Source organism: Oncorhynchus gorbuscha, linkage group LG22, assembly GCF_021184085.1.
Source record: "Oncorhynchus gorbuscha isolate QuinsamMale2020 ecotype Even-year linkage group LG22, OgorEven_v1.0, whole genome shotgun sequence".
Lineage (NCBI taxonomy): Eukaryota > Metazoa > Chordata > Actinopteri > Salmoniformes > Salmonidae > Oncorhynchus > Oncorhynchus gorbuscha.
The window spans coordinates 37,811,400-37,882,529 of NC_060194.1; the positions used below are offsets into that span (position 1 = coordinate 37,811,400).

At 47.1% G+C, this 71,130-nt stretch overlaps 3 protein-coding genes across 7 annotated transcripts; 1 reads left to right on the plus strand and 2 right to left on the minus strand.

The window, feature by feature from the left end:
• The first annotated feature begins 12,561 nt into the window (after positions 1-12,561).
• Positions 12,562-21,189, plus strand: LOC124009848 (midnolin-like). Of its 5 annotated transcripts, none has more exons than XM_046322049.1 (6): positions 12,562-13,147; positions 13,544-13,634; positions 13,959-14,021; positions 14,843-15,226; positions 15,704-16,130; positions 20,328-21,189. In XM_046322049.1, exons 1-6 carry the CDS (start codon positions 12,924-12,926, stop codon positions 20,606-20,608), a joined length of 1,470 nt encoding a protein of 489 aa, XP_046178005.1. In that variant the 5' UTR covers positions 12,562-12,923; the 3' UTR covers positions 20,609-21,189. The 5 variants fall into 5 exon arrangements, with proteins under 5 accessions (XP_046178005.1, XP_046178006.1, XP_046178007.1 ...); XM_046322050.1 differs by having other exon boundaries at positions 20,331-21,189; XM_046322051.1 differs by having other exon boundaries at positions 14,843-15,001.
• A 1,149-nt stretch (positions 21,190-22,338) lies between these two features.
• Positions 22,339-52,216, minus strand: LOC124009847 (trithorax group protein osa-like). Its single transcript, XM_046322048.1, has 13 exons — positions 51,577-52,216; positions 51,384-51,502; positions 49,642-51,305; positions 48,003-48,591; positions 36,362-37,532; positions 34,881-35,422; positions 23,611-24,904; positions 23,414-23,532; positions 23,228-23,331; positions 22,981-23,158; positions 22,696-22,899; positions 22,528-22,619; positions 22,339-22,448 (listed from the first exon to the last, which is right to left on the minus strand). The coding sequence occupies exons 1-13, from the start codon at positions 52,135-52,137 to the stop codon at positions 22,396-22,398; spliced, it is 6,690 nt and encodes a 2,229-aa protein (XP_046178004.1). The 5' UTR covers positions 52,138-52,216; the 3' UTR covers positions 22,339-22,395.
• A 6,246-nt stretch (positions 52,217-58,462) lies between these two features.
• LOC124009434 (filaggrin-2-like) lies at positions 58,463-66,981 on the minus strand. Its single transcript, XM_046321247.1, has 10 exons — positions 66,339-66,981; positions 66,146-66,264; positions 65,250-66,067; positions 59,741-63,120; positions 59,544-59,662; positions 59,358-59,461; positions 59,112-59,289; positions 58,824-59,027; positions 58,656-58,747; positions 58,463-58,576 (listed from the first exon to the last, which is right to left on the minus strand). The coding sequence occupies exons 1-10, from the start codon at positions 66,897-66,899 to the stop codon at positions 58,524-58,526; spliced, it is 5,628 nt and encodes a 1,875-aa protein (XP_046177203.1). The 5' UTR covers positions 66,900-66,981; the 3' UTR covers positions 58,463-58,523.
• Positions 66,982-71,130: the final 4,149 nt, after the last annotated feature.

Here is a 71,130-nt window from a genome sequence, read left to right on the forward strand (position 1 = left end):
TGTGCTACTGTGATGAGCGAGCCATCTCTCCCTCTCCATCAATGTGCTACTGTGATGAGCGAGCCACATCTCTCCCTCTCCATCAATGTGCTACTGTGATGAGCGAGCCACATCTCTCCCTCTCCATCAATGTGCTACTGTGATGAGCCACATCTCTCCCTCTCCATCAATGTGCTACTGTGATGAGCGAGCACATCTCTCCCTCTCCATCAATGTGCTACTGCTACTGTGATGAGCTCTCTCCCTCTCCATCAATGTGCTACTGTGATGCGAGCCACATCTCTCCCTCTCCATCAATGTGCTACTGTGATGAGCGAGCCACATCTCTCCCTCTCCATCAATGTGCTACTGTGATGAGCCACATCTCTCCCTCTCCATCAATGTGCTACTGTGATGAGCGAGCCACGAGCCACATCTCTCCCTCTCCATCAATCTACATGAGCAATCTCTCCCTCTCCATCAATGTGCTACTGTGATGAGCGAGCCACATCTCTCCCTCTCCATCAATGTGCTACTGTGATGAGCTCTCTCCCTCTCCATCAATGTGCTACTGTGATGAGTGCTACTGAGCCACATCTCTCCCTCTCCATCAATGTGCTACTGTGATGAGCGAGCCACATCTCTCCCTCTCCATCAATGTGCTACTGTGATGAGCGAGCCACATCTCTCCCTCTCCATCAATGTGCTACTGTGATGAGCGAGCCACATCTCTCCCTCTCCATCAATGTGCTACTGTGATGAGCTACTGTGATGAGCCACATCAATGTGCTACTGTGATGAGCGAGCCACATCTCTCCCTCTCCATCAATGTGCTACTGTGATGAGCCACATTTCTCCTCTCCATCAATGTGCTGAGCCACATCTCTCCCTCTCCATCAATGTCCTCGGGAGAGAGACAAAAGGCTTCTGATTTTATAACATTTCATAATCCAATCGCTGGAAATACAAACCTTAGAAGCAACTACATTTGTTCTCAGCTTTCTGTGGGTATATGTTTTATTTGTCATATTGAGCTCATATAGCAACTATGCCTTTAAGATACAAAGGGCGAATCCGCCATTGTGAGTGATTTTTTAGTTGTTGTTAATTTGATTAGGATCTCCATTAGTCGACGCCAATAGTGACAGCTAGTCTTACTGGGGACAGACACAAAGAAAAACACATTACCAGACAAAATACTTTACAAAATTAAAAACATTAACATGTTGTGTGTTTGTGTGTGTGTGTGTGTGTATCTATGAGTTACATATACATGTCAGTACATACACACAGCAAGTAGGTCACATGTCAGTACATACACACAGCAAGTAGGTCACATGTCAGTACATACACACAGCAAGTAGGTCACATGTCAGTACATACACACAGCAAGTAGGTCACATGGGGGAGAGGCATTGTGAAAGCAGGTTTATTGTTCACTTGCACTATATAAGATTGAAGGGAGTTCCATGCAATCATGGCTCTGTACAATACTGTAAGTTTCCTGGAACTTATTCTGGAAAGGGGACTGTGAAAAGGTGGCATGTCTGGTGTGGTAAGTGTGTGTGTGTGTGTGTCAGTTCTGTGTGTAAGTTGACTATGCAAACAATTTGGAATTTCCAACACATGAATGTTTGGAATAAAAACAAGAAGCGATGCAGTCAGAGCGCATAGCTACAGGCTACAGTTGCAGGCTACAACTGTAACACTTTTTAAGACATTCAATTGACTGTTTACGTGACTACTAGCAGTGAGTATTATGTTTAGTCTTACCGTTCTAGCTCATGTGTTTTGAGTTTTCACTTCTTCATGCTGTGAATTAGACCCAAAATAAATGAGCTTATGACAGTAAAGCACATAAAGATGCAGGTAAATCCATCCCTACTGAACAACAAAATTCAGACAATATAAAAAATATTAAAACAATACCCTATAGTCAAGCCGCAATTCATGACTATCACTGGATTAGGTTGCACTTGCACATAAAAATATCTTGCATAGGTGCTTGGACATGTTAGATGAAACACTGAACATTCATTCTTGAATAGCCTACCTTCTCAGTAGCCTGTTACACAGTCTACTGCACTGTGAGGTATTTTATAAGGTGATTACACAGCACTGTGAAGTATTTTATAAGGTGATTACACAGCACTGTGAGGTATTTTATAAGGTGATTACACAGCACTGTGAGGTATTTTATAAGGTGATTACACAGCACTGTGAGGTATTTTATAAGGTGATTACACAGCACTGTGAGGTATGTTATAAGGATTACACAGCACTTATTTTATAAGGTGATTACACAGCACTGTGAAGTATTTTATAAGGTGATTACACAGCACTGTGAGGTATTTTATAAGGTGATTACACAGCACTGTGAGGTATTTTATAAGGTGATTACACAGCACTGTGAGGTATTTTATAAGGTGATTACACAGCACTGTGAGGTATTTTATAAGGTGATTACACAGCACTGTGATGCTGAGGGGAAAACAAATGGTGCAACCAAATCATGGGCTGATGCCACCAACTGAAAAAGTTAGTCTGGAGACCTGTCAAGGGGTGGGATTTTTAGTCTGCTGCTGAGTAATGTGCTCTTCTGCCCATTTGGCTGTTGGGAAGAGAATCATGCGATAGGATGTTATGCTATGTTTGTGCACATGGAAGTCAGTGATTTATGTTTAGTATAGGTTAATGAGGCAATAAAAATATGTGACTCAAATGTGACTCAAATGAAAGGGCATTTAGTTGACTAAAATGGCCCACTATTTTCGTCATTTTGACAATAACTAAACTAAATTATTCTTCAAATGACAAAGATGTGACTAAGACATAATTATATTTGAATAAAAATGACTAAGACTAGACTAAATCTGGTGCCAAGATGAACACTTCCTCGGGGCAAAGTGATCTAGCGAGTGCAGCTTTCTCCTCCCTTATTCCACTCGGGGGAATCATGCAATTGTAGGACTATAGATTGTCCCTGAAATAATCAGAGATGTGCCTGTACTTGAGGAAACAGCAGAAGTCTAGTACACTTGCTGTGAGTGAAGCCTGCCACATCAGAGATGAGGGCTGATGTGTCACAGCAGGTGAAAGTGAAATTATGTGATCCAGATCCTTGGACTAAGCCTAATTAAAGGCTTTGTCTAACTTTTTAATTATGACCGAAATAATGTAATGTTCCTCACTATAATATCCATATAATATCATGCTTTCTGGGCATCAGAAATATGGGCACGGCAACAAAAAGAAAGAAAGTCAGTGGATATTCTAGCACATTCTTTTCTACATATGAAACGTTTGAAATTACGTCACATCATGTCTCGTCATGCATTGAAGTAACCCCCCAGTTTCTTTCCCCTTTGATGATAACCGCGCGCTCTCTCTCCTCGGGTTGGTGCTGAGACAGCGCTCATCTCAGCATCCTTTCTTCCGAGAAACCGCTGATCAAGGAAGTCGTTGCACATGCATGCACCATCTTATTTTTTGACACACATCTTACAGTAAACAGCCAAGCGGTGTGAATTATTACCAAAATATCATATCGAATATATGTGACCATCATCGGCAATTATTGTTGCCTTTTATGTAACAAAAGTGTTTATTGTACTGCATAGGCTATGGCAAACTTCACAATCAGACGTGTGCTCTCCTCACATCGATGTATCATTTTCATCGCAATGGTGTGGCGAGATTTATCAGCAATATGTGTGGTAAATTGTATTCTACAGTATGGATCGCTAATCCTATCCACATCACATCCCCTACTACCCCAACTAGCCTACTAGATATGTTCCAGCAGTGCTGGAATGACTACATGTAAAACTGTATCAGAGTAGGCTACAATCTGTAGTGTGCACTATCCCTCTATTCTACTAGAATATAGAATTCAATCATAAATCAAAGGCAACAGATGGATTGGCTGTATGTATAAAACCGAAAGCCCACTATGGAGACACACTTACCTTATTCTGGGTTACTTCATGTGGTCCATTTGACGCTGTCCATCACACGCAAATAGCGTCAGTCTTCTCCGCATAGTTTAATTTGGGCGTTAAATGCCGATTTTAGTTATGAATGAAACCGGACTGAATAAGACACACCCACAGCCCGATCCTGAAAACACCACGTGACGAAGACGGCGAAGACGTGAGATGGAACAGACACTGGTGGTCCGTGCAGGTTTACGCGAAGCGCGTGGGAATCATTTCTTCCATTTATATTTTCCATAATTCATAATAGCCCTCGCACTAAGATGTGAAACAAAGATTTTGATATTATTGTTTTATTGATATCATTGCTCTCCTTTTGCTAAACGAAAAACACAGATCAGCAAGCACAGTCAGTGAACTTTGCAGGTGAAATATTTTTGATAGTTACTTTCATTACCTGTCTTGGTGATTCATGACACACCTATAACGGAGGTAATTAATGCCCATGATAATATCATATCCATTATAGAAAGTTCCTGAACCAATTGAGATGCAAATATTCAACTCTTGCAGTTTCGTCTTATACCCACATGGTGGTATTGTTGCACCATAGCGCCATTGTGGACCGGCCAACAACACTCGAATTGATGTCCAGTTTACTTGCAAAAAAAAAGTGGGTTATTTGCTTACACAGAACATTACTATGTATTTACCTCACAACAATTTCAGTATGAATGTGAACTGTAATTAACAAAAAATGAACATTTTCAGATGAATTTGAGACACTTCAACATCTGTGTTGACTAGTCAAGGGCCAGACTGGTTCCTGATAGGGTCGTTGCTATCCGGCCCCCTTGGGACGTCCACACCCCGTTGAAACGTAAATGTAAAATGCTCACTGTAATGGTTAAGGTTAGGATTTACAGTAGGGAGCATCACACCTTGAACTTCAGATTCATGTTTTTGTCATGGATTGACAATTTGATTTAGGCAGAATGGAAATGAGATTTCCAAGAGACTAGGCCAAGGTTTATTCAGATTGCACAGTGCTGACAGCACTTTCTTTAATGCATTTTTCTTGTATTATCTATTTCATTTTTGTATTTCATTTCACTCTTTTGTTCACCCATTTTTCATGGTATCCAATTGGTATAGAGTCTTGTCTCCCGTACGGACTCGGGAGAGTTGAAGGTCGAGAGCCGTGTGTCCTCCGAAACACAACCCAACCAAGCCACTTCTTGACACAATTCCCACTTAACCCAGAAGACAGCCACACCAATGTGTCGGGGGAAACACCGTACACCTGGCAACCGTGTCAGCGTGCACTGCGCCCGGTCCGCCACAGGAGTCGCTAGTGCGCGATGGGACAAGGACATCCCTGCCTGCCAAAACCTCCGCTAACCCAGACGAAGCCGAAGGATGTGTCTCTCCAAAACCTTTACCTGAACAACGGTAACATATACTGAACAAAAATATAAACGCAGCATGTAAAGTGTTGGTCCCATGTTTCATGGACTGAAATAAAAGATCCCAGAAATGTTCCATAAGCTAAATTGCTTTAAATGTTGTGCACACATTTGTTTACATCACTGTTAGTGAGCATTTCTACTTCGCAAAGATAATCCATGCACTTTACAGGTCTGGCATATCAAGAAGCTGATTAGAGAGCATGATCATTGTACAGGTAGGTGCACCTTGTGCTGGGGACAATAAAAACTACTCTAAAATGTGCAGTTTTGTCACACAACACAATGCCACAGATGACTCAAGTTTTGAGAGAGCGTGCAATTGGCATGCTGACTGCAGGAATGTCCACCAGAGCTATTGCCAGATAATTTAATGTTCATTTCTCTACCAAAAGCCATGTCCCGTGTATCCATGCCAGCCCAGGACCTCCACATCCAGCTTCTTCACCTGCGGGATCATCTGAGACCAGCCAGCCGGACAGCTGATGAAACTGAGGAGTATTTCTGTATGTAATAAAGCCCCTTTGTGGGGGAAAATGCATTCTGATTGGCTGTGCCTGGCTCCCCAGTGGGTGGACCTGGCTCCCACGTGGGTGGGCCTATGCCCTCCCAGGCACACCCATGTCTGCACCCCCATCCAGTCATGTGAACTCCATAGATTAGGGACTAATTAATGAATTGTAATTGACTGATTTCCTTATATGAACTGTAACTCAGTAAATTTGTTGACATTGTTGCATGTTGCATTTATATTTTTGTTCAGCATAAAACACTGGAAGAATAAAAATGTTCGATTTAGACTTTGTATGGAAATGCGTTTAAATATAGCAACAACTGTGAATCTCGATTCTGCAAATAGCAGATGTCTTCCAATAATAACCGTGGAATATTCACATGCTGCTCTGTCTCACTATAAATAGCTCATACTTTGTATTCAATCAAAGCTTCCTACGCTTCACACAGGCTTGATATAAACATCCACAGTAGAACGGTTTTGCCTACACACTGGGTTTAACGGGATAGTTCATCGCCAAATCAATGATCATGAGAGTTTTTAGACCACTTCTGAGGCATAAAAATGTCTGAGCGATTGTTTGTAACTAGCTTTTGATGTCATGCATGACAGTTGACATATTACACATGAACTGTTTCATGAGTGACTAAAACCAGGGCATTATGTGGAAATATGATGTAGGAGATATAAAGAAAGGGCAGAGGACTGTTTAGTAAGAGTATTGGGAAAGAGCTTCCTCAGAATGGTGTCTTTGGGCACATGCAGTCACATCTCACTTCCTGTTGTTGATCAATCAGTAATGCATTCTGGGGAATTGGCTTCTGCCAGTCAGCAGAGTTTCCTGTGGATGTTTGCCTGTCAAGTCATCATCAGTCAGAAGTTACACATTCAGATACTGTGCAATAACCACGTTTTGTGTGTGTGTATATGTGTATGCGTGCGTACGTGCATGTGTGTGTGTGTGTGTGTGTAAGTGAGAGAGATCGCCTGTCTGGGTCGTATTTTTGGGCATGCCGTCTGTTTCACCAGTAGATCATGTGACTCAGAACAGATGGTCGACCCAAAAGCGATGTATAAAAATATACCCAGCCGCCCCAAAAAAAACAAAGAAGAAAAAAAGGACTTTCATTCCAAAATAACTGGAACAACGATGTTATAACTCAACAAAGGTGCTGCAAAGCTTTTGAAACATTTGAAACAATTTCTCTTTCAGACCTAGCATAGGAAGAATGCCTTCCTTCACTCATATACTTTTCTCAACATGGCTTAAGAATTGGAATTTCAGGAGTTTACAGTGCATTCGGAAAATATTCAGACCCCTTGACTGTTTCCACATTTTGTTATGTTACAGTCTTGTTCTAAAATTGATTTTTTTAATTATCCTCATCGATCTACACGCATTACACCTTAATGACGAAGTGAAAACAGGTTTTTAGACATTTTATCAAATGTATTAAAATTGAAAAAAACAGAATTACCTTATATACATAAGTATTCAGACCCTTTGCTATGAGACTTGAAAATTGAGCTTAGTTGCATATTTTTTTCCATCTTGTTTCCCTTCTTCCATTGGGGGTGAAGGGCCTTGGTCAAGGAGGTGATCAAGAAACCGATGGTCGCTCTGACAGAGCTTCAGAGTTCATCTGTGGAGAATCTTCCAAAAGGACAACCATCTCTGCAGCACTCCACCAATCAGGTCATTATAGTAGAGTGGCCGGACAGAAGCCACTCCTCAATAAAAGGCACATGACAGCCCGGTTAGAGTATTCCAAAAGGCACCGGAAGGATGCAGACCATGAGAAACAAGATTATCTGGCCTTACGAAACCAAGATCGACCTCTTTGGCCTACATGCCAAGCGTCACACCTGGAGGAAACCTGGCACTATCACTATGGTGAAGCATGGGGGTGGCAGCATCATGCTGTAGGGATGTTTATCAGCAGCAGGGACTTAGATATTGGTCAGGATCGAGAGAAAGCTGAACGGAGCAAAGTACAGACAGATCCTTGATGAAAACCTGCATCCAGAGCGCTCAGGACCTCAGACTGGGGGGCGAAGGTTTACCTTTGAACAGGACAACAACCCTAAGCACACAGCCAAGACAACGCAGCAGTGGCTTCGGGACAAGTCTCTGAATGTCCTTGAGTGGCCCAGCCAGAGCCCAGACTTGAACCCGATCGAACATCTCTGGAGAGACCTGAAAATAGCTTTGCAGCGACCCTCCCCATCCAACCTGACAGAGCTTGAGAAGATCTGCAGAGAAGAATGGGAGAAACTCCCCAAATACAGTGCCTTTGCGAAAGTATTCGGCCCCCTTAAACTTTGTGACCTTTTGCCACATTTCAGGCTTCAAACATAAAGATATAAAACTGTATTTTTTTGTGAAGAATCAACAACAAGTGGGACACAATCATGAAGTGGAACGCCATTTATTGGATATTTCAAACTTTTTTAACAAATCAAAAACTGAAAAATTGGGCGTGCAAAATTATTCAGCCCCTTTACTTTCAGTGCAGCAAACTCTCTCCAGAAGTTCAGTGAGGATCTCTGAATGATCCAATGTTGACCTAAATGACTAATGATGATAAATACAATCCACCTGTGTGTAATCAAGTCTCCGTATAAATGCACCTGCACTGTGATAGTCTCAGAGGTCCGTTAAAAGCGCAGAGAGCATCATGAAGATCAAGGAACACACCAGGCAGGTCTGAGATACTGTTGTGAAGAAGTTTAAAGCCGGATTTGGACACAAAAAGATTTCCCAAGCTTTAAACATCCCAAGGAGCACTGTGCAAGCGATAATATTGAAATGGAAGGAGTATCAGACCACTGCAAATCTACCAAGACCTGGCCGTCCCTCTAAACTTTCAGCTCATACAAGGAGAAGACTGATCAGAGATGCAGCCAAGAGGCCCATGATCACTCTGGATGAACTGCAGAGATCTACAGCTGAGGTGGGAGACTCTGTCCATAGGACAACAATCAGTCGTATATTGCACAAATCTGGCCTTTATGGAAGAGTGGCAAGAAGAAAGACATTTCTTAAAGATATCCATAAAAAGTGTCGTTTAAAGTTTGCCACAAGCCACCTGGGAGACACACCAAACATGTGGAAGAAGGTGCTCTGGTCAGATGAAACCAAAATTGAACTTTTTGGCAACAATGCAAAACGTTATGTTTGGCGTAAAAGCAACACAGCTCATCACCCTGAACACACCATCCGCACTGTCAAACATGGTGGTGGCAGCATCATGGTTTGGGCCTGCTTTTCTTCAGCAGGGACAGGGAAGATGGTTCAAATTGATGGGAAGATGGATGGAGCCAAATACAGGACCATTCTGGAAGAAAACCTGATGGAGTCTGCAAAAGACCTGAGACTGGGACGGAGATTTGTCTTCCAACAAGACAATGATCCAAAACATAAAGCAAAATCTACAATGGAATGGTTAAAAAATAAACATATCCAGGTGTTAGAATGGCAAAGTCAAAGTCCAGACCTGAATCCAATCGAGAATCTGTGGAAAGAACTGGAAACTGCTGTTCACAAATGCTCTCCATCCAACCTCACTGAGCTCGAGCTGTTTTGCAAGGAGGAATGGGAAAAAATTTCAGTCTCTCCATGTGCAAAACTGAGAAAAACATACCACAAGTGACTTACAGCTATAATCGCAGCAAAAGGTGGCGCTACAAAGTATTAACTTAAAGGGGGCTAAATAATTTTGCACGCCCAATTTTTAAGTTTTTGATTTGTTAGAAAAGTTTGAAATATCCAATAAATGTCGTTCCACTTCATGATTGTGTCCCACTTGTTGTTGATTCTTCACAAAAAAATACAGTTTTATATCTTTATGTTGGAAGCCTGAAATGTGGCAATAGGTCGCAAAGTTCAAGGGGGCCGAATACTTTCGCAAGGCACTGTACAGGTGTGCCAAGCTTGCAACGTCATACCCAAGAAGTCTCGAGGCTGTAGTCACTGCCAAAGATGCTTCAACAAAGTACTGAGTAAAGGGTCTGAATACTTAGGTAAATGTGATATTTCATTTTTAAAATGTTCATTAATTTGCAAAATTTCTAAAAACCTGTTTTTGCTTCATCATTATGGGGTATTGTGTGTAGATGGATGAGGGGGGAGGGGAAACAATGTCATCCATTTTAGAATAAGGCTGTAACGTAACAAAATGTGGAAAAAAAGTCAAGGGGTCTGAATACTTTCCGAATGCACCTTATACGTGTTTAATGACTTACAGGACAGGATGAGTAGACAGAGAGTTCTGGCTAGAGACAAACAATACTATCGGATCGCAGGTTACTACTTCTCTTTCTAGGAATTGCAGAATATACTAAAGGAAACAATCATTTAGCCTACATAAATGTTTATGTTAAGAAATACTGTCTGTCTGACCTCCCGCCTTATACAAACAAAATTCCTTGAAAAGTCAGCTCAGCATTCTGGAATTCCGAGAAGAGAGGTGTAACATTCCAGACTGGTGAGACGTTGGGAAAACTGTGCTGGGAGAGGCCACGAAGGGGGTAAGCCAGGAAAGGCCACGGAGGAGGGAGGAGGAATGTGAGGACGTAGGGTAAATTTGGAGAGGAGGAATTTGTAGTGTGTTCCATGTCTTCTGACGTCAATGCAGCATCCCTGCTGACATGCTCCAGGGAACAGGACATCCTGTGGGTCAGAGTTCATCTCAACAGTCTAAACTGGCTTCCTCTCCTTGTCTCCTCCTCTTTTTTACTTCATCTGCACTGATCTGGAAACATTGGGTGGATGAAAGCAATACAGTATAAGAGGGAAAATGTGTTGTTGGGGTCTACTTTCATCTATACTGGGTTGTTAGACTAGTACAGATGCAAGGAATGAGAGAAGGAGAGGAAGCTACTTTGGAGTATTGGGATTGTTCTTGTTGGTGTCTTGCTGGATTCCATGGAGGACATGGATTCCTGTACATGAGGCTGCACATAGAACCTTCAAAAATGGAACCTATTATCAGCTACTTATCTGGCTCAGGCTTTATCTCAACAGGGCTTTTTATTCAACCTTCAATGAAGAATACCCCAATCCACTGAAATGTATGTCAGTTATGCATCTATGAATTGTATTTTCTGTATTGTGTATTGCGTTGTGAAGCTATAGGTAAGTTTTCCAATGTATTACAAATGTTCATAAAAACTTGAACTGCAAATGCGTCATGCTTTTCCCTTGTTGATGTCTCTCTTACACCTCTCTGCAGTATGAGGTCCAAAGCTCAAGAGAACGATTGGTCAGGTTCTATACAGAAAGAGGCGTAGCAATGGCCGTCAAATGACAATATAATCCTGAATAAGATCCAAGTTACACACAGGGAGGGAGGTTGAGATTCTTGCTGAGATCGAGACTGTGGTGAGTGGGGGTTATTCTCTCTGCAACAACATTCAACAATAACACCCTCTCGCTTCTGCTCTGCTGTCTCCCTCAAAAACACTGGGATATCCATTTGAGCATTTCAGAGATAAAGAGAGGTGGAGGAGAAAGGGAGAGAGAATACAAGAGAGAAAGACAGAGAGAGAATAAAAGAGAGACAGAGACAGAGAGAGAATAAAAGAGAGACAGAGACAGAGAGAGAATAAAAGAGAGACAGAGAGAGAGAGAGAGAGAGAGAGAGAGAGAGAGAGAGAGAGAGAGAGAGAGAGAGAGAGAGAGAGAGAGAGAGAGAGAGAGAGAGAGAGAGAGAGAGAGAGAGAGAGAGAGAACAAAAGACAGAGAGAGAGAGACTCAGACAGAGATCGTTGTCCCTATCCCCAAATATCACTCTTGTTATTAGGAAGAGGGCAGAAGAAAGAGGATGACAGATGCTGAAAAGGAAGGGATAGAATGAGTGGGCGGAGGAAGGATAGTTGCACTTGCAGAGAACAGAGGATGGAGTGAGCGAGTGCATGAGTAGGTGGATGGAGGCAGGCAGGTGGGCCGGGAAAGGTCTGACGCAGTCTGGATGAAGCGGGGGCGGTGCTATATTTAGCACCCGATGGGAGAGGTTCTGGCTGCTTTTCTCTGCCTGTCTACGTCATAGAGTCTACGCTGGCCCTCTGGGCGTTATGTGACAGGTGACGGCACGCTGTTCTTTATCAATGAGGAGACTGGACTAGAATAAAAAGCAGATGAGCAGAGAAAGACCTGATGCTGTGGACTGTACAGGATACAATAACTTACAATAACGATTTGAATATACTGTCAAATAAAATAGAACAGAAAATAATAAAATAGAATAGTGATTATTGATTCATTTGCTTATTACATTCCTAATATGTGAAATGCTTGGAAATGCACATTCTATTAAAGTCATAATGTGAATAGACAAAGCAGAAAGGAAATATCCTACACTCACAGCATTTTAAAGGAGCCCATTCTCAAATCAAATCAGTGTAACAGCACTGAGCTCATAACTTCTTCTGTCAATATAAATGATAGTTTGTATCTGTCAAAACATTATTTATTTTTAAAGGCAACATTGTTTTTTTCTGATTACATCACCACCTTTATGAATGGCACAGTGCTTGGCGGTAGGCTACAAGAACGAGGGCGGGTCCTGTCTACACGTGGGTAGCAAGTAGAGCTGATAGGACCATGCGGTCCAACACTAGGCACCTACAATTGATTGGCTAGTGAGGACAGTGGGAGGATTTAACAGTCATCAAATAGAGACGCTTTTACGCATTGTACAGTTCAATGTGTAGGTTTGAGTCTGAGGAAGACAGGGTAGCCAAGAAGAGGCACTATCGGGCAAGTCTATTGTGATCATCTATCTTCAGTTATCACTCAGTTACATATTTGGAACACACAGTTCAACTCATAGGCTACTGTACTTGGCTCCATTGATCAATAAAGACAAAGAACATCTAATTATTTATATTTCGTCTTCTGGAAAACGGCAGAAGAGTATTGGAGTTGTGTGGGTCAGTTCCAAATAGCCTACATTTAGACAAGCGGATACCAGCTACTCTTTGATACTTCGACCCAAATAACGTGCCAAATAAAGCGCAGCCCAGCGAATGGACCATCATCAACCCGGCACACGTAGCTTCATTCCCCGCGCGGCTCCAGTCTGCGCGTCGGTACCTACTGAATCATTCATGCGCTTGTCCATCAGCTCGACCACAGGCAGCCGCTTCGAGCTCTCTGTCCATCGGGGAGAGACGGTGGAGGTGCTGAGGAGACGACTTTCCCAAAAGCTCAGAGTACCGAAAGAAAGATTCGTCTTGCTGCATAAGGAAACGTGAGTAGCCTAACCCCACTGGGCACATACATCAATTCAACGCCTATTCCACGTTGGTTCGACGTAATTTCATTGAAAGGACGTGGAAACGACGTTGATTCGGTACATTGGGTATGATTTCAAGGGGACCAAATAACAATTCTGATGTAGACTTTTGTATTACATATTTGATGCAATATCATGTAATTTGATTTTAAGTCTGGTTCTGCATGAGCCTATAACTTCATTGTCAAACAGGCCTAACTCATAAATTAAATTGCATTTATGTGCAGGTGTTCTTTGTAAAACATCGTTTTAGTCTCATGTGTGAATAAAAGGCCAAGAATGAATTAATACAAATTCTTAAATGTTTCTATATACACATAGTAATGATCATATCTTCTAATGAACCCACAGGCGGTTGAGTACAGGGACACTACATGACCTGGGCATAGTTGATGGGAGTAAGCTGACACTGGTCCCAACTATTGAGGCAGGCTTGTTATCAGTAAGTCATATATTGTACAGTCCATAAATGGTTAACAAAGTTAACACCAGCTATTGAGTAAAGGAAACATGTCTGTAATGTTAAGTATAGTCTATAAAGCTTCAGCCAAGAGGTCTGGACCTTTATAGCAGAGGTGATATTACTAGGTGCTCTGGCAGTTCTCCCTGAACCACTTTTACAACAGAACCACGTGTAAAACAACACCAGATTTACTGGGGATGTACTTGCCAGCTTCTGTGTGGCCCTATTCATAGGTCTTTCTATCGGCATTGATCTATCATATATATATATAATATGCCTATTTTGTTTTCTTTGCTTCCTTAGTCCCAACCATCCAGAAGAGAGCAGACCATCATGCAGGCTTTGGAGAGTTTAACTGAAACTCAGGTTGGTCTCTGATCTTTCACTGGACTTCTGTGTCATAAGATGGCTGTAACACTGTCGTCTCTATGTGCTAGGATTAAAGGCCTATGTAAATAAATAAGCAGCATTTTCTTTCTGTCTTCGTTTGTACCAGCTCAGTACGGCTGGGTTGTTTCATGAAACAGCAAGGTTGTGCATTTGTGGTTGTTTTCTGCATATGTATGTGTGTGTGGTTGAGATGGGAAGGAGTGACTCAACTTGACAAAGAACAGTTTTCTAAGAAATGGCTAGGTAGTTCTCATTATGGTCTGACTGCCCCCGCCCCAGACTGCACCTCACGTGCACACATGCACGCGCACACGCAGTGACCTAGCCTCCACCACAAGATTCAAATATCACCACTATATAGAGTATATTGATTATATTTACACCAAATATCAGAAGCCATTTTGTACCAGAATGCAAACCCTCACATCAGATATTACAATGGAGAGGTGAGCAGTTCAACGAGACTGTTGTCGTGACTCTGCCGTCTTTAGGCCTGATAGCCTCTTTGTTACTGAAGTGTTCTGCTTCGTGACTGGGCTAAATAGAGACACCAGACTGATAATAACAAAACAGATCTAAATAGTAATGCCTCTGTGTCCATAGATAGCAGTTAGCTCTCAGTAAATAGCTCTGAATGTCTGGGGCCATAACACGAGTGAGAGGGTACCAATATGACTTGTCTGTTGAAGCTTATTACATCTTGGATCATTAAGGACCCTTGTAATGGAGAGAGGCAGCAAACAAATAAGTGCTGTAAATATATTAATCAAGTTATTCATCCTTTTCTGTATCTGCAGGTCAGTGACTTCTTGTCTGGCCGTTCGCCCCTGACCCTTGCCCTCAGGGTCGGTGAGCACATGATGTTCGTCCAGCTCCAACTGGCCCCCCAGAGTGCCACTGGGCAGCAGCAGAGTCACCTCATCACCCAGCGAGCAGGCAGAGCTGGGGTTGAACAGGTGCATGCTGCAAAGTGTGGGTCCACTAGGTTCCCTTACCCCAGCCCAGCCCAGCTCTCCTCCAACACCCCAGCCTCCCCTGCCCTTGTCTCCCCTCATACCCCCTCCTCAACCTCTCACGTCACCTATCTCTCTCCCTCACCTAGTGCCCCCCCTTGCTCCACCAACCCCACCTGCTCCAGCCCTGCACCCCAGAGCCCAACCCCTGCCACCACCTACCCAGAGGTGGGACTAACAGATTATTCATATTATTATAATGTGACTATTATGTGTGTATTATCACATGCTAATGTTAGTTAAATACTTCAAAGCCTGATCCTGTTAGCAAAGCAAGGAATAACTTTTAAATTTAATGTAGTTGCAGATTTATTGTAATATTTATTTATTGAAATATATGACAAGTAGGCTACTGCTATTATCATTATACAGGCTCTATTTTGACTAGACAGGGAGTATCTTATATACTATATATATATTATATAATTTTGGGGTGGCAGGTAGCCTAGTGGTTAGAGCTTGGGCTAGTAACCGAAAGGTTGCTTGATCGAATCCCCGAGCTGACAAGGTACGAATCTGTCTTTCTGCAGTTTAACCCACTGTTCCTAGGCCGTCATTGTAAATAATAATTTTTTCTTAACTGACTCGCCTAGTTAAATAAAGGTTAAATAAAAAAATACAACCCTTTCGCCCTCTTTATCACAGGGTGACTGCAGTGTGGCTGGTACTCCCACCTCTAATAAAACAGCTGCCGGGGAACCAGGTGCTGTCATAGAGAGCTTTGTGAGCCATGCCCCAGGAGTCTTCTCCGGGACCTTCTCAGGCACTCTGCCCCCAGCTGGGCAGGACAGCACCATTACCGGTGTCAAGTCATCCAGACGAGGCATCAACACCATCTTCCAGATCCTCAACGACCTTCTCAGTGCCACTCGCCACTACCAAGGGGCTCCACTGTCCCTCTCCCAGCTCCTCTGCCGCCCTCCCAGCACCCCAACCAGCAGCACTCCGAGTACCCCAACCTCGCCCTTCCCGCCGCCCTCACCTCTCACCCCTGACCTTGTCAGCACTGCTACCTCAGGACCACTTACAGACCACATCAGCCAGGAACAAAGTCACTCATGTAAACCTGCTGGTGAGTTGAGGTCCCACAGAATAACCAAAACTTGTCAATGCTGTGTGCAGCTGATTATAGGCAAAACAAAGTACAACATTATGCTGAGACAAAGGATGTGTAGGTTTTGTTATACCATGCTGTCTTTATTCGACTCCTTTTCTTCATAACACAACTAAAGAACCAAATGAATGCGATAGTGGTTCTCTTTATTGTCTTCATTGAAAACATATGTGCATTAAATAAGAGCGTCTGCTAAATGACTTAAATTTAAATGTAAATGTAAATGTTAAATGAATGTTTAGCATTCAAGTATTCCTCGTCAGTGGTCTGTCACCTAGTTCTCGCTCCTGCATTCCGAAACCCTAGCGTCATGTTTGGAAACCAGTCCAGCCTTCTCAAGCTAGTCCCACAATAGTTTAGTTCTGGTTCTGCTTAGTGTCCAAGTTTAGAAAGTAGCAGCTGTACAGCAGAGAACACTGGTTGTGAGGGTATTGTTGGAAAGGAGGAAGTGGTTTCTGCGCCCCCTATTAATGAACTAGGGTTGTTTATATCCGTTCCCTGACGGCCTACGCATTCATTTGTTCCCCAGTCTGCAATGAATAAGAAAAGTATGTGTGGTTATAAGTGTTTTAGGGCAGAGCGAGTATGTAGCTACAAGGCCCACAGGGGTCAGTTAGTAACAGGAATGCACTCACCGTCACACACGCATAGTAACAGAACCTTAACCTTTTAACCTGAGGGTGCGAACTATTGTATCTTACTAGCACCTTTTCACCCTAGCGCCGGAAGCATACTAATGAACACATAATCATTGGCGACAGTGGCGGCTCTGGGTCACGTTGTCAGGGAAACGGCACTGCTCCATTCTTGGAATTACAATTTATTCCATTTTGTTCATGGGCCCAAAAACAATGCTAGGCTGATTACATGAGTATGGTGCAATGTACTGTACGCTATATATACACAAAAGTATGTGGACACTCCTTCAAACTAGTGAATTTGGCTATTTCAGCTACACCGTTGCTGACAGGAGGGTAAAAGCGAGCACACAGCCATGCAATCTCCATAGACAAACATTGGCAGTAGAATGACCTTACTGAAGAGCTCAGTGACTTTCAACGTGGCACCGTCATAGGATGCCAGCTTTCCAACAAGTCAATTTGTCACATTTGTGCCCTGCTAGAGCTGCCCCGGTCAACTGTAAGTGATGTTGTTGTGAAGTAACAATGGCTCAGATGCGAAATGGTAGGCCTCGCAGATAACAGAACAGGACCGCCGAGTCCTAAGGCGCATGGTGTGTAAAAATGATCTGTCCTCAGTTGCAAAACTCACTAACAATTTCCAAACTGGCTCTGGAAGCAACGTCAGCACAATAACTGTTATTCGGAGCTTCATGAAATGGGTTTCCATGGCCAAGCAACCACACACAGCCTAAGATCACCACGCGCAATGCCAAGCTTTGGATAGAGTGGTATACAGCTCTCTGGAGTGATGAATCACGCTTCACCATCTGGCAGTCCAACAGACTAATCTGGGTTTAGCGGATGCCAGTAGAAACGCTACCTGCCCGAATGCATAGTGCCAACTGTAACATTTGGTGGAGGAGTAATAATGGTCTGGGGCTGTTTTTCATGGTTCAGTCTAGGCCCCTTAGTTCCAGTGAAGGGAAACCTACACCTTCTTTGTTGCAACAGTTCGGGGAAGGCCCTTTCCTGTTTCAGCATGACAATTCCACCGTGCACAAAGTGAGGTCCATACAGAAATTATTTGTCGAGACCGGTGTGGAAGAACTTGACGGACCTGCACAGAGCTCTGACCTCAACCCCATTGAATACCTTTGGGATGAATTGGAACGCCAACTGCGAACCAGACCTAATCGCCCAACATCAGTCCCTGACCTCACTAATGCTCTTGTGGCTGAATGGAAGCAAGTCCCCGTAGCAATTTTCAAACATCTAGTGGAAAGGCTTCCCAGAGGAGTGGGGGCTATTATATTAGCCAAAGGGGGACCAACTCCATATTAACCCCATGATTTTGGACTGAAATGTTTGACCAGCAGGTGTCCACATACATTTTGTCATGTGGTGTATATGTAAACTCAGCAAAAAAAAAGAAATGTTCATTTTCAGGACCCGGTCTTTAAAAGATAATTCGTAAAAATCTAAATAACTTCACAGATCTTCATTGTAAAGGGTCTAAACACTGTTTCCATGCTTGTTCAATGAACCATAAACAATTAATGAACATGCACCTAACAGCTTACAGACAGTAGGCAATTAAGATCACAGTTATGAAAACTTAGGACACTAAAGAGGCCTTTCTTCTGACTCTGAAAAACACCAAAGAAAGATGCCCAGGGTCCCTGCTCATCTGCGTGAATGTGCCTTAGGCATGCTGCAAGGAGGCATGAGGACTGCAGATGTGGCCAAGGCAATAAATTGCAATGTCCACACTGTGAGACGCCTAAGACAGCACTACAGGGAGACAGGACGGACAGCTGATCGTCCTCGCAGTTGCAGATCACGTGTAACAACACCTGCACAGGATCAGTACATCTGAACATCACACCTGCGGGACAGATACAGGATGGCAACAACGACTGCCTGAGTTATACCAGGAACGCACAATCCCTCCATCAGTGCTCAAACTGTCAGCAATAGGCTGAGAGAGGCTGGATTGAGGGCTTGTAGGCCTGTTGTAAGGCAGGGCCTCACCAGACATCACTGGCAAAAATGTCACATATGGGCACAAACCCACCGTTGGTTGACCAGACAGGACTGGCAGAAGGTGCTCTTCACTGTCGAGTCGCGATTTTGTCTCACCAGGGGTGATGGTCAGATTTGTGTTAATCATCGAAGGAATGAGCATTACACAGAGGCCTGTACTCTAGAGCGGGATCGAATCCGAGGTGGAGGGTCCGTCATGGTCTGGGGCGGTGTGTCACAGCATCATCGGACTGAGCTTGTTGTCATTGCAGGTAATCTCAACGCTGTGCGTTACAGGGAAGACATCCTCCTCCCTCATGTGGTAGCCTTCCTGTAGGCTCATCCAGATATGACCATGGCATGACAATGCCATCAGCCATACTGCTCATTCTGTGCGTGCTTTCCTGCAAGACAGGAATGTCAGTGTTCTGCCATGGCCAGCGAAGAGCCCGTATCTTAATCCCATTGTGCACATCTGGGACCTGTTGGATCAGAGAGTGAGGGCTAGGGCCATTCCCCCAAGAAATGTCTGGAAACTTGCAGGTGCCTTGGTGCAAGAGTGGGGTAGCGTCTCACAGCAAGAACTGGCAAATCTGGTGCAGTCCATGAGGAGGAGATGCAGCTGGTGGCCACACCAGATGCTGCCTGTTACTTTTGATTTTGACCCCCCCCCCTTTGTTCAGGGACACATTATTCAATTTCTGTTAGTCACATGTCTGTGGAATTGTTCAGTTTATGTCTCAGTTGTTGAATCTTATGTTCATACAAATATTTACACATGTTAAGTTTGCTGAAAATAAACTTTTGACAGTGAGAGGACGTTTCTTTTTTGCTGAGTTTATATACTACTTGAATTCTTGCTATAACATTCTTCCTCATGACCAGTGGTGTAAAGTACTGAAGTTAAAATACTTGAAAGTTCTACTTCTGTAGTTTTTTGGGGAATCTATACTTTACCATTTATATTTGACATCTTTTACTTTCACTTCACTTTATTTTCTAAAGAAAATAATGCACTTTTTACACAAATTCTCACTGACACCCCAAAAGTACTCATTACATTTTGAACGTGAAAGTGTCAAATTCACACACTTATCAAGAGAACATCCCTGGTCATCCCTACTGCCTCTAATCTGGCAGACTCACTAAACACAAATGCTTCGTTTGTAAATGAGTATGCCGCTGGCTATAAGAAAAAAATAAAATTGTGCCATCTGGTTTACTTAGAAGGAATTTGAAATGATTTACTTTTACTTTTGATATTTAAGTATATTTCAGCAATTACATTTGTTTTTGATACTTAAGTATATTTTAAATCAAATACATTTACCCAAGTAGCATTTTACTGGGTGACTTTAAATTTTACTTGAGTCATTTTCTATTAAGGTATCTCTTTTACTACAGTATGACATTTGTGTACTTTTTCCTCCACTGCTCATGACTCTTCTTCCACCAACCTCCTGTTTTCTCTATTCCCTCTCATCCTCCCTCCCTCCTCTTCCTCTCTCAGCAGGCCTGTATTCCAGTCAATCTGAGGAAGAGAACCAGTCGTTGCGTTGTAAACTGGAGCGCCTTCAGATGTTGATGCACCAGAGACGCCTGCGCAGGCGGGCTCGCAGGGACACACGCACCTCACACCCCTACCCTCCTCACCGTCAACCCTGGTCGCCCGGACGAGACAAAGCCAGCCGCCATAGCAACGGCAGCCTGACCAGCAGCGAGAGCTCTTCCCTGGACGACCTGGAGTTGCAATGGAAACCGGAGATACCTTCCGACCTTTTGATGGCATAGAGCATGAGATTAAAACAAGTTTGGACCTATGTCATTGGCTGTCCTTTGAATGGCTGAGTAGGAGAAACTGCCCATTTTGGGACTCTATCACACTGCACAAGGACTCTTCATAAAGACAACTGTCCCTTCTTGAAACTGGACATTCAAACAGAACTTACGTAGTATATTGTATGTAAATAGTTTACTCCCTTGACTGAGCTTTCTGCGGATCATATGACACTTTACTGTCAGTCTCTTGCCAGAGTCTGATGGAACCAGACTTACTGTTTGAGGGTCTACCAGTCACTGTACCTACCATTAAACTCATCTGACACATCTTCAGTTGCTGTCGTTCACATTGTCAGAACTATGTAGCATTGAGGTTGTCAAATAGATAAGTTTCTGCACATTTGTTCGGACAGCTTTATTGCAAGGTTTCAGTCGCTCAAGAGTGAAGTGATCTTTGTATACAGTATGTTCTGATGCATTAAGCAGGTAAAATATAAAATTGATAATGTTCTGATTTGACCCATGTAGACTGTTTAAGTTTGAAGCAATAATTGATTCTGTTCTGCAGACTTTCCTAGGAAATACAAATTCTGAAGTCAGCAATTTGCCTCTTTTCCTTTAATTATACTTCTAACATCCATTTAACAAAATACTCCAATCCTATACCTCAACGCCTGTAGAGTGCTGGGGTGCGTTCAGTTCAATTAAACATTTGCTACGTTGCGTGACGGTTATTACTGCAGGACACTTCTAAAAATGGAACAGACAGGTGACTTGAAAGTGCAGTGCAGTGTTCTGCAACCTCTCCCAGTTTAGTTGTTCAGAACACTAATTGAATGTTACAGTACATGTTGTACTGAACTCAAGCCCTGGGGTGTTGAAATTAAAAAATGTTTTCTATTGACAAATTCAGGTAAGTCCCACACCGTTTGCTTCCTAGTGAAGAGCTAGGATCAGGTCCCCCCCTGGGCATGTCTTCAGATCCAAGACAACTTAACTTTCAGGATAATGCCTTGCTGCGACAATTGAGGTGAGGGTGAGTGTAAACAGTTGCCAAACGTTCTGCAACTAGTGTTTCTTGGACAAATTAAGACAAGTCCCTCCCATTTAAGAATATTCTGCTATATTATTAACCCCAGGTGTGTAAGGCGTTGCTCGGTCACTAACAGTGCGACTGACGTTTGCTGCGATACTTAAGGTTCCTTGTACACGTGTCAATTTAACTTCTGACAATTTAAATTAAAGCAATAACAGAACACCTCTGTTGAGTCAACCATCTTATGAATACAGAAAGTCAGACAAGTTTCAGAAAAGTATGTCCTCAGGCAGTTAGGGTTCCTACGGTCAGTGCTGGTGATAGGAGACATGAGGGTTCGACACTCAGCTGCCCTCATCCAGCCATCATGTCTCTTGTTTACGCCAAACATCGGTTATAGCTGCGAGGACAATATAGACATTAATGCCTCCTGCCTAAAATGACATTTTGGACTTGCCCTTGATCGCACATGAATCCAAACACTAAAAATGTTTATTTTCAAAAATCAAGTAGTAAATTGACAAATAACTCCTGGAAATTGATAGGGCCTAGAGGAACAGTTCAGTACAGTAGCAACGTTACGAACCTGAGAAATGTAGCTCATGACAAAGCTCTGTGAATAAAGAGTGATCAGCTACACACATTTTCCTATTTGATATCATAAAATTCCTGAATTTTACATTCCAAATAAATCCAGTCAGATGTGAACATTGTAACAGATTTATTCTCCTCAAAGAGTTAAATAGGAAAGATTCTTGTAATATTACTCATGGACCATGATAGGGCCCAAGGTAGCTTCACCTTCCTTCTGCATATCTGAGGAGAGTAGAGAACAGTGATGGAATACATTACATTTTAAACTGGTAATAAAGCTCTGGCTTTGATTGACACTTACCTAAATCACTGTCCAGATCTCTAGCTTTGCTCACAGCACAGCTGGAGTCACAGCAGCCACAAACCAGGTCATCCCCACCAGCAGCCTTCCAGCTACAGATAAATATGAAGGTTAGTTTATATAGCAGCATGTCAAAGGTACTATACCCACAACCCAGCTTATACATACCCATCTGTGAAAGAGCAGGCCTTGTTCTCAGCATCAATGGGGGAAGAGGCTGCAGATGCTTTCAGATGACATGTTATGTAGAGCTGCTGGGAATCAATCTGTGGTTGGAACCGGAAGGACTCCAGCTGAAACTGGATCTTGTCATCCTGGGATTTGGACAGGAACTGGGAGCTGGAGCCGGTCAACTTGGCATCAACCAGACACCTGAGGAGACCAAGGGTCAACGTTAGGCTTCAGGGGTTACATTTAAGGTAATATAAGAGTCAAACTGACAACTAAACTCACCCATGGTCCTCAATGAAAGAATATCTAGGGACAGTGTGGACATTAGGCGCCAAGGTGGCGACACAGCGGTCCACAAAGACACGGAGGGGAACGTGGTGGTACGGCATGACCGAGGCTTCCATGTTGATCATGTCACCAAGATAGTAATGTTTGGAGGGCCTCTCAAACTGCCAGTCAGCTGGAAAGAGGAGTGGCATGTCAGTGGGGGTTTACACAAAGGAAGAGGCTTCCAGTCAGGTTTACCTACCAGTCATTAACCTCAGGGAGAAGTAGAGGAGTTCCTCTTTCACCATGTTGGAAATGTTGGGGATCCAGTTTGGCTTCAGGGCATTGCTGCTCACATCGTGATTCCTAGAAACAAACATGGACTATGGCATTACTCAAACCTCAGAATGATATGGGTTGTCAAAGTGAAGAACGCAACAATAGTTACCTCAAGTAGTGGCACTCAATATCAACCATAGCTGCACTGGTTTTCACTATAGAAGTGTTAGCAAGAGGTTTTGGCTCATAGACAAGCGTGAAGGTGTAGATCAGCACATCCTCAGTCATCTAGGAACAGGATCACAAGAGATGTAGCACAAAGATAATGATTCACAGTCAGGAAGTTAACCAGCAAATGTGACATACCTTCAGCTCACTGCCACAGCCATGCAGCTCTGATTCAAAGGTGATCACATGAGCTTCAGCGTCCTCCTCAGTGGCAGCACAACCTCCTAGAGTGATACGCTCTGGCTGTATGAGCCGGCCAATCCCCAGCAGGTCCTGGTTCACCTGCACCCGGACCACACTCTCCCCACACTGAGCCGACACACTGTTGGCCGCCACCTGCTTCAGCCGCTCAGACACAGTAGGCCTGTGCTCAGGCTTTGCAACTTCAGGATAGCTCCAAGTCAAAGGGTTCTCAGACGCCTGCTTGGACTGGGAGCTCTCAGGGTCTTCATCCTGGATAGGTTTCTGGCCCAAAGGCAATCCAACAGGATCCTGGCCCACAGGCTGCTCGCTAGGTTCCTGGCCCACAGGCTGCTCCCCAACAGGTTGCTGGCCCACAGGCTCTCCAACATGCTCACTAGGTTCTTGGCCCAAAGGCTCACCAACAGGCTGCTGGCTAAGTTCCTGGCCCACAAGCTGCTCTCCAACAGGATGCTGGCCCACAGGCTCCCCAACATGCTCACTAGGCTCTTGGCCCAAAGGCTCGCCCACAGGCTGCTCTCCAACAGGTTCCTGGCGCACAGGCTGCTCTACAGGTTCATGTCCCACAGGCTCTTGGGCCACAGGCTGCTCGCTAGGATCCTGGCCCACAGGCTCGCTGAGTTCATTACCCAAAATCTCACTTGGTTCCTGGCCCACAGGCTCGCTCGGTTCCTGGCCCACAGGCTGCTGGCTTGGTTCTTGGCCCACATGCTGCTCTCCAGGTTCATGGCCCACAAGCTCTCCAACATGCTCACTAGGTTCTTGGCCCAAAGGCTCGCCAACAGGCTGCTGGCTTTGTTCCTGGCCCACAGGCAGCTCTTCAACAGGTTGCTCTCCAATATGCTCACTAGACTCTTGGCCTAAAGGATCGCTAGGTTCCTTGCCCAAAGGCTGGTCAACAGGATGCTCTCCAACAGGTTCCTGGCTCACAGGCTGCTCTCCAGGTTCATGGCCCACAGGCTGCTCGCTAGGTTCATTACCCAAAATGTCACTTGGTTCCTGGCCCACAGGCTCTTGGGCCACAGGCTGCTCGCTAGGATCCTGGCCCACAGGCTCGCTGAATTCATTACCCAAAATCTCACTTGGTTCTTGGCCCACATGCTGCTCTCCAGGTTCATGGTCCACAAGCTCTCCAACATGCTCACTAGGTTCTTGGCCCAAAGGCTGCTCTCCCACAGGCGCATTAGGTTCTTGGCCCACAGGCTCACTATGTTCTTGGCCCACAGGCTCACTATGTTCTTGGCCCACAGGCTCACTATGTTCTTGGCCCACAGGCTCATGGCCCACAGGCTCCTCTCCAACAGGTTGCTGGCCCACAGGCTCACTAGGTTTTTGGTCCACAGGTTGCTCTCCAGGTTCATAGCCAACAGGCTGCTCACCAGGTGACTGGCCCACAGGCTCTCCTACATGCTCACTAGGTTCTTGGCCCAAAGGCTTGCCAACAGGCTGCTGGCTTTGTTCCTGGCCCACAGGCTCACTAGAAACTCCAGGCTCTCCATGGTCACTAGACTCTTGGCCTAAGGATCACTAGCTTCCTGGCCCAAGGCTGGCCAACAGGATGCTCTGGCCCAACAGGTTCCTGGCTCTAGGCTGCTCTCCAGGTTCATGGCCCATCTTCCTGCCACAGGCTTTCCAACCGGTTCCTGACCCACAGGCTGCTCACTAGGTTCCTGGTCCACAGGCTGCTCGCTAGGTTCATTACCTAAAATCTCACTTGGTTCCTGGCCCACAGGCTGCTCTCCCACAGGCTCACTAGGTTCTTGGCCCACAGGCTCACTACGTTCTTGGCCCACAGGCTCCTCTCCAACAGGTTTCTGGCCCACAGGCTCACTGGTTCTTGGTCCACAGGCCGCTCTCCAGGTTCATGGTCCACAGGCTCTTGGGCCACAGGGTTGCTAAGTTCCTGACCTACAGGGTGGCTAGGTTCCTGACCCACAGACTTTCACTGGTTCCTTTCCCAATGGCTCGCCAACAGGCTGCAGACTAGGCCCCTGGCCCACCGGCTCGACAAGGTCCCTGGCCCAAGGCTCGCTAGGTCCCTGGCCCACAGGCTCCTCAGGTCCCTGGCCCACAGGCTCGCTAAATCCCTGGCCCAAATAATGATGACATCCCTGGCCCACAGGCTCCCAACATGCTCACTTGGTTCTTGGCCCAATGGCTGGCCCACAGGCTGCTCTCCAACAGGTTCCTGGCCCACAGGCTCTCCTACATGCTACTGGCCACAGCCATGACTAGGTTCTTGGCCCAAAGGCTGGCTTTGTTCCTGGCCCACAGGCTGCTCTCCAACAGGTTGCTGGCCCACAGGCTCACTCCCAACAGGCTTCCAACATGCTCACTAGACTCTTGGCCTAAAGGATCCAGACTTCCTTGCCCAAAGGCTGGCCAACAGGATGCTCGCCAAGAGGTTCCTGGCTCACAGGCTCGCTTGTTTCCTGGCCCACAGGCTGCCCTCCAGCTGCCTGGCCCACAGGCTTGCTAGTTTCTAGACCCAAAAGCCCACCAAAAAGCTTGCTATGTTCCTGTTCAGGCTTCCCAACCGGATCATGGCCCACAGGCTGCTCACTAGGTTCCTGGCCCACAGGAACGACAACGGGCTCGCTAGGTTCTTGTCCCACAGGGTCCTCTCCCACAGGGTCTTCTTGCACTCGCTTCTGAGTGTCAAACTGTGCTGAAACTTCATCATCATGCAGAAACCCCGATCTTGGATAAAACCATCTGGACATCCAAGCATCACTAACACAGCCAAACACCACGACCAACAGCAGCACTGCAGCCACTTGACTGAACCCCATCACCCCAAATAGACATAAGTTATTCTTGTCAATTCTTCCACAGAGTCTGTCAAACCATTTTATAGCCACGATGTCTGACAAAGGCCCCACCCCATTCAGAAATCAGCTTGATTATTGTCCAGACCTGATTATTTAAACAGGTGCTGAAGAATGTGAAGTTGATTGTCATTGGTTGCCTTTGTGCACACAAAATCACATACACCTGAGGAGGGCTTAACTTTAGAGAGTGTTCATAGAAATGTAATATGTAGGACAGACATACTTTTCTATAGTGGATGTTACTCCCAGATCCTGTTGAGCTAACCTTGGTAGAGAAAATTAAGGATTGGTCAGACATCAGTGATATTGGGAAACTGATACACAATTACTATGGTGGAAGTTTTTATGCATTTTTACCGCTTTTCACAGATGAATCCAAGGACCCAAAAGTGGGTGCACAGCTAGCAGGTGTTTACGTTCCTGAACTTGATGTGCATATATGTAGAAGACTAACAGATGAACTGTCAGTATAATCATTTGAACTGTTGGCGATAGTAGTTTCCCTCCAGTGGGTGGAGGACATAGAACCTGTCAGAATTATAGTACACTCAGATATGGCTAATCTAATAGGAGTGACCTACTATTGGAGCTATTCATGTTTTTATGGAGAATTGAGAGACAGGGAGTGATGAATGAATTAAATTGTAATTCATGTCAAACCGCCAATTGGCAACCCCATCGCTTATGGGATATATTGACACAAACGTTACAATAATTCACTATGGTAATTCAATTATCATTCTTCTTCCGGTGTTCTTTGCATTGTGCATCACAAAAAGATTGAAAAAAGTCAGGTTATCCAAACAATAATTACATTGCTAGAGCAGTAAAATAAAATACATACATACACACTGTATATATACGCATACATACATTACATATATAGATAAATAAATATAGGAGAAAATAAGAAACATGCCATTTACCGCTCAGAAGCTAAATATTTTTTACACTTTAATTGCAGGTAGTCTTTTTCTTTTATTCCAGGCTTTATAAAAGATAAAGGGCAAGTAGTGAGGTTCTACTGGATCCCAGCCTATTCGCTTGTGGAAGGGAATGAAATTGTGGACCAGTTAGCTCGAAGATATTTAAAACAAGATAACATTTAAATTCATGTTCCACGGGGTGAGATGAAGCCAACGTAAGATCAGAGACATTTTGATAGATGTGTGGCATGGGAATCTGATGCCAAGGGCCGGCATTTATATGCTCTCCAAAGAAAGGTTGGTAGACCAATATTCAATTGTCTGAATTAATCTGATGAATCAAGAAATCTGTCATTTGGATGGTTTTGCCAAGGAAGTCTTAGTCACACAATTTTACATCTAGCTAAGGTGTTTGGTGCAGTATTTCTCAAGAACAAAAAGTTGCCTGAAAACCAGTAGTGCACTACAGACAGATTCTAGTCAGCTGCTGCAGTGCAGGACTGATTTCTGAGAACATGTCTCCAACTTCATCAGCAAGCTGTCAAACTATCAGAAATAAAGAACAAATTACACACAGTTTACCACTGCCCAAAATCACTATCTAGCTAAGTTCCATCCCTGTGTTTGTCAATGAAGCTTGCTAACATCAGCAGGCACATTGAGCAAATGTAAAAAAATATTTAAAAAATAAAATGGAATTGTATGTCACATGTCTTACTTACCGGTCCATTTCCAGCAATTGCAGAGCTGAAGTTAACATAAAAAATTAAAAATAGTGACAAGGAATAAATACACAGTGAAAAACAAATAAAAATAACATGGCTACCTACAGGGAGTACCAGTACCGAGTATATGTAAGGTAATTGAGGTAGCTATGTGCTGTACATAGAGCTAAAGTAACTAGGCAACAGTATAAATAATAGACAGTAGCAGCAGTGTGTGTGTGTGTGGCGTCAGTATGCATGTGTGTGCATGTTATGTGTGTGTGTTTGTGTGTGTGTGTGTGTGGGGTGTTAGTGAAAGTGTGTGTGAGTGTGTGCGCATAGAGCAGGGTTCCCCTACTGGTGGCCCGTGGGCAGAATTTGACCCGCGGATGGTCATATCTGCCCTCCCAAGTTTTCTGAGCAAAACATGAAAGACTAAAAACACCAGGATATCAGCTCCAAGTGATTTTAATTTAAGAACTCTGTTCCAAGGTATTCCCACACATAATAGACACGTGACCGGTTTGAAATGCAAGGTTTGAAATGCAAGGTTTGAAATTATTATGTTTTAGTCAAACATATCTCTTTGGGCTTCTTGAGGTCAATTTGCAGTCTACAAATGATTTGTTAATTATGTTCTGCCCCCCCCCCCCCCCCCCCGACCATGCACTCAACAAAACAATTGGCCCTCAGCTGAATCTCGTTGATGATCCCTGGCATGGAGTCAGTGCAAATGGGTTCGTACAAAAAGGGTCAATGCAGGTACAGCAGTATGTGTAGCCATTTGATTAGCTATATAGCAGTCTTGTTAAGAAGTCTTATGGCTTGGAGGTAGAAGCTGTTCGGGGTCCTGTTGGTTCAGACTTGGTGCACTGGTACCGCTTGTCATGCGGAAACAGAGAACGCAGTCTGTGGCTTGGGTGGCTGGAGTCTGACAGTTTTTTGGCCTTAATTAACAACCCATCCGAACACTGCCTACTATAGATGTCCTGGATGGCAGGGAGTGATGTACTAGGCCATACGCATGACCCTCCGTAGCGCCTTGCGGTCCGATGCCAAGCAGTTGCCATACCAAGCGGTGATGCAGCCAGTCCAGATGCTCTCGATGGTGCTGCTGAAGAACTTGAGTATCTGAGGGCCTATGCCAAATCTTTGGGTAAGAAGCATTGCCGTGCGCTTTTCACAACAGTGTTGTGTTTGGACCCCCTCCACTACAGCCCTGTCAATATGAATGGGGGCGTATCTCGGCCTTCCATTTCCTGTAGTCCACAATCAGATCAATTGTTTTACTGACGTTGAGGGAGAGGTTGTCCTGGCACCACACTGCTAGGCTGTGTCATCGTTGGTGATCAGACCTACCAACGTTGGCAAACTTAATGGTGTTGGAGTCGTACAGGAGGGGACTAAGCACGCACCCTTGAGGTCGCCCCGTGTTTTGACGGTCAGCGTGCCGGATGTGTTGTTGCCTACTCTCACAACCTGTCAAGACGTCCAGGATCCAGTTGCAGGGGGAGATGTTCAGTCCCAGAGCAGGCAGGCCACATTAGCTTAATAAACGTATCAAGTCACTGGCTAGTGGCAAAGTGTTCCAGTGCCATTTTGTGCTTGCAACTTTTGATTGGAGATCAGAGGTGTAAAAGTACTACATTGTCATACTTTATTAAAAGTCAAGATATCTTCATATAAAATGACTCAAGTTAAAGTAACCTACCTAGTTAAACCCTGGAGTAAAATTCAGATTTAAAATGTACTTAAGTACAGTGGTGGAAAAAGTACTACATTGTGAGACTTGAGTAAAAGTACAAAGTAAAAGCTACACATCCTATTCATCTTCAGCAAAAACAGATGGCACAATTTCATATTTCTACTAAACGATATCATAACCGCCATCGATAAAAGACAGTACTGTGCATCCGTCTTCATCGACCTTGCCAAGGCTTGACTCTGTCAATCACCATATTCTTATCGGCAGACTCAGTAGCCTCGGTTTTTCGGATGACTGCCTTGCCTGGTTCACCAATTACTTTGCAGACAGAGTTCAGTGTGTCAAATCGGAGGGCATGCTGTCCGGTCCTCTGGCAGTTTCTATGGGGGTGCCACAGGGTTCAATTCTCGGGCCGACTCTTTTCTCTGTATATATCAATGATGTTGCTCTTGCTGCGGGCGATTCCCTGATCCACCTCTACGCAGACGACACCATTCTATATACTTTCGGCCCGTCATTGGACACTGTGCTATCTAACCTCCAAACGAGCTTCAATGCCATACAACACTCCTTCCGTGGCCTCCAACTGCTCTTAAAAGCTAGTAAAACCAAATGCATGCTTTTCAACCGATCGCTGCCTGTACCCGCATGCCCGACTAGCATCACCACCCTGGATGGTTCCGACCTTGAATATGTGGACATCTATAAGTACCTAGGTGTCTGGCTAGACTGCAAACTCTCCTACCAGACTCATATCAAACATCTCCAATCGAAAATCAAATCAAGAGTCGGCTTTCTATTCCGCAACAAAGCCTCCTTCACTCACGCCGCCAAGCTTACCCTAGTAAAACTGACTATCCTACCGATCCTCGACTTCGGCGATGTCATCTACAAAATTGCTTCCAACACTCTACTCAGCAAACTGGATGCAGTTTATCACAGTGCCATCAGTTTTGTCACTAAAGCACCTTATACCACCCACCACTGCGACTTGTATGCTCTAGTCGGCTGGCCCTCGCTACATATTCGTCGCCAGACCCACTGGCTCCAGGTCATCTACAAGTCCATGCTAGGTAAAGCTCCGCCTTATCTCAGTTCACTGGTCACGATGGCAACACCCATCCGTAGCACGCGCTCCAGCAGGTGTATCTCACTGATCATCCCTAAAGCCAACACCTCATTTGGCAGCCTTTCGTTCCAGTACTCTGCTGCCTGTGACTGGAACGAATTGCAAAAATCGCTGAAGTTGGAGACTTATCTCCCTCACCAACTTCAAACATCAGCTATCTGAGCAGCTAACTGATCGCTGCAGCTGTACATAGTCTATTGGTAAATAGCCCACCCATTTTCACCTACCTCATCCCCACACTGTTTTTATTTATTTACTTTTCTGCACACCAATATCTTTACCTGTACATGACCATCTGAGCATTTATCACTCGTGTTAATCTGCAAAATTGTAAATATTCGCCTACCTCATGCCTTTTGCACACAATGTATATAGACTCCCCTTTTTTTCTACTGTATTGACTTGTTAATTGTTTACTCCATGTGTAACTGTGTTGTCTGTTCACACTGCTATGCTTCATCTTGGCCAGGTCGCAGTTGCAAATGAGAACTTTTTCTCAACTAGCCTACCTGGTTAAATAAAAATATATTCCTTTAGACAGCCACTCCAACACAATTTATTTAAAGGAAGCATTTGTTGAATGGGTCCACCAGATCAGAGGTAGTAGGGAAGATAAGGGACCTTCTCCTGATAAGTGTGAAGTGGACCTTTTTCCATTACTGCTAACCATTCAAATTCTAACTAGAACTTCTGGGTGTCAGGGAAAATGTATGGAGTAAAAAGGTAGATCCATTTTCTTTAGGAATGTAGTGAAGTGAAAGTAGTCAACAATATAATAGTAAAAACAAAGTACAGCTACTCCAAAAACTACTTAAGTACTTCACACCACTGCCAGAGATATGTAATGAGATGGTCTCATCTCTGCCCTAAAAATGGGGATCTTTGCTAACAAATTCAGAACTGGGAGCGGTCAAGCTTCACCTATTGCGCTTTTTGGATACAACCTTATTTGAAAATGCTTTGAATATTCAAAGAGGGGTGTTGTCACCCTCCTGAATTCTAGGAAGAAGGTAATTCAAATTGAAAAGTGAAAAGCAACACCAACTTCTTACAAGTATGTCGGTCATTCACCTATAAGTCAGGTGTGTAAATTACACATTTTTCTTCAGATGAAGTTGCTGTTTGGTCATTTATAACTGACTCCGTTAACTAGCTTATTTTCCCCAATGCACAAGTTTACTAACAATATGGGGTCGTGGATGGTTAGGGGTGGCCTGGCCGAAATGTCATGGTTCCCCAAGTCAGCTGGGAGAGGAAATCTGTCGATGTGCCCTTGATCTTGATTGCTCCTGTGGGTCGCTCTGGATGGGAGCGTCTGTTAAATGACTAGAAATTCATGTAAACGTTGAGTAGCTTCACTGCACTTTAAAATTCAGGTCCGTAGAGGTATGCCACATTTTTTAGCTGCCTACCAGTAACAACCTTAGCTCAGAAAGTTCAACACAGGCAGTTTCTCAGCACTACAGATCATGCCTCTTGTCCACGCCATAATCTTCTGTTGCAGCTGCAATGGTTCAGAGGTCAGTTTAGACATTAATGCCTCCTGCCTAAAATGACTTACTGGCCTTGCCCTCACATAAATGTTATCCAAGTCGATCGCACATGAATCCAAACACTTTAAAATGTTTATTTTGAAAATAAATCTAGTCAATTGACAAATAACTCCTGGAAATTGATAGGGCCTAGAGGAACAGTTCAGTACAGTAGCAACGTTACGAACCTGAGAAATGTAGCTCATGACAAAGTTCTGTGAATAAAGAGTGATCAGCTACACACATTTTCCTATTTGATATCATAAAATTCCTGAATTTTACATCCCAAATAAATCCAGTCAGATGTGAATATTGTAACAGATTTATTCTCCTCAAAAAGTTAAAAATAGGAAAGATTCTTGTAATATTACTCATGGACCATGATAGGGCCCAAGGTAGCTTCACCTTCCTTCTGCATATCTGAGGAGAGTAGAGAACAGTGATGGAATACATTACATTTTAAACTGGTAATAAAGCTCTGGCTTTGATTGACACTTACCTAAATCACTGTCCAGATCTCTAGCCTTGCTCACAGCACAGCTGGAGTCACAGCAGCCACAAACCAGGTCATCCCCACCAGCAGCCTTCCAGCTACAGATAAATATGAAGGTTAGTTTATATAGCAGCATGTCAAAGGTACTATACCCACAACCCAGCTTATACATACCCATCTGTGAAAGAGCAGGCCTTGTTCTCAGCATCAATGGGGGAAGAGGCTGCAGATGCTTTCAGATGACATGTTATGTAGAGCTGTTGGGAATCAATCTGTGGTTGGAACCTGAAGGACTCCAGCTGAAACTGGATCTTGTCATCCTGGGATCTGGACAGGAACTGGGAGCTGGAGCCGGTCAACTTGGCATCAACCAGACACCTGAGGAGACGAAGGGTCAACGTTAGGCTTCAGGGGTTACATTTAAGGTAATATAAGAGGAGTCAAACTGACAACTAAACTCACCCATGGTCCTCAATGAAAGAATATCTAGGGACAGTGTGGACATTAGGCGCCAAGGTGGCGACACAGCGGTCCACAAAGACACGGAGGGGAACGTGGTGGTACGGCATGACCGAGGCTTCCATGTTGATCATGTCACCAAGATAGTAATGGTTGGAGGGCCTCTCAAACTGCCAGTCAGCTGGAAAGAGGAGTGGCATGTCAGTGGGGGTTTACACAAAGGAAGAGGCTTCCAGTCAGGTTTACCTACCAGTCATTAACCTCAGGGAGAAGTAGAGGAGTTCCTCTTTCACCATGTTGGAAATGTTGGGGATCCAGGTTGGCTTCAGGGCATTGCTGCTCACATCGTGATTCCTAGAAACAAACGTGGACTATGGCATTACTCAAACCTCAGAATGATATGGGTTGTCAAAGTGAAGAACGCAACAATAGTTACCTCAAGTAGTGGCACTCAATATCAACCATAGCTGCACTGGTTTTCACTATAGAAGTGTTAGCAAGAGGTTTTGGCTCATAGACCAGCGTGAAGGTGTAGATCAGCACATCCTCAGTCATCTAGGAACAGGATCACAAGTGATGTAGCACAAAGATAATGATTCACAGTCAGGAAGTTAAACAGCAAATGTGACATACCTTCAGCTCACTGCCACAGCCATGCAGCTCTGATTCAAAGGTGATCACATGAGCTTCAGCGTCCTCCTCAGTGGCAGCACAACCTCCTAGAGTGATACGCTCTGGCTGTATGAGCCGGCCAATCCCCAGCAGGTCCTGGTTCACCTGCACCCGGACCACACTCTCCCCACACTGAGCCGACACACTGTTGGCCGCCACCTGCTTCAGCCGCTCAGACACAGTAGGCCTGTGCTCAGGCTTTGCAACTTCAGGATAGCTCCAAGTCAAAGGGTTCTCAGACGCCTGCTTGGACTGGGAGCTCTCAGGGTCTTCATATCCTGGATAGGTTTCTGGCCCAAAGGCAATCCAACAGGATCCTGGCCCACAGGCTGCTCGCTAGGTTCCTGGAATACAGGCTGCTCTCCAACAGGTTGCTGGCCCACAGGCTCTCCAAAATGCTCACTAGGTTCTTGGCCCAAAGGCTCACCAACAGACTGCTGGCTAAGTTCCTGGCCCAAAAGCTGCTCTCCAACAGGATGCTGGCCCACAGGCTCCCCAACATGCTCACTAGGCACTTGGCCCAAAGGCTCACCCACAGGCTGCTCTCCAACAGGTTCCTGGCTCACAGGCTGCTCTACAGGTTCATGGCCCACAGGCTCTTGGGCCACAGGCTGCTCGCTTGGTTCCTGGCCCACAGGCTGCTGGCTTGGTTCTTGGCCCACATGCTGCTCTCCAGGTTCATGGCCCACAAGCTCTCCAACATGCTCACTAGGTTCTTGGCCAAAAGGCTCGCCAACAGGCTGCTGGCTTTGTTCCTGGCCCACAGGCTCCTCTCCAACAGGTTGCTGGCCCACAGGCTCACTAGGTTTTTGGTCCACAGGTTGCTCTCCAGGTTCATAGCCAACAGGCTGCTCACCAGGTGACTGGCCCACAGGCTCTCCTACATGCTCACTAGGTTCATAGCCCAAAAGCTCGCCAACAGGCTGCTCTCCAACAGGTTCCTGGCTCACAGGCTGCTCTCCAGGTTCATGGTCCACAGGCTCTTGGGCCACAGGGTGGCTAGGTTCCTGGCCCACAGGCTGCTCGCTAGGTTCCTGGCCCACAGGCTGCTCCCCAACAGGTTGCTGGCCCACAGGCTCTCCAAAATGCTCACTAGGTTCTTGGCCCAAAGGCTCACCAACAGGCTGCTGGCTCACAGGCTGCTCTACAGGTTCATGGCCCACAGGCTCTTGGGCCACAGGCTGCTCGCTTGGTTCCTGGCCCACATGCTGCTCTCCAGGTTCATGGCCCACAAGCTCTCCAACATGCTCACTAGGTTCTTGGCCAAAAGGCTCGCCAACAGGCTGCTGGCTTTGTTCCTGGCCCACAGGTTGCTCTCCAGGTTCATAGCCAACAGGCTGCTCACCAGGTGACTGGCCCACAGGCTCTCCTACATGCTCACTAGGTTCTTGGTCCAAAGGCTCACTGCTGGCTTTGTTCCTGGCCCACAGGCTCACTAGAAACTTGGCCAACAGGCTCTCCAACATGGTCACTAGACTCTTGGCCTAAAGGATCGCTAGCTTCCTGGCCCAAAGGCTGGCCAACAGGATGCTCTCCAACAAGTTCCTGGCTCACAGGCTTCTCTCCAGGTTCATGGCCCACAGGCTCTTGGGCCACAGGCTGGCTAGGTTCCTGGTCCACAGGCTGCTCGCTAGGTTCATTACCTAAAATCTCACTTGGTTCCTGGCCCACAGGCTGCTCTCCCACAGGCTCACTAGGTTCATGGCCCACAGGCTCACTACGTTCTTGGCCCACAGGCTCATGGCCCACAGGCTCCTCTCCAACAGGTTGCTGGCCCACAGGCTCACTAGGTTCTTGGTCCACAGGTTTCTCTCCAAGTTCATAGCCCACAGGCTCGCTAGGTTCATGGCCCACAGGCTCATGGCCCACAGGCTCCTCTCCAACAGGTGACTGGCCCACAGGCTCAATAGGTTCTTGGCCCAAAGGCTCGCCAACAGGATGCTCTCCAACAGGTTCCTGGCTCACAGGCTGCTCTCCAGGTTCATGGTCCACAGGCTCTTGGGCCACAGGGTGGCTAGGTTCCTGACCTACAGGGTGGCTAGGTTCCTGACCCACAGGCTGCTCGCTAGTTTCCTGGCCCACAGGCTGCTCGCTAGGTACCTTACCCAATGGCTCGCCAACAGGCTGCGCACTAGGCCCCTGGCCCACAGGCTCACTAGGTCCCTGGCCCACAAGCTCTCCAACATGCTCACTAGGTTCTTGGCCAAAGGCTCGCCAACAGGCTGCTGGCTTTGTTCCTGGCCCACAGGCTCCTCTCCAACAGGTTGCTGGCCCACAGGCTCACTAGGTTTTTGGTCCACAGGTTGCTCTCCAGGTTCATAGCCAACAGGCTGCTCACCAGGTGACTGGCCCACAGGCTCTCCTACATGCTCACTAGGTTCATAGCCCAAAAGCTCGCCAACAGGCTGCTCTCCAACAGGTTCCTGGCTCACAGGCTGCTCTCCAGGTTCATGGTCCACAAGCTCTTGGGCCACAGGGTGGCTAGGTTCCTGGCCCACAGGCTGCTCGCTAGGTTCCTGGCCCACAGGCTGCTCCCCAACAGGTTGCTGGCCCACAGGCTCTCCAAAATGCTCACTAGGTTCTTGGCCCAAAGGCTCACCAACAGGCTGCTGGCTCACAGGCTGCTCTACAGGTTCATGGCCCACAGGCTCTTGGGCCACAGGCTGCTCGCTTGGTTCCTGGCCCACATGCTGCTCTCCAGGTTCATGGCCCACAAGCTCTCCAACATGCTCACTAGGTTCTTGGCCAAAAGGCTCGCCAACAGGCTGCTGGCTTTGTTCCTGGCCCACAGGTTGCTCTCCAGGTTCATAGCCAACAGGCTGCTCACCAGGTGACTGGCCCACAGGCTCTCCTACATGCTCACTAGGTTCTTGGTCCAAAGGCTCACTAGAAACTTGGCCAACAGGCTCTCCAACATGGTCACTAGACTCTTGGCCTAAAGGATCGCTAGCTTCCTGGCCCAAAGGCTGGCCAACATGATGCTCTCCAACAAGTTCCTGGCTCACAGGCTTCTCTCCAGGTTCATGGCCCACAGGCTCTTGGGCCACAGGCTGGCTAGGTTCCTGGTCCACAGGCTGCTCGCTAGGTTCATTACCTAAAATCTCACTTGGTTCCTGGCCCACAGGCTGCTCTCCCACAGGCTCACTAGGTTCATGGCCCACAGGCTCACTACGTTCTTGGCCCACAGGCTCATGGCCCACAGGCTCCTCTCCAACAGGTTGCTGGCCCACAGGCTCACTAGGTTCTTGGTCCACAGGTTTCTCTCCAAGTTCATAGCCCACAGGCTCGCTAGGTTCATGGCCCACAGGCTCACTACGTTCTTGGCCCACAGGCTCACTACGTTCTTGGCCCACAGGCTCACTACGTTCTTGGCCCACAGGCTCACTACGTTCTTGGCCCACAGGCTCACTACGTTCTTGGCCCACAGGCTCATGGCCCACAGGCTCCTCTCCAACAGGTGACTGGCCCACAGGCTCAATAGGTTCTTGGCCCAAAGGCTCGCCAACAGGATGCTCTCCAACAGGTTCCTGGCTCACAGGCTGCTCTCCAGGTTCATGGTCCACAGGCTCTTGGGCCACAGGGTGGCTAGGTTCCTGACCTACAGGGTGGCTAGGTTCCTGACCTACAGGGTGGCTAGGTTCCTGACCCACAGGCTGCTCGCTAGGTTCCTGGCCCACAGGCTGCTCGCTAGGTACCTTACCCAATGGCTCGCCAACAGGCTGCGCACTAGGCCCCTGGCCCACAGGCTCACTAGGTCCCTGGCCCACAGGCTCGCTAGAATCTTGGCCAACAGGCTCTCCAACATGCTCACTAGACTCTTGGCCTAAAGGATCGCTAGGTTCCTTGCCCAAAGGCTGGCCAACAGGATGCTCGCCAACAGGTTCCTGGCCCACAGGCTGCTCTCCAGGTTCCTGGCCCACAGGCTCGCTTGTTTCCTGGCCCACAGGCTGCTGGCTTGGTTCTTGGCCCACAAGCTCGCCAACAGGATGCTCTCCAACAGGTTCCTGGCTCACAGGCTCTTGGGCCACAGGCTGGCTAGGTTCCTGACCCACAGGCTGCTCACTAGGTTCCTGGCCCACAGGTTGCTCACTCGGTTCATTACCCAAAATCTCACTTGGTTCCTTACCCAATGGCTCGCCAGCAGGCTGCCCTCCAGCTGCCTGGCCCACAGGCTGCCCTCCAGCTGCCTGGCCCACAGGCTGCCCTCCAGCTGCCTGGCCCACAGGCTGCCCTCCAGCTGCCTGGCCCACAGGCTGCCCTCCAGCTGCCTGGCCCACAGGCTGCCCTCCAGCTGCCTGGCCCACAGGCTGCCCTCCAGCTGCCTGGCCCACAGGCTGCCCTCCAGCTGCCTGGCCCACAGGCTGCCCTCCAGCTGCCTGGCCCACAGGCTGCCCTCCAGCTGCCTGGCCCACAGGCTTGCTAGTTTCTAGACCCAAAAGCTTGCTATGTTCCTGTCCAGGCTTTCCAACCGGATCATGGCCCACAGGCTGCTCACTAGGTTCCTGGCCCACAGGCTCTATGCTAGGTTCCCGGCCCACAGGCTCTACCACAGGCTTTATAACAACCTGGCTAGGTTCTCGGCCCGCAGGATTGCTAGGTTCTACAGCATACTTCAGGGAATTGCTGCTTACTTCATGATTCCTAGAAACACGGAAAATACCATTACTTAAACTTCAGAATTATAGATGTTGTCAAAGTGAAGAATGCAACAATAGTTACCTCAAGTAGTGGCACTCAATATCAACCATAGCTTTACTGGTGTTCAATATAGAAATGTTAGCAAGAGGTTTTGGCTCATAGACAAGACTGAAGGTGTAGATCAGCACATCCTCAGTCATCTAGGAACAGATCACAAATCATGCATCAAATAATGATGACATCTTCAGGAAGTTAAACAACAAATGTGACATACCGTCAGCTCACTGCCACAGCCATGCAGCTCTGATTCAAATGTGAGCACAAGAGCTTCAGCATCCTCCTCAATGGCAGCACAGCCTCCTAGAGTGATACGCTCTGGCTGGACGAGCCGGCCAATCCCCAGAAGTTCCTGTTTCACCTCCACACGGACCAGACTTTTCCCACACCAGGCCACCACACCGTAGGCTGCCACCTGCTTTAGCCGCTGAAACGCTGTAGAATTGCGCACATGCTTCTCAATCGTAGGATAGAGCCAAGTCAGAGGGTTCTCAAATGTCTGCTTGGACTGGAAGCTCTCAGGGTCTTCAGCCTGGCTAGTTTCGATGCCGGGTTCCTGCCCCACAGGAACGACAACGGGCTCGCTAGGTTCTTGTCCCACAGGGTCCTCTCCCACAGGGTCTTCTTGCACTCGCTTCTGAGTGTCAAACTGTGCTGAAACTTCATCGTCATGCAGAAACCCCGATCTTGGATAAAACCATCTGGACATCCAAGCATCACTAACACAGCCAAACACCACGACCAACAGCAGCACTGCAGCCACTTGACTGAACCCCATCACCCCAAATAGACATAAGTTATTCTTGTCAATTCTTCCACAGAGTCTGTCAAACCATTTTATAGCCACGATGTCTGACAAAGGCCCCACCCCATTCAGAAATCAGCTTGATTATTGTCCAGACCTGATTATTTAAACAGGTGCTGAAGAATGTGAAGTTGATTGTCATTGGTTGCCTTTGTGCACACAAAATCACATACACCTGAGGAGGGCTTAACTTTAGAGAGTGTTCATAGAAATGTAATATGTAGGACAGACATACTTTTCTATAGTGGATGTTACTCCCAGATCCTGTTGAGCTAACCTTGGTAGAGAAAATTAAGGATTGGTCAGACATCAGTGATATTGGGAAACTGATACACAATTACTATGGTGGAAGTTTTTATGCATTTTTACCGCTTTTCACAGATGAATCCAAGGACCCAAAAAGTGGGTGCACAGCTAGCAGGTGTTTACGTTCCTGAACTTGATGTGCATATATGTAGAAGACTAACAGATGAACTGTCAGTATAATCATTTGAACTGTTGGCGATAGTAGTTTCCCTCCAGTGGGTGGAGGACATAGAACCTGTCAGAATTATAGTACACTCAGATATGGCTAATCTAATAGGAGTGACCTACTATTGGAGCTATTCATGTTTTTATGGAGAATTGAGAGACAGGGAGTGATGAATGAATTAAATTGTAATTCATGTCAAACCGCCAATTGGCAACCCCATCGCTTATGGGATATATTGACACAAACGTTACAATAATTCACTATGGTAATTCAATTATCATTCTTCTTCCGGTGTTCTTTGCATTGTGCATCACAAAAAGATTGAAAAAAAGTCAGGTTATCCAAACAATAATTACATTGCTAGAGCAGTAAAATAAAATACATACATACACACTGTATATATACGCATACATACATTACATATATAGATAAATAAATATAGGAGAAAATAAGAAACATGCCATTTACCGCTCAGAAGCTAAATATTTTTTACACTTTAATTGCAGGTAGTCTTTTTCTTTTATTCCAGGCTTTATAAAAGATAAAGGGCAAGTAGTGAGGTTCTACTGGATCCCAGCCTATTCGCTTGTGGAAGGGAATGAAATTGTGGACCAGTTAGCTCGAAGATATTTAAAACAAGATAACATTTAAATTCATGTTCCACGGGGTGAGATGAAGCCAACGTAAGATCAGAGACATTTTGATAGATGTGTGGCATGGGAATCTGATGCCAAGGGCCGGCATTTATATGCTCTCCAAAGAAAGGTTGGTAGACCAATATTCAATTGTCTGAATTAATCTGATGAATCAAGAAATCTGTCATTTGGATGGTTTTGCCAAGGAAGTCTTAGTCACACAATTTTACATCTAGCTAAGGTGTTTGGTGCAGTATTTCTCAAGAACAAAAAGTTGCCTGAAAACCAGTAGTGCACTACAGACAGATTCTAGTCAGCTGCTGCAGTGCAGGACTGATTTCTGAGAACATGTCTCCAACTTCATCAGCAAGCTGTCAAACTATCAGAAATAAAGAACAAATTACACACAGTTTACCACTGCCCAAAATCACTATCTAGCTAAGTTCCATCCCTGTGTTTGTCAATGAAGCTTGCTAACATCAGCAGGCACATTGAGCAAATGTAAAAAAATATTTAAAAAATAAAATGGAATTGTATGTCACATGTCTTACTTACCGGTCCATTTCCAGCAATGCAGAGCTGAAGTTAACATAAAAAATTTAAAAATAGTGACAAGGAATAAATACACAGTGAAAAACAAATAAAAATAACATGGCTACCTACAGGGAGTACCAGTACCGAGTATATGTAAGGTAATTGAGGTAGCTATGTGCTGTACATAGAGCTAAAGTAACTAGGCAACAGTATAAATAATAGACAGTAGCAGCAGTGTGTGTGTGTGTGGCGTCAGTATGCATGTGTGTGCATGTTATGTGTGTGTGTTTGTGTGTGTGTGTGTGTGTTGGGGTGTTAGTGAAAGTGTGTGTGAGTGTGTGCGCATAGAGCAGGGTTCCCCTACTGGTGGCCCGTGGGCAGAATTTGACCCGCGGATGGTCATATCTGCCCTCCCAAGTTTTCTGAGCAAAACATGAAAGACTAAAAACACCAGGATATCAGCTCCAAGTGATTTTAATTTAAGAACTCTGTTCCAAGGTATTCCCACACATAATAGACACGTGACCGGTTTGAAATGCAAGGTTTGAAATGCAAGGTTTGAAATTATTATGTTTTAGTCAAACATATCTCTTTGGGCTTCTTGAGGTCAATTTGCAGTCTACAAATGATTTGTTAATTATGTTCTGCCCCCCCCCGACCATGCACTCAACAAAACAATTGGCCCTCAGCTGAATCTCGTTGATGATCCCTGGCATGGAGTCAGTGCAAATGGGTTCGTACAAAAAAGGGTCAATGCAGGTACAGCAGTATGTGTAGCCATTTGATTAGCTATATAGCAGTCTTGTTAAGAAGTCTTATGGCTTGGAGGTAGAAGCTGTTCGGGGTCCTGTTGGTTCAGACTTGGTGCACTGGTACCGCTTGTCATGCGGAAACAGAGAACGCAGTCTGTGGCTTGGGTGGCTGGAGTCTGACAGTTTTTTGGCCTTAATTAACAACCCATCCGAACACTGCCTACTATAGAGGTCCTGGATGGCAGGGAGTGATGTACTAGGCCATACGCATGACCCTCCGTAGCGCCTTGCGGTCCGATGCCAAGCAGTTGCCATACCAAGCGGTGATGCAGCCAGTCCAGATGCTCTCGATGGTGCTGCTGAAGAACTTGAGTATCTGAGGGCCTATGCCAAATCTTTGGGTAAGAAGCATTGCCGTGCGCTTTTCACAACAGTGTTGTGTTTGGACCCCTCCACTACAGCCCTGTCAATATGAATGGGGGCGTATCTCGGCCTTCCATTTCCTGTAGTCCACAATCAGATCAATTGTTTTACTGACGTTGAGGGAGAGGTTGTCCTGGCACCACACTGCTAGGCTGTGTCATCGTTGGTGATCAGACCTACCAACGTTGGCAAACTTAATGGTGTTGGAGTCGTACAGGAGGGGACTAAGCACGCACCCTTGAGGTCGCCCCGTGTTTTGACGGTCAGCGTGCCGGATGTGTTGTTGCCTACTCTCACAACCTGTCAAGACGTCCAGGATCCAGTTGCAGGGGGAGATGTTCAGTCCCAGAGCAGGCAGGCCACATTAGCTTAATAAACGTATCAAGTCACTGGCTAGTGGCAAAGTGTTCCAGTGCCATTTTGTGCTTGCAACTTTTGATTGGAGATCAGAGGTGTAAAAGTACTACATTGTCATACTTTATTAAAAGTCAAGATATCTTCATATAAAATGACTCAAGTTAAAGTAACCTACCTAGTTAAACACTGGAGTAAAATTCAGATTTAAATGTACTTAAGTACAGTGGTGGAAAAAGTACTACATTGTGAGACTTGAGTAAAAGTACAAAGTAAAAGCTACACATCCTATTCATCTTCAGCAAAAACAGATGGCACAATTTCATATTTCTACTAAACGATATCATAACCGCCATCGATAAAAGACAGTACTGTGCATCCGTCTTCATCGACCTTGCCAAGGCTTGACTCTGTCAATCACCATATTCTTATCGGCAGACTCAGTAGCCTCGGTTTTTCGGATGACTGCCTTGCCTGGTTCACCAATTACTTTGCAGACAGAGTTCAGTGTGTCAAATCGGAGGGCATGCTGTCCGGTCCTCTGGCAGTTTCTATGGGGGTGCCACAGGGTTCAATTCTCGGGCCGACTCTTTTCTCTGTATATATCAATGATGTTGCTCTTGCTGCGGGCGATTCCCTGATCCACCTCTACGCAGACGACACCATTCTATATACTTTCGGCCCGTCATTGGACACTGTGCTATCTAACCTCCAAACGAGCTTCAATGCCATACAACACTCCTTCCGTGGCCTCCAACTGCTCTTAAAAGCTAGTAAAACCAAATGCATGCTTTTCAACCGATCGCTGCCTGTACCCGCATGCCCGACTAGCATCACCACCCTGGATGGTTCCGACCTTGAATATGTGGACATCTATAAGTACCTAGGTGTCTGGCTAGACTGCAAACTCTCCTACCAGACTCATATCAAACATCTCCAATCGAAAATCAAATCAAGAGTCGGCTTTCTATTCCGCAACAAAGCCTCCTTCACTCACGCCGCCAAGCTTACCCTAGTAAAACTGACTATCCTACCGATCCTCGACTTCGGCGATGTCATCTACAAAATTGCTTCCAACACTCTACTCAGCAAACTGGATGCAGTTTATCACAGTGCCATCAGTTTTGTCACTAAAGCACCTTATACCACCCACCACTGCGACTTGTATGCTCTAGTCGGCTGGCCCTCGCTACATATTCGTCGCCAGACCCACTGGCTCCAGGTCATCTACAAGTCCATGCTAGGTAAAGCTCCGCCTTATCTCAGTTCACTGGTCACGATGGCAACACCCATCCGTAGCACGCGCTCCAGCAGGTGTATCTCACTGATCATCCCTAAAGCCAACACCTCATTTGGCAGCCTTTCGTTCCAGTACTCTGCTGCCTGTGACTGGAACGAATTGCAAAAATCGCTGAAGTTGGAGACTTATCTCCCTCACCAACTTCAAACATCAGCTATCTGAGCAGCTAACTGATCGCTGCAGCTGTACATAGTCTATTGGTAAATAGCCCACCCATTTTCACCTACCTCATCCCCACACTGTTTTTATTTATTTACTTTTCTGCACACCAATATCTTTACCTGTACATGACCATCTGAGCATTTATCACTCGTGTTAATCTGCAAAATTGTAAATATTCGCCTACCTCATGCCTTTTGCACACAATGTATATAGACTCCCTTTTTTTCTACTGTATTGACTTGTTAATTGTTTACTCCATGTGTAACTGTGTTGTCTGTTCACACTGCTATGCTTCATCTTGGCCAGGTCGCAGTTGCAAATGAGAACTTTTTCTCAACTAGCCTACCTGGTTAAATAAAAATATATTCCTTTAGACAGCCACTCCAACACAATTTATTTAAAGGAAGCATTTGTTGAATGGGTCCACCAGATCAGAGGTAGTAGGGAAGATAAGGGACCTTCTCCTGATAAGTGTGAAGTGGACCTTTTTCCATTACTGCTAACCATTCAAATTCTAACTAGAACTTCTGGGTGTCAGGGAAAATGTATGGAGTAAAAAGGTAGATCCATTTTCTTTAGGAATGTAGTGAAGTGAAAGTAGTCAACAATATAATAGTAAAAACAAAGTACAGCTACTCCAAAACTACTTAAGTACTTCACACCACTGCCAGAGATATGTAATGAGATGGTCTCATCTCTGCCCTAAAAATGGGGATCTTTGCTAACAAATTCAGAACTGGGAGCGGTCAAGCTTCACCTATTGCGCTTTTTGGATACAACCTTATTTGAAAATGCTTTGAATATTCAAAGAGGGGTGTTGTCACCCTCCTGAATTCTAGGAAGAAGGTAATTCAAATTGAAAAGTGAAAAGCAACACCAACTTCTTACAAGTATGTCGGTCATTCACCTATAAGTCAGGTGTGTAAATTACACATTTTTCTTCAGATGAAGTTGCTGTTTGGTCATTTATAACTGACTCCGTTAACTAGCTTATTTTCCCCAATGCACAAGTTTACTAACAATATGGGGTCGTGGATGGTTAGGGGTGGCCTGGCCGAAATGTCATGGTTCCCCAAGTCAGCTGGGAGAGGAAATCTGTCGATGTGCCCTTGATCTTGATTGCTCCTGTGGGTCGCTCTGGATGGGAGCGTCTGTTAAATGACTAGAAATTCATGTAAACGTTGAGTAGCTTCACTGCACTTTAAAATTCAGGTCCGTAGAGGTATGCCACATTTTTTAGCTGCCTACCAGTAACAACCTTAGCTCAGAAAGTTCAACACAGGCAGTTTCTCAGCACTACAGATCATGCCTCTTGTCCACGCCATAATCTTCTGTTGCAGCTGCAATGGTTCAGAGGTCAGTTTAGACATTAATGCCTCCTGCCTAAAATGACTTACTGGCCTTGCCCTCACATAAATGTTATCCAAGTCGATCGCACATGAATCCAAACACTTTAAAATGTTTATTTTGAAAATAAATCTAGTCAATTGACAAATAACTCCTGGAAATTGATAGGGCCTAGAGGAACAGTTCAGTACAGTAGCAACGTTACGAACCTGAGAAATGTAGCTCATGACAAAGTTCTGTGAATAAAGAGTGATCAGCTACACACATTTTCCTATTTGATATCATAAAATTCCTGAATTTTACATCCCAAATAAATCCAGTCAGATGTGAATATTGTAACAGATTTATTCTCCTCAAAAAGTTAAAAATAGGAAAGATTCTTGTAATATTACTCATGGACCATGATAGGGCCCAAGGTAGCTTCACCTTCCTTCTGCATATCTGAGGAGAGTAGAGAACAGTGATGGAATACATTACATTTTAAACTGGTAATAAAGCTCTGGCTTTGATTGACACTTACCTAAATCACTGTCCAGATCTCTAGCTTTGCTCACAGCACAGCTGGAGTCACAGCAGCCACAAACCAGGTCATCCCCACCAGCAGCCTTCCAGCTACAGATAAATATGAAGGTTAGTTTATATAGCAGCATGTCAAAGGTACTATACCCACAACCCAGCTTATACATACCCATCTGTGAAAGAGCAGGCCTTGTTCTCAGCATCAATGGGGGAAGAGGCTGCAGATGCTTTCAGATGACATGTTATGTAGAGCTGTTGGGAATCAATCTGTGGTTGGAACCTGAAGGACTCCAGCTGAAACTGGATCTTGTCATCCTGGGATCTGGACAGGAACTGGGAGCTGGAGCCGGTCAACTTGGCATCAACCAGACACCTGAGGAGACGAAGGGTCAACGTTAGGCTTCAGGGGTTACATTTAAGGTAATATAAGAGGAGTCAAACTGACAACTAAACTCACCCATGGTCCTCAATGAAAGAATATCTAGGGACAGTGTGGACATTAGGCGCCAAGGTGGCGACACAGCGGTCCACAAAGACACGGAGGGGAACGTGGTGGTACGGCATGACCGAGGCTTCCATGTTGATCATGTCACCAAGATAGTAATGGTTGGAGGGCCTCTCAAACTGCCAGTCAGCTGGAAAGAGGAGTGGCATGTCAGTGGGGGTTTACACAAAGGAAGAGGCTTCCAGTCAGGTTTACCTACCAGTCATTAACCTCAGGGAGAAGTAGAGGAGTTCCTCTTTCACCATGTTGGAAATGTTGGGGATCCAGGTTGGCTTCAGGGCATTGCTGCTCACATCGTGATTCCTAGAAACAAACGTGGACTATGGCATTACTCAAACCTCAGAATGATATGGGTTGTCAAAGTGAAGAACGCAACAATAGTTACCTCAAGTAGTGGCACTCAATATCAACCATAGCTGCACTGGTTTTCACTATAGAAGTGTTAGCAAGAGGTTTTGGCTCATAGACCAGCGTGAAGGTGTAGATCAGCACATCCTCAGTCATCTAGGAACAGGATCACAAGAGATGTAGCACAAAGATAATGATTCACAGTCAGGAAGTTAACCAGCAAATGTGACATACCTTCAGCTCACTGCCACAGCCATGCAGCTCTGATTCAAAGGTGATCACATGAGCTTCAGCGTCCTCCTCAGTGGCAGCACAACCTCCTAGAGTGATACGCTCTGGCTGTATGAGCCGGCCAATCCCCAGCAGGTCCTGGTTCACCTGCACCCGGACCACACTCTCCCCACACTGAGCCGACACACTGTTGGCCGCCACCTGCTTCAGCCGCTCAGACACAGTAGGCCTGTGCTCAGGCTTTGCAACTTCAGGATAGCTCCAAGTCAAAGGGTTCTCAGACGCCTGCTTGGACTGGGAGCTCTCAGGGTCTTCATCCTGGATAGGTTTCTGGCCCAAAGGCAATCCAACAGGATCCTGGCCCACAGGCTGCTCGCTAGGTTCCTGGAATACAGGCTGCTCCCCAACAGGTTGCTGGCCCACAGGCTCTCCAAAATGCTCACTAGGTTCTTGGCCCAAAGGCTCACCAACAGACTGCTGGCTAAGTTCCTGGCCCAAAAGCTGCTCTCCAACAGGATGCTGGCCCACAGGCTCCCCAACATGCTCACTAGGCACTTGGCCCAAAGGCTCACCCACAGGCTGCTCTCCAACAGGTTCCTGGCTCACAGGCTGCTCTACAGGTTCATGGCCCACAGGCTCTTGGGCCACAGGCTGCTCGCTTGGTTCCTGGCCCACAGGCTGCTGGCTTGGTTCTTGGCCCACATGCTGCTCTCCAGGTTCATGGCCCACAAGCTCTCCAACATCCTCACTAGGTTCTTGGCCAAAAGGCTCGCCAACAGGCTGCTGGCTTTGTTCCTGGCCCACAGGCTCCTCTCCAACAGGTTGCTGGCCCACAGGCTCACTAGGTTTTTGGTCCACAGGTTGCTCTCCAGGTTCATAGCCAACAGGCTGCTCACCAGGTGACTGGCCCACAGGCTCTCCTACATGCTCACTAGGTTCATAGCCCAAAAGCTCGCCAACAGGCTGCTCTCCAACAGGTTCCTGGCTCACAGGCTGCTCTCCAGGTTCATGGTCCACAGGCTCTTGGGCCACAGGGTGGCTAGGTTCCTGGCCCACAGGCTGCTCGCTAGGTTCCTGGCCCACAGGCTGCTCCCCAACAGGTTGCTGGCCCACAGGCTCTCCAAAATGCTCACTAGGTTCTTGGCCCAAAGGCTCACCAACAGGCTGCTGGCTCACAGGCTGCTCTACAGGTTCATGGCCCACAGGCTCTTGGGCCACAGGCTGCTCGCTTGGTTCCTGGCCCACATGCTGCTCTCCAGGTTCATGGCCCACAAGCTCTCCAACATGCTCACTAGGTTCTTGGCCAAAAGGCTCGCCAACAGGCTGCTGGCTTTGTTCCTGGCCCACAGGTTGCTCTCCAGGTTCATAGCCAACAGGCTGCTCACCAGGTGACTGGCCCACAGGCTCTCCTACATGCTCACTAGGTTCTTGGTCCAAAGGCTCGCCAACAGGCTGCTGGCTTTGTTCCTGGCCCACAGGCTCACTAGAAACTTGGCCAACAGGCTCTCCAACATGGTCACTAGACTCTTGGCCTAAAGGATCGCTAGCTTCCTGGCCCAAAGGCTGGCCAACAGGATGCTCTCCAACAAGTTCCTGGCTCACAGGCTTCTCTCCAGGTTCATGGCCCACAGGCTCTTGGGCCACAGGCTGGCTAGGTTCCTGGTCCACAGGCTGCTCGCTAGGTTCATTACCTAAAATCTCACTTGGTTCCTGGCCCACAGGCTGCTCTCCCACAGGCTCACTAGGTTCATGGCCCACAGGCTCACTGCTCTCCAACGGTTCTTGGCCCACAGGCTCATGGCTCACAGGCTCCTCTCCAACAGGTTGCTGGCCCACAGGCTCACTAGGTTCTTGGTCCACAGGTTGCTCTCCAAGTTCAACAGGTTGCCCCACAGGCTCACTAGGTTCATGGCCCACAGGCTCATCCAGGTTCATAGGCTCCTGCTCCAACAGGTGACTGGCCCACAGGCTCACATGCTCACTAAGTTCTTGGCCCAAAGGCTCGCCAACAGGATGCTCTCCAACAGGTTCCTGGCTCACAGGCTGCTCTCCAGGTTCATGGTCCACAAGCTCTTGGGCCACAGGGTGGCTAGGTTCCTGGCCCACAGGCTGCTCGCTAGGTTCCTGGCCCACAGGCTGCTCCCCAACAGGTTGCTGGCCCACAGGCTCTCCAAAATGCTCACTAGGTTCTTGGCCCAAAGGCTCACCAACAGGCTGCTGGCTCACAGGCTGCTCTACAGGTTCATGGCCCACAGGCTCTTGGGCCACAGGCTGCTCGCTTGGTTCCTGGCCCACATGCTGCTCTCCAGGTTCATGGCCCACAAGCTCTCCAACATGCTCACTAGGTTCTTGGCCAAAAGGCTCGCCAACAGGCTGCTGGCTTTGTTCCTGGCCCACAGGTTGCTCTCCAGGTTCATAGCCAACAGGCTGCTCACCAGGTGACTGGCCCACAGGCTCTCCTACATGCTCACTAGGTTCTTGGTCCAAAGGCTCACTAGAAACTTGGCCAACAGGCTCTCCAACATGGTCACTAGACTCTTGGCCTAAAGGATCGCTAGCTTCCTGGCCCAAAGGCTGGCCAACATGATGCTCTCCAACAAGTTCCTGGCTCACAGGCTTCTCTCCAGGTTCATGGCCCACAGGCTCTTGGGCCACAGGCTGGCTAGGTTCCTGGTCCACAGGCTGCTCGCTAGGTTCATTACCTAAAATCTCACTTGGTTCCTGGCCCACAGGCTGCTCTCCCACAGGCTCACTAGGTTCATGGCCCACAGGCTCACTACGTTCTTGGCCCACAGGCTCATGGCCCACAGGCTCCTCTCCAACAGGTTGCTGGCCCACAGGCTCACTAGGTTCTTGGTCCACAGGTTTCTCTCCAAGTTCATAGCCCACAGGCTCGCTAGGTTCATGGCCCACAGGCTCACTACGTTCTTGGCCCACAGGCTCATGGCCCACAGGCTCCTCTCCAACAGGTGACTGGCCCACAGGCTCAATAGGTTCTTGGCCCAAAGGCTCGCCAACAGGATGCTCTCCAACAGGTTCCTGGCTCACAGGCTGCTCTCCAGGTTCATGGTCCACAGGCTCTTGGGCCACAGGGTGGCTAGGTTCCTGACCTACAGGGTGGCTAGGTTCCTGACCTACAGGGTGGCTAGGTTCCTGACCCACAGGCTGCTCGCTAGGTTCCTGGCCCACAGGCTGCTCGCTAGGTACCTTACCCAATGGCTCGCCAACAGGCTGCGCACTAGGCCCCTGGCCCACAGGCTCACTAGGTCCCTGGCCCACAGGCTCGCTAGAATCTTGGCCAACAGGCTCTCCAACATGCTCACTAGACTCTTGGCCTAAAGGATCGCTAGGTTCCTTGCCCAAAGGCTGGCCAACAGGATGCTCGCCAACAGGTTCCTGGCCCACAGGCTGCTCTCCAGGTTCCTGGCCCACAGGCTCGCTTGTTTCCTGGCCCACAGGCTGCTGGCTTGGTTCTTGGCCCACAAGCTCGCCAACAGGATGCTCTCCAACAGGTTCCTGGCTCACAGGCTCTTGGGCCACAGGCTGGCTAGGTTCCTGACCCACAGGCTGCTCACTAGGTTCCTGGCCCACAGGTTGCTCACTCGGTTCATTACCCAAAATCTCACTTGGTTCCTTACCCAATGGCTCGCCAGCAGGCTGCCCTCCAGCTGCCTGGCCCACAGGCTGCCCTCCAGCTGCCTGGCCCACAGGCTGCCCTCCAGCTGCCTGGCCCACAGGCTGCCCTCCAGCTGCCTGGCCCACAGGCTGCCCTCCAGCTGCCTGGCCCACAGGCTGCCCTCCAGCTGCCTGGCCCACAGGCTGCCCTCCAGCTGCCTGGCCCACAGGCTGCCCTCCAGCTGCCTGGCCCACAGGCTTGCTAGTTTCTAGACCCAAAAGCTTGCTATGTTCCTGTCCAGGCTTTCCAACCGGATCATGGCCCACAGGCTGCTCACTAGGTTCCTGGCCCACAGGCTCTATGCTAGGTTCCCGGCCCACAGGCTCTACCACAGGCTTTATAACAACCTGGCTAGGTTCTCGGCCCGCAGGATTGCTAGGTTCTACAGCATACTTCAGGGAATTGCTGCTTACTTCATGATTCCTAGAAACACGGAAAATACCATTACTTAAACTTCAGAATTATAGATGTTGTCAAAGTGAAGAATGCAACAATAGTTACCTCAAGTAGTGGCACTCAATATCAACCATAGCTTTACTGGTGTTCAATATAGAAATGTTAGCAAGAGGTTTTGGCTCATAGACAAGACTGAAGGTGTAGATCAGCACATCCTCAGTCATCTAGGAACAGATCACAAATCATGCATCAAATAATGATGACATCTTCAGGAAGTTAAACAACAAATGTGACATACCGTCAGCTCACTGCCACAGCCATGCAGCTCTGATTCAAATGTGAGCACAAGAGCTTCAGCATCCTCCTCAATGGCAGCACAGCCTCCTAGAGTGATACGCTCTGGCTGGACGAGCCGGCCAATCCCCAGAAGTTCCTGTTTCACCTCCACACGGACCAGACTTTTCCCACACCAGGCCACCACACCGTAGGCTGCCACCTGCTTTAGCCGCTGAAACGCTGTAGAATTGCGCACATGCTTCTCAATCGTAGGATAGAGCCAAGTCAGAGGGTTCTCAAATGTCTGCTTGGACTGGAAGCTCTCAGGGTCTTCAGCCTGGCTAGTTTCGATGCCGGGTTCCTGCCCCACAGGAACGACAACGGGCTCGCTAGGTTCTTGTCCCACAGGGTCCTCTCCCACAGGGTCTTCTTGCACTCGCTTCTGAGTGTCAAACTGTGCTGAAACTTCATCGTCATGCAGAAACCCCGATCTTGGATAAAACCATCTGGACATCCAAGCATCACTAACACAGCCAAACACCACGACCAACAGCAGCACTGCAGCCACTTGACTGAACCCCATCACCCCAAATAGACATAAGTTATTCTTGTCAATTCTTCCACAGAGTCTGTCAAACCATTTTATAGCCACGATGTCTGACAAAGGCCCCACCCCATTCAGAAATCAGCTTGATTATTGTCCAGACCTGATTATTTAAACAGGTGCTGAAGAATGTGAAGTTGATTGTCATTGGTTGCCTTTGTGCACACAAAATCACATACACCTGAGGAGGGCTTAACTTTAGAGAGTGTTCATAGAAATGTAATATGTAGGACAGACATACTTTTCTATAGTGGATGTTACTCCCAGATCCTGTTGAGCTAACCTTGGTAGAGAAAATTAAGGATTGGTCAGACATCAGTGATATTGGGAAACTGATACACAATTACTATGGTGGAAGTTTTTATGCATTTTTACCGCTTTTCACAGATGAATCCAAGGACCCAAAAGTGGGTGCACAGCTAGCAGGTGTTTACGTTCCTGAACTTGATGTGCATATATGTAGAAGACTAACAGATGAACTGTCAGTATAATCATTTGAACTGTTGGCGATAGTAGTTTCCCTCCAGTGGGTGGAGGACATAGAACCTGTCAGAATTATAGTACACTCAGATATGGCTAATCTAATAGGAGTGACCTACTATTGGAGCTATTCATGTTTTTATGGAGAATTGAGAGACAGGGAGTGATGAATGAATTAAATTGTAATTCATGTCAAACCGCCAATTGGCAACCCCATCGCTTATGGGATATATTGACACAAACGTTACAATAATTCACTATGGTAATTCAATTATCATTCTTCTTCCGGTGTTCTTTGCATTGTGCATCACAAAAAGATTGAAAAAAAAGTCAGGTTATCCAAACAATAATTACATTGCTAGAGCAGTAAAATAAAATACATACATACACACTGTATATATACGCATACATACATTACATATATAGATAAATAAATATAGGAGAAAATAAGAAACATGCCATTTACCGCTCAGAAGCTAAATATTTTTTACACTTTAATTGCAGGTAGTCTTTTTCTTTTATTCCAGGCTTTATAAAAGATAAAGGGCAAGTAGTGAGGTTCTACTGGATCCCAGCCTATTCGCTTGTGGAAGGGAATGAAATTGTGGACCAGTTAGCTCGAAGATATTTAAAACAAGATAACATTTAAATTCATGTTCCACGGGGTGAGATGAAGCCAACGTAAGATCAGAGACATTTTGATAGATGTGTGGCATGGGAATCTGATGCCAAGGGCCGGCATTTATATGCTCTCCAAAGAAAGGTTGGTAGACCAATATTCAATTGTCTGAATTAATCTGATGAATCAAGAAATCTGTCATTTGGATGGTTTTGCCAAGGAAGTCTTAGTCACACAATTTTACATCTAGCTAAGGTGTTTGGTGCAGTATTTCTCAAGAACAAAAAGTTGCCTGAAAACCAGTAGTGCACTACAGACAGATTCTAGTCAGCTGCTGCAGTGCAGGACTGATTTCTGAGAACATGTCTCCAACTTCATCAGCAAGCTGTCAAACTATCAGAAATAAAGAACAAATTACACACAGTTTACCACTGCCCAAAATCACTATCTAGCTAAGTTCCATCCCTGTGTTTGTCAATGAAGCTTGCTAACATCAGCAGGCACATTGAGCAAATGTAAAAAAATATTTAAAAAATAAAATGGAATTGTATGTCACATGTCTTACTTACCGGTCCATTTCCAGCAATTGCAGAGCTGAAGTTAACATAAAAAATTAAAAAATAGTGACAAGGAATAAATACACAGTGAAAAACAAATAAAAATAACATGGCTACCTACAGGGAGTACCAGTACCGAGTATATGTAAGGTAATTGAGGTAGCTATGTGCTGTACATAGAGCTAAAGTAACTAGGCAACAGTATAAATAATAGACAGTAGCAGCAGTGTGTGTGTGTGTGGCGTCAGTATGCATGTGTGTGCATGTTATGTGTGTGTGTTTGTGTGTGTGTGTGTTGGGGTGTTAGTGAAAGTGTGTGTGAGTGTGTGCGCATAGAGCAGGGTTCCCCTACTGGTGGCCCGTGGGCAGAATTTGACCCGCGGATGGTCATATCTGCCCTCCCAAGTTTTCTGAGCAAAACATGAAAGACTAAAAACACCAGGATATCAGCTCCAAGTGATTTTAATTTAAGAACTCTGTTCCAAGGTATTCCCACACATAATAGACACGTGACCGGTTTGAAATGCAAGGTTTGAAATGCAAGGTTTGAAATTATTATGTTTTAGTCAAACATATCTCTTTGGGCTTCTTGAGGTCAATTTGCAGTCTACAAATGATTTGTTAATTATGTTCTGCCCCCCGACCATGCACTCAACAAAACAATTGGCCCTCAGCTGAATCTCGTTGATGATCCCTGGCATGGAGTCAGTGCAAATGGGTTCGTACAAAAAGGGTCAATGCAGGTACAGCAGTATGTGTAGCCATTTGATTAGCTATATAGCAGTCTTGTTAAGAAGTCTTATGGCTTGGAGGTAGAAGCTGTTCGGGGTCCTGTTGGTTCAGACTTGGTGCACTGGTACCGCTTGTCATGCGGAAACAGAGAACGCAGTCTGTGGCTTGGGTGGCTGGAGTCTGACAGTTTTTTGGCCTTAATTAACAACCCATCCGAACACTGCCTACTATAGATGTCCTGGATGGCAGGGAGTGATGTACTAGGCCATACGCATGACCCTCCGTAGCGCCTTGCGGTCCGATGCCAAGCAGTTGCCATACCAAGCGGTGATGCAGCCAGTCCAGATGCTCTCGATGGTGCTGCTGAAGAACTTGAGTATCTGAGGGCCTATGCCAAATCTTTGGGTAAGAAGCATTGCCGTGCGCTTTTCACAACAGTGTTGTGTTTGGACCCCCTCCACTACAGCCCTGTCAATATGAATGGGGGCGTATCTCGGCCTTCCATTTCCTGTAGTCCACAATCAGATCAATTGTTTTACTGACGTTGAGGGAGAGGTTGTCCTGGCACCACACTGCTAGGCTGTGTCATCGTTGGTGATCAGACCTACCAACGTTGGCAAACTTAATGGTGTTGGAGTCGTACAGGAGGGGACTAAGCACGCACCCTTGAGGTCGCCCCGTGTTTTGACGGTCAGCGTGCCGGATGTGTTGTTGCCTACTCTCACAACCTGTCAAGACGTCCAGGATCCAGTTGCAGGGGAGATGTTCAGTCCCAGAGCAGGCAGGCCACATTAGCTTAATAAACGTATCAAGTCACTGGCTAGTGGCAAAGTGTTCCAGTGCCATTTTGTGCTTGCAACTTTTGATTGGAGATCAGAGGTGTAAAAGTACTACATTGTCATACTTTATTAAAAGTCAAGATATCTTCATATAAAATGACTCAAGTTAAAGTAACCTACCTAGTTAAACACTGGAGTAAAATTCAGATTTAAATGTACTTAAGTACAGTGGTGGAAAAAGTACTACATTGTGAGACTTGAGTAAAAGTACAAAGTAAAAGCTACACATCCTATTCATCTTCAGCAAAAACAGATGGCACAATTTCATATTTCTACTAAACGATATCATAACCGCCATCGATAAAAGACAGTACTGTGCATCCGTCTTCATCGACCTTGCCAAGGCTTGACTCTGTCAATCACCATATTCTTATCGGCAGACTCAGTAGCCTCGGTTTTTCGGATGACTGCCTTGCCTGGTTCACCAATTACTTTGCAGACAGAGTTCAGTGTGTCAAATCGGAGGGCATGCTGTCCGGTCCTCTGGCAGTTTCTATGGGGGTGCCACAGGGTTCAATTCTCGGGCCGACTCTTTTCTCTGTATATATCAATGATGTTGCTCTTGCTGCGGGCGATTCCCTGATCCACCTCTACGCAGACGACACCATTCTATATACTTTCGGCCCGTCATTGGACACTGTGCTATCTAACCTCCAAACGAGCTTCAATGCCATACAACACTCCTTCCGTGGCCTCCAACTGCTCTTAAAAGCTAGTAAAACCAAATGCATGCTTTTCAACCGATCGCTGCCTGTACCCGCATGCCCGACTAGCATCACCACCCTGGATGGTTCCGACCTTGAATATGTGGACATCTATAAGTACCTAGGTGTCTGGCTAGACTGCAAACTCTCCTACCAGACTCATATCAAACATCTCCAATCGAAAATCAAATCAAGAGTCGGCTTTCTATTCCGCAACAAAGCCTCCTTCACTCACGCCGCCAAGCTTACCCTAGTAAAACTGACTATCCTACCGATCCTCGACTTCGGCGATGTCATCTACAAAATTGCTTCCAACACTCTACTCAGCAAACTGGATGCAGTTTATCACAGTGCCATCAGTTTTGTCACTAAAGCACCTTATACCACCCACCACTGCGACTTGTATGCTCTAGTCGGCTGGCCCTCGCTACATATTCGTCGCCAGACCCACTGGCTCCAGGTCATCTACAAGTCCATGCTAGGTAAAGCTCCGCCTTATCTCAGTTCACTGGTCACGATGGCAACACCCATCCGTAGCACGCGCTCCAGCAGGTGTATCTCACTGATCATCCCTAAAGCCAACACCTCATTTGGCAGCCTTTCGTTCCAGTACTCTGCTGCCTGTGACTGGAACGAATTGCAAAAATCGCTGAAGTTGGAGACTTTTATCTCCCTCACCAACTTCAAACATCAGCTATCTGAGCAGCTAACTGATCGCTGCAGCTGTACATAGTCTATTGGTAAATAGCCCACCCATTTTCACCTACCTCATCCCCACACTGTTTTTATTTATTTACTTTTCTGCACACCAATATCTTTACCTGTACATGACCATCTGAGCATTTATCACTCGTGTTAATCTGCAAAATTGTAAATATTCGCCTACCTCATGCCTTTTGCACACAATGTATATAGACTCCCTTTTTTTCTACTGTATTGACTTGTTAATTGTTTACTCCATGTGTAACTGTGTTGTCTGTTCACACTGCTATGCTTCATCTTGGCCAGGTCGCAGTTGCAAATGAGAACTTTTTCTCAACTAGCCTACCTGGTTAAATAAAAATATATTCCTTTAGACAGCCACTCCAACACAATTTATTTAAAGGAAGCATTTGTTGAATGGGTCCACCAGATCAGAGGTAGTAGGGAAGATAAGGGACCTTCTCCTGATAAGTGTGAAGTGGACCTTTTTCCATTACTGCTAACCATTCAAATTCTAACTAGAACTTCTGGGTGTCAGGGAAAATGTATGGAGTAAAAAGGTAGATCCATTTTCTTTAGGAATGTAGTGAAGTGAAAGTAGTCAACAATATAATAGTAAAAACAAAGTACAGCTACTCCAAAAACTACTTAAGTACTTCACACCACTGCCAGAGATATGTAATGAGATGGTCTCATCTCTGCCCTAAAAATGGGGATCTTTGCTAACAAATTCAGAACTGGGAGCGGTCAAGCTTCACCTATTGCGCTTTTTGGATACAACCTTATTTGAAATGCTTTGAATATTCAAAGAGGGGTGTTGTCACCCTCCTGAATTCTAGGAAGAAGGTAATTCAAATTGAAAAGTGAAAAGCAACACCAAACAAGTATGTCGGTCATTCACCTATAAATCAGGTGTGTAAATTACACATTTTTCTTCAGATGAAGTTGCTGTTTGGTCATTTATAACAGACTCCGTTAACTAGCTTATTTTCCCCAATGCACAAGTTTTCTACTAACAATATGGGGTCGTGGATGGTTAGGGGTGGCCTGGCCGAAATGTCATGGTTCCCCAAGTCAGCTGGGAGAGGAAATCTGTCGATGTGCCCTTGATCTTGATTGCTCCTGTGGGTCGCTCTGGATGGGAGCGTCTGTTAAATGACTAGAAATTCATGTAAACGTTGAGTAGCTTCACTGCACTTTAAAATTCAGGTCCGTAGAGGTATGCCACATTTTTTAGCTGCCTACCAGTAACAACCTTAGCTCAGAAAGTTCAACACAGGCAGTTTCTCAGCACTACAGATCATGCCTCTTGTCCACGCCATAATCTTCTGTTGCAGCTGCAATGGTTCAGAGGTCAGTTTAGACATTAATGCCTCCTGCCTAAAATGACTTACTGGCCTTGCCCTCACATAAATGTTATCCAAGTCGATCGCACATGAATCCAAACACTTTAAAATGTTTATTTTGAAAATAAATCTAGTCAATTGACAAATAACTCCTGGAAATTGATAGGGCCTAGAGGAACAGTTCAGTACAGTAGCAACGTTACGAACCTGAGAAATGTAGCTCATGACAAAGTTCTGTGAATAAAGAGTGATCAGCTACACACATTTTCCTATTTGATATCATAAAATTCCTGAATTTTACATCCCAAATAAATCCAGTCAGATGTGAATATTGTAACAGATTTATTCTCCTCAAAAAGTTAAAAATAGGAAAGATTCTTGTAATATTACTCATGGACCATGATAGGGCCCAAGGTAGCTTCACCTTCCTTCTGCATATCTGAGGAGAGTAGAGAACAGTGATGGAATACATTACATTTTAAACTGGTAATAAAGCTCTGGCTTTGATTGACACTTACCTAAATCACTGTCCAGATCTCTAGCCTTGCTCACAGCACAGCTGGAGTCACAGCAGCCACAAACCAGGTCATCCCCACCAGCAGCCTTCCAGCTACAGATAAATATGAAGGTTAGTTTATATAGCAGCATGTCAAAGGTACTATACCCACAACCCAGCTTATACATACCCATCTGTGAAAGAGCAGGCCTTGTTCTCAGCATCAATGGGGGAAGAGGCTGCAGATGCTTTCAGATGACATGTTATGTAGAGCTGTTGGGAATCAATCTGTGGTTGGAACCTGAAGGACTCCAGCTGAAACTGGATCTTGTCATCCTGGGATCTGGACAGGAACTGGGAGCTGGAGCCGGTCAACTTGGCATCAACCAGACACCTGAGGAGACGAAGGGTCAACGTTAGGCTTCAGGGGTTACATTTAAGGTAATATAAGAGGAGTCAAACTGACAACTAAACTCACCCATGGTCCTCAATGAAAGAATATCTAGGGACAGTGTGGACATTAGGCGCCAAGGTGGCGACACAGCGGTCCACAAAGACACGGAGGGGAACGTGGTGGTACGGCATGACCGAGGCTTCCATGTTGATCATGTCACCAAGATAGTAATGGTTGGAGGGCCTCTCAAACTGCCAGTCAGCTGGAAAGAGGAGTGGCATGTCAGTGGGGTTTACACAAAGGAAGAGGCTTCCAGTCAGGTTTACCTACCAGTCATTAACCTCAGGGAGAAGTAGAGGAGTTCCTCTTTCACCATGTTGGAAATGTTGGGGATCCAGGTTGGCTTCAGGGCATTGCTGCTCACATCGTGATTCCTAGAAACAAACGTGGACTATGGCATTACTCAAACCTCAGAATGATATGGGTTGTCAAAGTGAAGAACGCAACAATAGTTACCTCAAGTAGTGGCACTCAATATCAACCATAGCTGCACTGGTTTTCACTATAGAAGTGTTAGCAAGAGGTTTTGGCTCATAGACCAGCGTGAAGGTGTAGATCAGCACATCCTCAGTCATCTAGGAACAGGATCACAAGTGATGTAGCACAAAGATAATGATTCACAGTCAGGAAGTTAAACAGCAAATGTGACATACCTTCAGCTCACTGCCACAGCCATGCAGCTCTGATTCAAAGGTGATCACATGAGCTTCAGCGTCCTCCTCAGTGGCAGCACAACCTCCTAGAGTGATACGCTCTGGCTGTATGAGCCGGCCAATCCCCAGCAGGTCCTGGTTCACCTGCACCCGGACCACACTCTCCCCACACTGAGCCGACACACTGTTGGCCGCCACCTGCTTCAGCCGCTCAGACACAGTAGGCCTGTGCTCAGGCTTTGCAACTTCAGGATAGCTCCAAGTCAAAGGGTTCTCAGACGCCTGCTTGGACTGGGAGCTCTCAGGGTCTTCATCCTGGATAGGTTTCTGGCCCAAAGGCAATCCAACAGGATCCTGGCCCACAGGCTGCTCGCTAGGTTCCTGGAATACAGGCTGCTCCCCAACAGGTTGCTGGCCCACAGGCTCTCCAAAATGCTCACTAGGTTCTTGGCCCAAAGGCTCACCAACAGACTGCTGGCTAAGTTCCTGGCCCAAAAGCTGCTCTCCAACAGGATGCTGGCCCACAGGCTCCCCAACATGCTCACTAGGCACTTGGCCCAAAGGCTCACCCACAGGCTGCTCTCCAACAGGTTCCTGGCTCACAGGCTGCTCTACAGGTTCATGGCCCACAGGCTCTTGGGCCACAGGCTGCTCGCTTGGTTCCTGGCCCACAGGCTGCTGGCTTGGTTCTTGGCCCACATGCTGCTCTCCAGGTTCATGGCCCACAAGCTCTCCAACATGCTCACTAGGTTCTTGGCCAAAAGGCTCGCCAACAGGCTGCTGGCTTTGTTCCTGGCCCACAGGCTCCTCTCCAACAGGTTGCTGGCCCACAGGCTCACTAGGTTTTTGGTCCACAGGTTGCTCTCCAGGTTCATAGCCAACAGGCTGCTCACCAGGTGACTGGCCCACAGGCTCTCCTACATGCTCACTAGGTTCATAGCCCAAAAGCTCGCCAACAGGCTGCTCTCCAACAGGTTCCTGGCTCACAGGCTGCTCTCCAGGTTCATGGTCCACAGGCTCTTGGGCCACAGGGTGGCTAGGTTCCTGGCCCACAGGCTGCTCGCTAGGTTCCTGGCCCACAGGCTGCTCCCCAACAGGTTGCTGGCCCACAGGCTCTCCAAAATGCTCACTAGGTTCTTGGCCCAAAGGCTCACCAACAGGCTGCTGGCTCACAGGCTGCTCTACAGGTTCATGGCCCACAGGCTCTTGGGCCACAGGCTGCTCGCTTGGTTCCTGGCCCACATGCTGCTCTCCAGGTTCATGGCCCACAAGCTCTCCAACATGCTCACTAGGTTCTTGGCCAAAAGGCTCGCCAACAGGCTGCTGGCTTTGTTCCTGGCCCACAGGTTGCTCTCCAGGTTCATAGCCAACAGGCTGCTCACCAGGTGACTGGCCCACAGGCTCTCCTACATGCTCACTAGGTTCTTGGTCCAAAGGCTCGCCAACAGGCTGCTGGCTTTGTTCCTGGCCCACAGGCTCACTAGAAACTTGGCCAACAGGCTCTCCAACATGGTCACTAGACTCTTGGCCTAAAGGATCGCTAGCTTCCTGGCCCAAAGGCTGGCCAACAGGATGCTCTCCAACAAGTTCCTGGCTCACAGGCTTCTCTCCAGGTTCATGGCCCACAGGCTCTTGGGCCACAGGCTGGCTAGGTTCCTGGTCCACAGGCTGCTCGCTAGGTTCATTACCTAAAATCTCACTTGGTTCCTGGCCCACAGGCTGCTCTCCCACAGGCTCACTAGGTTCATGGCCCACAGGCTCACTACGTTCTTGGCCCACAGGCTCATGGCTCACAGGCTCCTCTCCAACAGGTTGCTGGCCCACAGGCTCACTAGGTTCTTGGTCCACAGGTTGCTCTCCAAGTTCATAGCCCACAGGCTCGCTAGGTTCATGGCCCACAGGCTCATGGCCCACAGGCTCCTCTCCAACAGGTGACTGGCCCACAGGCTCAATAGGTTCTTGGCCCAAAGGCTCGCCAACAGGATGCTCTCCAACAGGTTCCTGGCTCACAGGCTGCTCTCCAGGTTCATGGTCCACAGGCTCTTGGGCCACAGGGTGGCTAGGTTCCTGACCTACAGGGTGGCTAGGTTCCTGACCCACAGGCTGCTCGCTAGTTTCCTGGCCCACAGGCTGCTCGCTAGGTACCTTACCCAATGGCTCGCCAACAGGCTGCGCACTAGGCCCCTGGCCCACAGGCTCACTAGGTCCCTGGCCCACAAGCTCTCCAACATGCTCACTAGGTTCTTGGCCAAAAGGCTCGCCAACAGGCTGCTGGCTTTGTTCCTGGCCCACAGGCTCCTCTCCAACAGGTTGCTGGCCCACAGGCTCACTAGGTTTTTGGTCCACAGGTTGCTCTCCAGGTTCATAGCCAACAGGCTGCTCACCAGGTGACTGGCCCACAGGCTCTCCTACATGCTCACTAGGTTCATAGCCCAAAAGCTCGCCAACAGGCTGCTCTCCAACAGGTTCCTGGCTCACAGGCTGCTCTCCAGGTTCATGGTCCACAAGCTCTTGGGCCACAGGGTGGCTAGGTTCCTGGCCCACAGGCTGCTCGCTAGGTTCCTGGCCCACAGGCTGCTCCCCAACAGGTTGCTGGCCCACAGGCTCTCCAAAATGCTCACTAGGTTCTTGGCCCAAAGGCTCACCAACAGGCTGCTGGCTCACAGGCTGCTCTACAGGTTCATGGCCCACAGGCTCTTGGGCCACAGGCTGCTCGCTTGGTTCCTGGCCCACATGCTGCTCTCCAGGTTCATGGCCCACAAGCTCTCCAACATGCTCACTAGGTTCTTGGCCAAAAGGCTCGCCAACAGGCTGCTGGCTTTGTTCCTGGCCCACAGGTTGCTCTCCAGGTTCATAGCCAACAGGCTGCTCACCAGGTGACTGGCCCACAGGCTCTCCTACATGCTCACTAGGTTCTTGGTCCAAAGGCTCACTAGAAACTTGGCCAACAGGCTCTCCAACATGGTCACTAGACTCTTGGCCTAAAGGATCGCTAGCTTCCTGGCCCAAAGGCTGGCCAACATGATGCTCTCCAACAAGTTCCTGGCTCACAGGCTTCTCTCCAGGTTCATGGCCCACAGGCTCTTGGGCCACAGGCTGGCTAGGTTCCTGGTCCACAGGCTGCTCGCTAGGTTCATTACCTAAAATCTCACTTGGTTCCTGGCCCACAGGCTGCTCTCCCACAGGCTCACTAGGTTCATGGCCCACAGGCTCACTACGTTCTTGGCCCACAGGCTCATGGCCCACAGGCTCCTCTCCAACAGGTTGCTGGCCCACAGGCTCACTAGGTTCTTGGTCCACAGGTTTCTCTCCAAGTTCATAGCCCACAGGCTCGCTAGGTTCATGGCCCACAGGCTCATGGCCCACAGGCTCCTCTCCAACAGGTGACTGGCCCACAGGCTCAATAGGTTCTTGGCCACTCGCCAACAGACTGCTGGCTAAGTTCCTGGCCCACAGGCTGGCCCACTCCCCAACATGCTCACTAGTTCCCAAAGGCTCACCCACAGGCCCAACAGGTTCTGGCTCACAGGCTGCTCTACAGGTTCTGGCCCACAGGCTCTTGGCCCAGGCTGCTCACTTGGTTTCTGGCCCACAGGCTGCTGGCTTGGTTCTTGGCCCACATGCTGCTCCCCAGGTTCATGGCCCACATGCTGCTCTCCAGGTTCATGGCCCACAAAATCTCCAACATGGTCACTAGGTTCTTGGCCCAAAGGCTCGCCAACAGGCTGCTGGCTTTGTTCCTGGCCCACAGGCTCCTCTCCAACAGGTTGCTGGCCAACAGGCTCACTAGGTTTTTGGTCCACAGGTTGCTCTCCAGGTTCATAGCCAACAGGCTTCATGGCCCACAGGCTCTCCTACATGCTCACTAGGTTCATGCTCTCCAACAGGTTCCTGGCTCACAGGCTGCTCTCCAGGTTCATGGTCCACAGGCTCTTGGGCCACAGGGTGGCTAGGTTCCTGGCCCACAGGCTGCTCGCTAGGTTCCTGGCCCACAAGCTCTCCAACATGCTCACTAGGTTCTTGGCCCAAAGGCTCACCAACAGGCTGCTGGCTCACAGGCTGCTCTACAGGTTCTGGCCCACAGGCTCTTGGGCCCACAGGCTCGCTTGGTTCCTGGCCCACATGCTGCTCTCCAGGTTCATGGCCCACAAGCTCCCAACAGGCTCACTGGTTCTTGGCCAAAAGGCCACAGGCTGGCTTTGTTCCTGGCCCACAGGCTCACTAGAAACTTGGCCAACAGGCTCTCCAACATGGTCACTAGACCAAAGGATCAGGGCCCATAGGCTGGCCAACAGGATGCTCTCCAACAGGTTCCTGGCTCACAGGCTGCTCTCCAGGTTCATGGCCCACAGGCTCTTGGGCCACAGGCTGGCTAGGTTCCTGACCCACAGGCTGCTCACTAGGTTCCTGGTCCACAGGCTGCTCGCTAGGTTCATTACCTAAAATCTCACTTGGTTCCTGGCCCACAGGCTGCTCTCCCACAGGCTCACTAGGTTCCTGGCCCACAGGCTCACTACGTTCTTGGCCCACAGGCTCCTCTCCAACAGGTTGCTGGCCCACAGGCTCACTAGGTTCTTGGTCCACAGGTTGCTCTCCAAGTTCATAGCCCAAAGGCTCGCCAACAGGCTGCTCTCCAACAGGTTCCTGGCTCACAGGCTGCTCTCCAGGTTCATGGTCCACAGGCTCTTGGGCCACAGGGTGGCTAGGTTCCTGGCCCACAGGCTGCTCGCCCTGGCCCACAGGCTGCTCCCCAACAGGTTGCTGGCCCACAGGCTCTCCAAAATACTCACTAGGTTCTGGCCCACACCAACAGGCTGCTGGCTCACAGGCTGCTCTAGGTTCATGGCCCACAGGCTCTTGGGCCAAGGCTGGTTCCTGGCCCACAGGCTGCTGGCTTGGTTCTTGGCCCACAGGCTGCTCTCCAGGTTCATGGCCCACAAGCTCTCTAACATGCTCACTAGGTTCTTGGCCAAAAGGCTCGCCAACAGGCTGCTGGCTTTGTTCCTGGCCCACAGGTTGCTCTCCAGGTTCATAGCCAACAGGCTGCTCACCAGGTGACTGGCCCACAGGCTCTCCTACATGCTCACTAGGTTCTTGGTCCAAAGGCTCGCCAGGCTGCTGGCTTTGGGCCCACAGGCTCTCCAACATGGTCACTAGACTCTTGGCCTAAAGGATCTCTTCCTGGCCCAAAGGCTGGCCAACAGGATGCTCTCCAACAAGTTCTGGCTCACAGGCTTCTCTTGGCCCACAGGCTCTTGGGCCACAGGCTGCTAGGTTCCTGGTCCACAGGCTGCCAAAGGCCCCCACAGGCTGCTCTCCCACAGGCTCTCATGGCCCACAGGCTCACTACGGGCCCACAGGCTCACTACGTTCTGGCCCACAGGCTCACTACGTTCTTGGCCCACAGGCTCACTCCTTGGCCCACAGGCTCATGGCCCACAGGCTCCTCTCCAACAGGTTGCTGGCCCACAGGCTCACTAGGTTCATAGCCCACAGGCTGGCTGCTCACCAGGTGACTGGCCCACAGGCTCAATAGGTTCTTGGCCCAAAGGCTCGCCAACAGGATGCTCTCCAACAGGTTCCTGGCTCACAGGCTGCTCTCCAGGTTCCTGGCCCACAGGCTCGCTTGTTTCCTGGCCCACAGGCTGCTGGCTTGGTTCTTGGCCCACAGGCTGCTCTCCAGGGTCATGCTCCAGGTTCCTGGCCTGGGCCACAGGCTGGCTAGGTTCCTGACCCACAGGCTGCTCACTAGGTTCCTGGCCCACAGGTTGCTCACTCGGTTCATTACCCAAAATCTCACTTGGTTCCTTACCCAATGGCTCGCCAGCAGGCTGCCCTCCAGCTGCCTGGCCCACAGGCTGCCCTCCAGCTGCCTGGCCCACAGGCTGCCCTCCAGCTGCCTGGCCCACAGGCTGCCCTCCAGCTGCCTGGCCCACAGGCTGCCCTCCAGCTGCCTGGCCCACAGGCTGCCCTCCAGCTGCCTGGCCCACAGGCTGCCCTCCAGCTGCCTGGCCCACAGGCTGCCCTCCAGCTGCCTGGCCCACAGGCTGCCCTCCAGCTGCCTGGCCCACAGGCTGCCCTCCAGCTGCCTGGCCCACAGGCTTGCTAGTTTCTAGACCCAAAAGCTTGCTATGTTCCTGTCCAGGCTTTCCAACCGGATCATGGCCCACAGGCTGCTCACTAGGTTCCTGGCCCACAGGCTCTATGCTAGGTTCCCGGCCCACAGGCTCTACCACAGGCTTTATAACAACCTGGCTAGGTTCTCGGCCCGCAGGATTGCTAGGTTCTACAGCATACTTCAGGGAATTGCTGCTTACTTCATGATTCCTAGAAACACGGAAAATACCATTACTTAAACTTCAGAATTATAGATGTTGTCAAAGTGAAGAATGCAACAATAGTTACCTCAAGTAGTGGCACTCAATATCAACCATAGCTTTACTGGTGTTCAATATAGAAATGTTAGCAAGAGGTTTTGGCTCATAGACAAGACTGAAGGTGTAGATCAGCACATCCTCAGTCATCTAGGAACAGATCACAAATCATGCATCAAATAATGATGACATCTTCAGGAAGTTAAACAACAAATGTGACATACCGTCAGCTCACTGCCACAGCCATGCAGCTCTGATTCAAATGTGAGCACAAGAGCTTCAGCATCCTCCTCAATGGCAGCACAGCCTCCTAGAGTGATACGCTCTGGCTGGACGAGCCGGCCAATCCCCAGAAGTTCCTGTTTCACCTCCACACGGACCAGACTTTTCCCACACCAGGCCACCACACCGTAGGCTGCCACCTGCTTTAGCCGCTGAAACGCTGTAGAATTGCGCACATGCTTCTCAATCGTAGGATAGAGCCAAGTCAGAGGGTTCTCAAATGTCTGCTTGGACTGGAAGCTCTCAGGGTCTTCAGCCTGGCTAGTTTCGATGCCGGGTTCCTGCCCCACAGGAACGACAACGGGCTCGCTAGGTTCTTGTCCCACAGGGTCCTCTCCCACAGGGTCTTCTTGCACTCGCTTCTGAGTGTCAAACTGTGCTGAAACTTCATCGTCATGCAGAAACCCCGATCTTGGATAAAACCATCTGGACATCCAAGCATCACTAACACAGCCAAACACCACGACCAACAGCAGCACTGCAGCCACTTGACTGAACCCCATCACCCCAAATAGACATAAGTTATTCTTGTCAATTCTTCCACAGAGTCTGTCAAACCATTTTATAGCCACGATGTCTGACAAAGGCCCCACCCCATTCAGAAATCAGCTTGATTATTGTCCAGACCTGATTATTTAAACAGGTGCTGAAGAATGTGAAGTTGATTGTCATTGGTTGCCTTTGTGCACACAAAATCACATACACCTGAGGAGGGCTTAACTTTAGAGAGTGTTCATAGAAATGTAATATGTAGGACAGACATACTTTTCTATAGTGGATGTTACTCCCAGATCCTGTTGAGCTAACCTTGGTAGAGAAAATTAAGGATTGGTCAGACATCAGTGATATTGGGAAACTGATACACAATTACTATGGTGGAAGTTTTTATGCATTTTTACCGCTTTTCACAGATGAATCCAAGGACCCAAAAAGTGGGTGCACAGCTAGCAGGTGTTTACGTTCCTGAACTTGATGTGCATATATGTAGAAGACTAACAGATGAACTGTCAGTATAATCATTTGAACTGTTGGCGATAGTAGTTTCCCTCCAGTGGGTGGAGGACATAGAACCTGTCAGAATTATAGTACGCTCAGATATGGCTAATCTAATAGGAGTGACCTACTATTGGAGCTATTCATGTTTTTATGGAGAATTGAGAGACAGGGAGTGATGAATGAATTAAATTGTAATTCATGTCAAACCGCCAATTGGCAACCCCATCGCTTATGGGATATATTGACACAAACGTTACAATAATTCACTATGGTAATTCAATTATCATTCTTCTTCCGGTGTTCTTTGCATTGTGCATCACAAAAAGATTGAAAAAAAGTCAGGTTATCCAAACAATAATTACATTGCTAGAGCAGTAAAATAAAATACATACATACACACTGTATATATACGCATACATACATTACATATATAGATAAATAAATATAGGAGAAAATAAGAAACATGCCATTTACCACTCAGAAGCTAAATATTTTTACACTTTAATTGCAGGTAGTCTTTTTCTTTTATTCCAGGCTTTATAAAAGATAAAGGGCAAGTAGTGAGGTTCTACTGGATCCCAGCCTATTCGCTTGTGGAAGGGAATGAAATTGTGGACCAGTTAGCTCGAAGATATTTAAAACAAGATAACATTTAAATTCATGTTCCACGGGGTGAGATGAAGCCAACGTAAGATCAGAGACATTTTGATAGATGTGTGGCATGGGAATCTGATGCCAAGGGCCGGCATTTATATGCTCTCCAAAGAAAGGTTGGTAGACCAATATTCAATTGTCTGAATTAATCTGATGAATCAAGAAATCTGTCATTTGGATGGTTTTGCCAAGGAAGTCTTAGTCACACAATTTTACATCTAGCTAAGGTGTTTGGTGCAGTATTTCTCAAGAACAAAAAGTTGCCCGAAAACCAGTAGTGCACTACAGACAGATTCTAGTCAGCTGCTGCAGTGCAGGACTGATTTCTGAGAACATGTCTCCAACTTCATCAGCAAGCTGTCAAACTATCAGAAATAAAGAACAAACTACACACAGTTTACCACTGCCCAAAATCACTATCTAGCTAAGTTCCATCCCTGTGTTTGTCAATGAAGCTTGCTAACATCAGCAGGCACATTGAGCAAATGTAAAAAAATATTTAAAAAATAAAATGGAATTGTATGTCACATGTCTTACTTACCGGTCCATTTCCAGCAATGCAGAGCTGAAGTTAACATAAAAAATTTAAAAATAGTGACAAGGAATAAATACACAGTGAAAAACAAATAAAAATAACATGGCTACCTACAGGGAGTACCAGTACCGAGTATATGTAAGGTAATTGAGGTAGCTATGTGCTGTACATAGAGCTAAAGTAACTAGGCAACAGTATAAATAATAGACAGTAGCAGCAGTGTGTGTGTGTGTGGCGTCAGTATGCATGTGTGTGCATGTTATGTGTGTGTGTTTGTGTGTGTGTGTGTGTGTGTGTGGGGGTGTTAGTGAAAGTGTGTGTGAGTGTGTGCGCATAGAGCAGGGTTCCCCTACTGGTGGCCCGTGGGCAGAATTTGACCCGCGGATGGTCATATCTGCCCTCCCAAGTTTTCTGAGCAAAACATGAAAGACTAAAAACACCAGGATATCAGCTCCAAGTGATTTTAATTTAAGAACTCTGTTCCAAGGTATTCCCACACATAATAGACACGTGACCGGTTTGAAATGCAAGGTTTGAAATGCAAGGTTTGAAATTATTATGTTTTAGTCAAACATATCTCTTTGGGCTTCTTGAGGTCAATTTGCAGTCTACAAATGATTTGTTAATTATGTTCTGCCCCCCCGACCATGCACTCAACAAAACAATTGGCCCTCAGCTGAATCTCGTTGATGATCCCTGGCATGGAGTCAGTGCAAATGGGTTCGTACAAAAAAGGGTCAATGCAGGTACAGCAGTATGTGTAGCCATTTGATTAGCTATATAGCAGTCTTGTTAAGAAGTCTTATGGCTTGGAGGTAGAAGCTGTTCGGGGTCCTGTTGGTTCAGACTTGGTGCACTGGTACCGCTTGTCATGCGGAAACAGAGAACGCAGTCTGTGGCTTGGGTGGCTGGAGTCTGACAGTTTTTTGGCCTTAATTAACAACCCATCCGAACACTGCCTACTATAGATGTCCTGGATGGCAGGGAGTGATGTACTAGGCCATACGCATGACCCTCCGTAGCGCCTTGCGGTCCGATGCCAAGCAGTTGCCATACCAAGCGGTGATGCAGCCAGTCCAGATGCTCTCGATGGTGCTGCTGAAGAACTTGAGTATCTGAGGGCCTATGCCAAATCTTTGGGTAAGAAGCATTGCCGTGCGCTTTTCACAACAGTGTTGTGTTTGGACCCCCTCCACTACAGCCCTGTCAATATGAATGGGGGCGTATCTCGGCCTTCCATTTCCTGTAGTCCACAATCAGATCAATTGTTTTACTGACGTTGAGGGAGAGGTTGTCCTGGCACCACACTGCTAGGCTGTGTCATCGTTGGTGATCAGACCTACCAACGTTGGCAAACTTAATGGTGTTGGAGTCGTACAGGAGGGGACTAAGCACGCACCCTTGAGGTCGCCCCGTGTTTTGACGGTCAGCGTGCCGGATGTGTTGTTGCCTACTCTCACAACCTGTCAAGACGTCCAGGATCCAGTTGCAGGGGAGATGTTCAGTCCCAGAGCAGGCAGGCCACATTAGCTTAATAAACGTATCAAGTCACTGGCTAGTGGCAAAGTGTTCCAGTGCCATTTTGTGCTTGCAACTTTTGATTGGAGATCAGAGGTGTAAAAGTACTACATTGTCATACTTTATTAAAAGTCAAGATATCTTCATATAAAATGACTCAAGTTAAAGTAACCTACCTAGTTAAACACTGGAGTAAAATTCAGATTTAAATGTACTTAAGTACAGTGGTGGAAAAAGTACTACATTGTGAGACTTGAGTAAAAGTACAAAGTAAAAGCTACACATCCTATTCATCTTCAGCAAAAACAGATGGCACAATTTCATATTTCTACTAAACGATATCATAACCGCCATCGATAAAAGACAGTACTGTGCATCCGTCTTCATCGACCTTGCCAAGGCTTGACTCTGTCAATCACCATATTCTTATCGGCAGACTCAGTAGCCTCGGTTTTTCGGATGACTGCCTTGCCTGGTTCACCAATTACTTTGCAGACAGAGTTCAGTGTGTCAAATCGGAGGGCATGCTGTCCGGTCCTCTGGCAGTTTCTATGGGGGTGCCACAGGGTTCAATTCTCGGGCCGACTCTTTTCTCTGTATATATCAATGATGTTGCTCTTGCTGCGGGCGATTCCCTGATCCACCTCTACGCAGACGACACCATTCTATATACTTTCGGCCCGTCATTGGACACTGTGCTATCTAACCTCCAAACGAGCTTCAATGCCATACAACACTCCTTCCGTGGCCTCCAACTGCTCTTAAAAGCTAGTAAAACCAAATGCATGCTTTTCAACCGATCGCTGCCTGTACCCGCATGCCCGACTAGCATCACCACCCTGGATGGTTCCGACCTTGAATATGTGGACATCTATAAGTACCTAGGTGTCTGGCTAGACTGCAAACTCTCCTACCAGACTCATATCAAACATCTCCAATCGAAAATCAAATCAAGAGTCGGCTTTCTATTCCGCAACAAAGCCTCCTTCACTCACGCCGCCAAGCTTACCCTAGTAAAACTGACTATCCTA

Coding starts and splice junctions, on each gene's coding strand:
- LOC124009847 (XM_046322048.1), bottom strand. CDS start 52,137: ATGGGGTTCAGTCAAGTGGCTGCAGTGCTGCTGTTGGTCGTGGTGTTT. Junction 23,533..23,610: donor GCTGTGGCAGTGAGCTGAAG/GTATGTCACATT, acceptor TCCTGTTCCTAG/ATGACTGAGGATGTGCTGAT. Junction 23,159..23,227: donor CTCCCTGAGGTTAATGACTG/GTAGGTAAACCT, acceptor TCCTCTTTCCAG/CTGACTGGCAGTTTGAGAGG.
- LOC124009848 (XM_046322049.1), top strand. CDS start 12,924: ATGGACCATCATCAACCCGGCACACGTAGCTTCATTCCCCGCGCGGCT. Junction 13,148..13,543: donor GTCTTGCTGCATAAGGAAAC/GTGAGTAGCCTA, acceptor ATGAACCCACAG/GCGGTTGAGTACAGGGACAC. Junction 16,131..20,327: donor TCACTCATGTAAACCTGCTG/GTGAGTTGAGGT, acceptor TTCCTCTCTCAG/CAGGCCTGTATTCCAGTCAA.
- LOC124009434 (XM_046321247.1), bottom strand. CDS start 66,899: ATGGGGTTCAGTCAAGTGGCTGCAGTGCTGCTGTTGGTCGTGGTGTTT. Junction 63,121..65,249: donor GCCTGTGGGCCAGTCACCTG/GTGAGCAGCCAG, acceptor GCCAGTCACCTG/TTGGAGAGGAGCCTGTGGGC. Junction 59,290..59,357: donor CTCCCTGAGGTTAATGACTG/GTAGGTAAACCT, acceptor TCCTCTTTCCAG/CTGACTGGCAGTTTGAGAGG.